This window comes from Falco biarmicus, chromosome 5, assembly GCF_023638135.1.
Source record: "Falco biarmicus isolate bFalBia1 chromosome 5, bFalBia1.pri, whole genome shotgun sequence".
NCBI lineage: Eukaryota > Metazoa > Chordata > Aves > Falconiformes > Falconidae > Falco > Falco biarmicus.
The window spans coordinates 29,276,932-29,348,188 of NC_079292.1; the positions used below are offsets into that span (position 1 = coordinate 29,276,932).

The 71,257-nt window shown below is 49.3% G+C and overlaps 1 protein-coding gene across 1 annotated transcript; it reads right to left on the reverse strand.

Annotated features, from left to right (window-relative positions):
- Positions 1-399: 399 nt before the first annotated feature.
- PODXL (podocalyxin like) lies at positions 400-47,437 on the reverse strand. The gene is made up of 9 exons (XM_056341299.1): positions 47,331-47,437; positions 17,455-18,330; positions 15,063-15,217; positions 13,831-13,896; positions 8,224-8,380; positions 7,285-7,346; positions 7,025-7,192; positions 5,277-5,333; positions 400-4,043 (listed from the first exon to the last, which is right to left on the reverse strand). The coding sequence occupies exons 1-9, from the start codon at positions 47,365-47,367 to the stop codon at positions 3,849-3,851; spliced, it is 1,773 nt and encodes a 590-aa protein (XP_056197274.1). The 5' UTR covers positions 47,368-47,437; the 3' UTR covers positions 400-3,848.
- Positions 47,438-71,257: the final 23,820 nt, after the last annotated feature.

The window sequence follows — 71,257 nt, forward strand, 5'->3', positions numbered from 1 at the left end:
CAGAAATCGGGGCAACTCCCGCTCACTTTCCTCCATGAGTGTAAAGGTACCGGTAGTTCATGGTGCTTTGGCTGTGGTGGGGCTGCCCTCACCCACACCAGCTGAGCATCCCACCCCTCCGAAGCTTCCGTTTCTTTTTTAATTAAGAGATGTTTTCCACCACTATCGTACCTCTGCATGGGGAAAATACAAATGTTTCCATGGCTCTAAGGTCTGGATTGGTTTTGCTCCTGCTTGTCCAGTGTTTTCACATGTTCTTGCTAGCAGGACCATGCAGAGCCTGAGCTGGGTTTCCAAACAAGCTCGAACCATAGCCAGGTGTAACATCTACCTAAGGGACAGCTGTGGCTCTTGAGCTCGAGCTCTGCTGTGCCCACCCCTCTTCACTCAGGCAAGAAATTGGTCTTTTACATAAGAATGTTTATTGACAGAAATACATGATGCTTTCAAAATATATTTGTAGGAAAACGCAATAAACTCTACAATCCAGTTCCTCAGTAAATTCCAGTGTAAATCAGACTCCTGTCCCCGTAAGAGATGCTGCTATACAGTACGTAAGAGCTCTAGTATATGTGCAAGGTCCAATGAGTAGCCGCCTTGGGAAACGGGTTCTCCTGCAGTCCCTTACAGATTCTGTCTTCTGTATGTCTTCTGTAGGCAACAGTCACAGTATCAGTCTCATCGGTTGGGTCATGGCACTGTGAGCGGGAGACAAATTGTCCTAAAGTAGTTACGTGTTCCTTGTAAATCTGAAAGTAGAAAAGTCTCTTGCAAGGACATCTGAGCTGCTTATAAAACTCTCACCAAAAGGTAGGAGCAATAATCTCTTTGTACAACATGTTGGATGTTAAAGCTGTTTTGGGAGAGAGAAGAGGAGTGCGGGGAAGGGAGGGAGCAAATGCCTGGGTAGATTATTTTTTTTTAATTATTTTTGGTCTAACAGTTATGGCTGCAGTCTACAAAGGGAAGGATTAAGGCCAAAGATGCTCATCACTGCATTTCCTACCTGATATTTTTTTTTTACTTTTTCAAAAGAATATTCTCAACATAAAAAAACGTACTGTGTTTTTTTTTCCGTGGAAGTAGTTCTTTAAATAGGGGAAGGAAAATCTACTATAAAACATTAGTGGTTTAAAAATATGGTGTCTGGAAAAATAAATAAATGTACAATTCCTATTCAAATATAAATCACTATAAGCACTTGCTGAGCAGTTAATACCTTCTCTGGTCTCTGCTCGGGAAGATTTAAGGTTGCTTGATCTCAAGCTTTTGTAGGGTTCTCTTGGAAAGTCTTTGGACCTGATTCATTAAAGCACTTTGGCATCTCTTCGCTGGGAAGGATCTTTAGGCACATGCCAAAACCCGACTGCCTGGAGATGCTCTGCCAGGGGCACCCTTACGGCAATGCCAGCCCCCGCGGCCAAAGCCTCGCTGCTGCCCTGTGTTGTTGCTGCATTTATGTTCTGTGAAGGCCAGAAATGTGAGGTCACGGACCTGTTCATCTCTCAGGGCAACTGGGAAGCAAATGTGCTCGCGAAAGCAATTGCAAATGCCGGGACCAGTTATTAGAGCCTTGCTGCAACTTTAAAGAGCTGAACTTGATGCTGCTGGAGCAGGGACAAAGCTGTGGCGTGGGGTTATCGGGGCAGGAGGTGTTTTCCTGCTTCACATCGAATTATGATCCCCTACCAGACTGGCCTTTAGCTTTTACTTTTTTATTTTTTTTCCAGTTTTCCCCCCCTCCCCTCCAAAATTACTTCCCCATAGTGCAGAGCACAGGTAAGTGAAGTGCGCTGAATACATTGCTAATGAATAGCGGGAATATTTACATAGAAAAATACATAGGTTTAAACACTTCGAACTCTGCCCTTCGGTGCAGGAGAGAAGGGAGACGAGCCAGTCCCTTTCAGAAGACTTATCTTCTGCCAGCTTCTGGCTTGGGGTCGAGCAAACCACCCCAATCCCCTCCTTCATGAGCACTCCCGAGGACCAACTTGACCTGGGTTTCCCCCAGTTTTCCATTGCTCGGCTCTGCTTTTCTCCTCGTTCCGGGCAGCCATGGGAGCGGATCCCCGCTGTGTCGACTTGGTGGCAGCACTCAAGGGAGATCACCCCATTTGTGCGTGGGTGACTGCGTGGTTTACGGCAAGCAGGGGAGAGGAAGGGCCGTGCTCAGGCATCGCTCTTCATCTGAAGCTCCTCTGGCTCACAGAGGGCTTGGGACCGCCGCCACCCTGGTGTGCTGGGAGATGCACTCACCCAAGTGGCTGCCTGGTCCTCTCTTTCCCAGGGGCTGGAGGATGGAGCCCAGCGCGGACCACTGCCTCTGCCAGGGCTGAGCCGCTTCACCAAAGCCAGAGCAAAGGTGTGAAACCCTCCCCATTCTTCCACAGTTATTTGGGAGCTGTGGTGAGTGGAAAACCAGAAATGGTCTCGGTCCAGCCACCTTCTGCTCCTGCATGTATTTTCTTTTCCCCTCTAAACGCCTGCAGCAAAGGGAGAGCTGGGCAAGAGACCAAGGGCTGCAGGGCAAAGCTCATTCCCAGCGTCACTGCTCAGCCGGAAGTTTCTTTGCAGGTCTCTGTCATTTTACTGGCTTTTGAAGAAGAGTTTGAGAGTGTGGGCTGAGCTTATAAACCTCGTGGGGAGGAAACACCAAGGGCTGTACCGATGGAAAACCCTGAATACCACCAAGCTACCTGGCTCATGCTTCTGTTGCTTTTATTTCTTCTGCTGCTCGTGCAGCAAAACATGACCACAAAAATCACAAACCATCACGATGCATGTAACCCCCGGCCTTGGGGGAGGATGGATGTGGGTTGTGAGATGCTGCAGCATAATTACTGGAAGGCAATCAACACTTCTGTAGGGAAATGCAGCAGCAGAGCTGGTCTGTGCTGGGGCTGGGCTCCTGCACCATGAAACCCCCAACCTCTTGCCTGGGCTAGTGACCAGGTGTCACTCCAGGTCTCATTACACCCTTCCTGGGAGGGATGAACTCAAGGAATTACTCCTTTTCCTCTCTCTCCTCCTTGTATCAATACAAGAAGCTGCTGTGCCTCTCCTGGTCTCCAGCTGGGTGCAGGATGTGTCCCACAGCCCTTTGTGGCGCAGCTGGCCAGCACCGTGGGACTGAGCATCACTTGGCACTGCTGCGTCCCTCCCGTCTGGCTGGGCCTGGATGTGTGCGTTTGCCTATGGCACAACACGGGGCTCTCGTGTGTTTCAGCCGGCAGTTTATGGGGAGAGGATGGAAACTGGATTAAAAAAGAACAGGCTGTTCCAGCTTCTTCTGCGCGATACCTGGGTGTTGGGGAGGGCAGAGCGATGACTAAACAGCATGGGCCAGAGGATTTTTCTAGCTCTAATTGCCAGGTGCCGGTTTGCTGTGGAGAGATGTGCTCCCTCTCCCATCCTATTTACATTAATTTCTTTTTATTTTTGAGTTGCTTGGTAGCTGGAGGATGCGGTTGCCATGGTTGGATGCGGGATGGGAGGGGACATGCTCAGAGGAGACACCAGCAGTTCCTGAGGAGCAAAGCCACCCTGTTTTCCTGTGGCTGGTCAGGTCTGGTGTGGCAGGTCCTGCTAAGCACTGTGGGTGATGGAGGGTGCTTGTCTAGATGTGGCCACCATGGTGGCTTGTGTTGACCATGCACCCCAGAGCCATCTTCTCGTGTTCCTTCCTCTTCTGTCCTGCACCCCATGTGGTGACAGGAGGGGCAGTGATGGTTCATTAAGGGATCTTCTGGGTTTTTTTGAGAATTTTGCCTTGAGTTGTGTGCGTGTAGGGGTTGTGGGGTTTTTTTTTGGGGGGTGTTGGTCATTTTTTGCTTGAGTTCTGTATCCTATAAATGCGTGTCCTCCTCTTCCTCCAGGTCCTCCTTCATGAGGGTGTCAAGAGGAACGATCCAGCTGTCCCCTAGCTCACCATTGAGGTTCACCTTCTTCTCCTGCATCTCAGAGGAGGTCTCCATCACCTCCAGTGTGGGGTTATCGTGGTAGCCATTCTCCATAGTCTGCAGCTCCTCAGTCAGGCGCTGCTGCGAGGAAAGAAAACCCAGAAACCCTAGTGAAAAAGAGCTCGGCTATGCTGTGTGTGCCACCTCAGGGCTGTCACCTCCCAGCCAGCTGTTACCGCTGCCCCGTATAGATGTATGAAGACTTTACAGCCTATACAGAGACTTTCATAGCAAGGTTAAGGCTGCGGGCTGCAGTCAGTGCTGGTGCAGCGAGGGGATAGCATGGAGCTGGCAAGAGAGAGACTCTGCTCATGGTGGGAGGGAGGAAAGAACAGCCAGAGACCTGTGGAAAACCTCCAGGAGCAGCTGCCAGCTTCAGCCTGGCTGGGGCATAGTTCCCCCAGGACAAGGCTGAGCATGGCTGCCTCACCCCAACCCTGGATCCCAGCTCCTGCCCCCCTAACTCTGTTCCTCCCCTCCCCGTTCTGCCCCCCATCCCTTTTTAGCTGCTTTATTATTATTCTCCCCCTTGACCTGGGGGCAGCTCCCAGCTTGCAGGTATGGCCAGCCCATCTCCCCCTCCATAAGCATCATCCCTTCTCATTCTGGAGCTCTTGGTGGAAACTAGGCCGGGAAAGATGAATCAGGTGCTGTATCACCCTGCTCCTTTGGTACACTGTGCTCCAGGCTTCAACCCAGCCCTTCAGCCCCTGGCAGACCCCCAGCCCATCCTAGTTTTGCATTCACCACGGTGGTTCCTTCATCCCCATCCTGCCCTGGTGGGACGTGGGGGAAACTGCAGTCCTCGGTCAGCCCTTTTTGGGGGAGTGCAGGGCTCTCAGTAGGCACCCCCGTTAAAATCTGCCTGGATTTACAGCTCAGTCTATTGCAGTGCTCCTAATAAATGTCAGGAGACAGGCGTGGGAGGGAATCAACAGAGAAGGAAAGGGATGGAGAAGCAAAACCGCAGGGCTTGGCACTAGCAGGGGGGCTGCGAAGGTGCTGCTGGGGCTCCCCTAGGGGGGATGTGGGCAGGGATGGTGGGATGCTCATAAGCAGAGGAGGCACCTGGGCTCTTGCAGGAGGAGTTTTGCCCTGTGGGGTTGCTGGTACAACCCCAGAGGGATGGATGCTGCGCCAGCACTTTCTTCCTCCATGGCAAGGCACCCCCAGCCGTGCAGCAAGGGGAAGGGGTCTTTAAAGCTGGGCTTTAGTCCTGTTAAAAGCTACTGAGCCCTATCAAGCACTGGGGGTGAGAGCTGGGGGTGTTACGGATGCGGCACCCGCCCCTCCGATCCCTGTGTTGGAACTCACATTAAAGATCAGGGCCACATGTCCATCATCAAACCCGGGGACATCAGGGTGGATGTGCTGGTGGTTATTTCCAAGGTAAAACAACAGCAGGATTTAAAAGGAGGGGGGGTGGGGTGGGGAAGGGAGGGTTGGAGAAAAATAAAAAAACTTTCAAGTCATTTTTGGAAAAGCAGCAGGAGGAAAACAAAAGAAACCACACAAAAGCAAATCCAGAAAGGAGAAATGTGTTTGATTTTCTAAGAACTTATTGCAACTGCTTGGGAGATCTTTTCTGGTGTCCTGAGCAAGAGCCACACTGAGGAATGTGCATCCCTTGCTTTGGTGCTGCTGCCTTACCCAGTGGCTGGTGGGTCTGTACCTTCACAGCCTCCAGCCAGGGCTGGTACCTATTCCTCTGCACCACGTTACTTGAGGGACGTGTATTCCCATCCCTAAAACATACCCTGTTTTCTGAATAACATAGGAAGAGTGTTATGCAGCTCCCTGTCCCCGCTGGGATGCTCTTCACCCCAACCAGGGAGATTTTAGCTGAGGGATGGCCAGGCTGCAAAGCCCCATAACCTCCAAGGGGACCAGAGCGGAGGTCAAATATCTGTTGAGGTCTTGTATCCTCCTCCATTCCCTCCCGAAAAAAAACCAAGCCTTGCAAGACAAGTCTGATGCTGGCATTGGTTTGCTTTTCCCTGCTGCCTCCTGTGTTCATCTCCATTAGACTGCAAAATAAAGCAAAGGCTGCCTTATCCCTCGCCTTCATGCAGCTCGGAGCTTGGGACCCCCTGGAAGGATGGTTTGGGGGGGAAAATAAGGGAAAATAACCTGAAGTAGGATGTAGGGGTTCGTGTCTCCATCAGGAGGGTGGTTTACCCTAATTGCATCATTTAGCCTCTTTTTTTTTTTTTTTTCCCCCTTTTTTTTTTTTTCTGGGCCCGCCCCCCCCCCCCCCCCCCCCCCCCCGCCTTCTGTTGCTGTCTGTCTTCCAGAGCTAAATCCTCAGCAAGAGATGATGCAAAACTCGGGTGCACGGCAGAGCTCTCCCCACCAGTGCTGCAGGGTGTTGGAACAGCCAGACCTTGCAGGTGCATGCTATGCTAAAATCGCTCAGAATTGCTTCCGGAGATAAAAATACTAATTTTGTTCCATGTCTGGTCTTCCTTAAATCCTGCTGCTGCTCTGGAATTTGGCCCTGGCCCAGCTCTGCTAAAGCCTGAGCCGTGCAGCGTCGATGCCCTCCTGTGGCCGTCCTCCTGGCGCCCTCCAACCCTACCAGCTGCGAGCTCCCTGCAGCCCCTGGCACCCCGGGGAGGCTTCAGGGTGATGTTGCTTACCCAGCCCTGCTTGTCCCCTACTCAAAAAAGTATTTTGAAATTATTTTTTTTTTGGGGGGGGGGGAATTTGGGGGTATAGGTGGGTTTGGAGGGGGCATTGGGTTGAGAAAGCCTTTTGTGTCAAAATTATGACCTGAAGATGCTGCTCGTTGACATTCCCACCACCACTACCACTAGCTTCTCATTTCCCTGGTTTTCATTCTGGCTCCCCCCTACCCCAGCACCCCCAAAGAGCAGCTCCTGCCCCTCCAGAGCATCCACAGCCCTTGAGCACCCCTCGAGCCACACGCAAGAGTGGTGCCTGCTGGGCAAACCAGGATGTCTCCACCAGCAGAGAGGGAAACACTGATGATCTTCATCTCCTGAAGATGTCTCTGGGACAAATGGTCTTGGGGTACCTGTCCCACCCCCCTCCCACCTTACCTGGTCCTTCTTTTGGGAGAAGCGCTGGTGGCAGCAGCCATAGATGGCTGCGATCAGCAGCAGGGAGCCGGCCAGGGTGACGATGGTGATGATTAGGGGCGTGCTGAACTCATCGTTGATTATCATCTCCCTCTCCATTTTGTCATAGGTGATGTTGGTGATGCCGAGCTGCCACAGAACAGACAGGTCAGGGGCCTCCTGTGCCACCCGCCGTGGGGGACATCTGTGGGAGAGCTGCACTGTGACCGGGGACTCCTTACCTCCTCTAGCTTGTCCTTCTTCTCCTTCAGCTCCTCGAGGACTTTTTCGGGGTCCAAAGGGACTGGGGGAAGAAAGAGGTTGCAATTAGCACAAGGCTGGGGGAGCAGGTTGTGCCACCATCTCCCCATCAGTGGGGTGACCCTCTTTCTGGAGGAGGTGGATGGAGATGTGCAGGCATGAAGCCAAGCCTTGCAGGTGCCTCTGCAGCCAGACAATGAGCCAGGACCTCTTTTCCTGGAAGGAGGACAGCCCCAGACACCCCAGTCCCCACTACCCCCAGTCCCAGGCTGTGCACACCCTGGTGAGGCTCTCCGCTTCAGTGGGCCTTTTACAAGTGAGACCAGCGAGGGGATGTAACCGGCTACTTGGGGCCATGCCAGTGTGGTGCAGGATTAGTCCCCAGGGCCCAGCTGCCCTGCCCATGATCCGGTGCTGGAGGCTGGACCCCCAACCCAGTCCCTGCCCTGATGATGACAAGGAGGATGGAGCTCAGTACTTCCTCCCCATCGTGCTCGGGCAGTGTGATGTCTCCATCCTCCCAGCACCCTGGTCCTAAAGCAATGTTTGGGCACCCCCAGGCTCAGCTGGATTTCCCCAAAGGGCTCCGATGTGGGCAAGGTACTCCTCTTTGTGGTCCCTTGGGGAAGGATTTGAACAGGGCACTGGATTTTAACCACTGGGGAGGAATTTTTCCTCCTGGACATCGGTCCCTGCCTTGACTCATCATAGATGGGAGGGGGCTCTGGTGCATTCATTGGGGAGCAAAGCTCATTTCTGGCCTCTTGCCTCTCTTGAGTCATTGAGATGGGGGAGCCCCTGGGCCAAGCTCTAGCAGACATGAAGGTTCTGCTAAGCCTCAGGCTGCATCCCTGTGCCCAGGTCCCCGCTGCCAGTCCCACCCTGTCCCACTCTGGGCAGGATGATGGGATCATACTCACGGTGCACGACCGCCTGCACAGCCCAGTGCTGGGAGTGGGGCTTATGGGAGGTCAGCATCACCGTGCACGTTTCCCTGCTGGCGTTGAACACGTGCTGGCCTGTCGAGCAGAAGCTCTCGAAGAAGGAGATGTTGATGCTGGCAGTCCTCCACTCCGCCTGCAGTGACAGCGAGGGCTCAGCACCGTCCCCCAACCTGGGCACAGCCGAGGAACATCCCCCCCCCATTGCAAGGGATGCTGTGGCCATCCCCATCCCTTTGCACCACCCGGCTGCCGCTGGCACTCCCAGAGAACAGGAAAAGTTTAAAAGTAGTTTCTTTATAAGAAGCTGAGCTCTTGGCTGCCATTCCCCACCGGGCCCTGCACCGGCCTTATCTGAGCGCCGCAGCTTTTGGCGTTACAGGAACAGCAGGTCCCTGAGGGAAGCAGGGCGGGGGGGCAGGGAGGTTGAGGGGCCCTGGCTGGAGCAGGACAGGGCTGTGCAGCCCCCCTGTGTCCCCACAGGCATCTGCAGCACACACACAGACACACACACACATAGACACACACACACCCCCACACCCACCCACCCACCCACCCGCACTCCTACCCTCTGTCCCCACCAACACAGGTCCCTTTCCTTCCTAGAGCTTCCCCACGGCTCTGTGGCTCTGCAGAGGCAAGAGAATCTTTTGCTTTTGGATAACCTGGAGCATCCCTGGAGAGGTTAGCCAGGATGGTGCCGGCAGGGTGGTAGAGCGCTGGATGGAGCTTACATCATCTCCAAGATGCTTCCCGAGGCTTTTCATCTGCTCAACGCTTCACTAAAGTAGAGATGATCACTGTGCACAGGTCCTATATGCAAAGGTGCTGCATATACAGCTCCTATGTGCACAGGTGGCGTGTGCACAAGCACTGCATGGACAAGTCCTTCGTGCACAGATGCTACATGTGTAAGGTCTTGCTTGCACAAGGTCCTATGTGCAGAAGTCCTCTGTGTGCACTGTAACGAGGCACCAGGCAGCACGTGCCCTGGCTGGGAAAGGCTCTACTGTCTGCTCCAACACCCCAAACCTTCCTCTCCTCCTCTCCTTCTGCAACACCATCTGCACTGGGTCCCGCTCGCACCGATGGCCGGCAGCATCCCGCTTGCTCCACCGCAAGGACGGGAGCCACCCAGCTGAGGAAGGCACCTAATCTCACCCCATCTTATCTAAATATTTGGGAAGCAGCAGTGGAGACAGGATGCACTTGCCGGGGCGGAAGAGCGGTCCTGGGCAGAGTGCGAGGGTGAGCTCAGCATTGTGAGGCCCTGGCTGTCCCTGGGAACGGCCGCTGGCCCTTGCCTGTCCTTTCACTTTGCATGGGGAGAAACTTCCCCTCCCAGGCCCCTCTGCTGGGCCCGCACCATCCCGCTGCATCCCTGGGAAAAGAGCTCGATGGGAAACCTGCCCCCAGCCCTCTGCCAGGGCAGCCCATGGGCAGCAAGGCAAGACCCTGGCAAGGCAGCATCCCCCAGAAAGCTCATCCCCAGCGGAACAGGGGGGAGAGGACTACGGTTTGGTCAGGGCAGCGTTTTTATCATCTTTGGGTTGTGCTCCTATGCTTTTACATCTTGCAGTTCATCAGTCCCTGCCTGTGCAGCATTTTCTGCTCAGCAGAGGCATGAGAAGCCTCTCTGCTGCCTCCTTGCATCCTCCCTCCCCAGGTTTTGCAGCAGCTCAGCTCTGCCTTCCCCCAACCCTTAATAACACACCTCTCCTCCTACCACCCCGTGGCTGGGGGGAAACCATCTCATATCATTACACTCTTCATGCCAGTCCCTCTGCTGCCTTCTTTTCTACTGGTTTCAAGGGACTCTGCATCAGATTTTTAGGCTATGATTGAAGAAACCTAGAGGACTTAGGTAATGGTCTCACTGCATCACAGCACTCTCCAAACTAGCCGGCTGCAACAAGGTCCTTTACCATCACACACCAACATGCTTTTCGTGCCAGTCCCTCTGCTGCCTTCTCCTAGTCTCTCCTTATCCAGGGCATGTGCTCGCTCTCTCTCTGCTTCTTCCTCCTCTCTTCCTTGACTGCTTTCTCTTCACTGGCTGCCCAACCACTTAACAGAACCAGCCACAGCTGCCCCCAACCCACAGCTGAATATTATCAATGCTAATTAACCCAGCTTAATTCCTCTACAATTCCCCCTTCTTTTTTTTTTTCTTAACATGTCATACCTTATGTTTTTAACAATCATTAAAACCTTTTTACAAATAAATTTTTCATACAGTCCTCTACAATTCCTCTACAGGAAGGGAAATCAGAGGTGAGGCTAAAACCCAGCCTGAGCACCGAACCTCTTTGCTGCCAGATGGTGAGCAGTGCCTAAACCCCCTTTGGAGGCAGAACGGGGGGGATATGCCCCTCCCAGGGTTGGCGAGGGGCACACCACGGTCGGCTGCAGCCGGTGGGGATGCCCCGGCGGCGGTGCCCTGGCCCTGGCAGCGTTCTCCTCCCGCTGCCGCAGCCACTCGCATTCCTTGGCCAGAGCTGACAGGCGCTGCCGAGAGCTCAAATCCGGTTCCCACACTGGCAGGGACCTAAAACTAACATCCCTGAATGAGGTAACAGCACTTGAGTCAACAAACCACCCCCTCCAGCTGGATGGGGCATGGGGGACCACGGCCCTGCTCGGTGAGGGTGTCCCTCTGCCTGCTCCAGGGAGAGTCCTGCTGTCCCCAGACCAGTGGGTGTCACACAGCAAACTCCCTCGGGCACCTGGGCGCGGGTTTGGGTGGTACTGCTGTTGCTTTTGCATCCCCTGGCTGGAGCAAGCTCCGGTGCTCCCCAGCATCCTCCAACTTATCTCTCTGGGCACATCCATGGCCCAGCTGGGGACACGATGGAGGAGGAACACTGGGCCCCTAGGAGGTGGCCACAGGGTTGTGTGGCTCAAGCACACCTTGGGGGACATCAGTCACCTCTGACATTGTCACCTCTCACTTCACCGAAAGCATTTTGGGGTTGGGATGAGGAACAGAGCAGCCAGCCACCCATCTATCCCAAGGCTGGAGAACCCCAAGCAGCCAACGAAAACCCAACTGAAGATACACTTGCTAGCCAGACCTTGGGAAATGTCCACGATTCCTAGGTTCAGTCCCAACCATTTTTCTGAGGTCCCTGCAGCGCCAGCGATGCCCCACGGGCCCAGCTGTGCATGAGGTGTTGCCCTCTCTCCTGCCATGTGTAATCTGGACGTCCCACACCACCTGCATTACCCTCGATGCTTCCCTGGCTTCTCTCTGGGGCTGAGCTTTAGTACAATGCTGCCCCGACTCTAGCTCATTCTTGTGGACCAGGATTGGAGCCGTTTCTGGAATGCTTCTCCTTATAGCGCGCACTTTCCTGTTTTCCCACGGGTGGCGAAATGCAAAAGATTTTTTCACTTTGCTGTCAAGATTTGGCTAGAGACTTGTTTATGGGGCCTACAAAACAGGGAAACCAGATAATGCCATTTCTCTGTTATCTGCTTGGCTTGGGAGGCACAAAATTTGTTGCAATTTTCAGGAATACACTGGGTGGAAAGTTAATGGCAAGCAGGTGGGAGGTGTTTTGGCAGCTGAGGAGAGTGATGCTATGGGAGGATGCACCCTTGCAGTGTTTCTGCAGCTGTTTTGAGGCATAATTGGTATTTTGTACTAACAATGCTTCGGCTCGTTATTATGCCCAGAGGAATCCAAGGGAAACAGGGTGGCAGACTCGCTGGCTCGCCAGCTGCAGCGTGCCGTCGCCCAGCAGAGCGGGCAGAGAGGAGTGACGGATGATGCCAAGCTGCGATGTCTGCCCACCCCTCAGCCTCCCAGTGCATCACTGTGCACCGGCGCTTCCCAGCCTCACCATCCTCATTTACAAAAAGCTTCCTGGCTCAGCTCCAGCGAAGCCACAGGGAGGACAGAGGCTCTGTGCAGAGCATAACTGCACCCAGAAGGAGAGGGGAGGCATTAAACACCAGCACAATCATAAGTCACCCAGGTGCTTTAGGCTCTAAAATCAGATTTTGTCAATCTGATGAAATATTTTTAGACATTCAATATAAAATTTGATGAGAAGTTTTCCCAGCATGGGCATGGCTGCAGGTTCAGATGTTGCACAAAGCAGGGCAGGGGATGGTCTCAGGAGAGGCTGTCCTGCTGTGGTGTCTGGGCCACCATGGTAATAAGGTCCCTCCTTGGAGTCATCCCCAACATTAAGGGCAGCTCAGCTAAGAACATCATTTCTGCAGGTGTGTGGGCAAGGAGCATTTACACCGGGCAGCAGCCAGAGTAGGAAGGTGATGGTCATGAGATGGCAGCAGACAGGTGCTTCACTTCCTCCAGGTGGGTGCTACTGGGAGGTCCAAGCTCTCTCCAGGGCTGCCTGGCAGGGCCACCACCAAGCCACAGGGAATTTCAAGAGCTGCCATGGTCAGTAGGAACGACTGCGCTCATCTCACCATGTATCTCAAGGTGGTTTATGAACACAGTGTGGCTTCACTTTGCACCTCACCACCTTACAGTGAAGTCAAGTCAGTCCGTTTTACAAATGGGACAGCAGAGGTTCATGAACCTGAACAGCTATTTCTGATGCGGTGCAGCATGAGCTATAAGAAGGTTCCTGAAGTGCCAATTTGCCAATGCTTACGCTGCCTCAGCAGTGCTGAGATGTGCAGAGCATTCCAATGCCAAAACCCACCCCTGAGCCCTGCCCACAGCCCAGCTAGATACGGTCACTCTATCAAGATCTCAAGATCTCACCACCAGCCATGTGGTGGTGTCTCTTCCTCTTTGTCATAAACTTAAAAACTTCAGCCTATTTAAAAGTTATTGATGTATTGCAGCTTCTCTGTTACAGGATCATAGTTTCCACAAGAATCATTTTGAAGGTGGGTGTCCTTCAGAAGAGCCAGCAGACAGTACCCACCCCCCAGAAGAAGGGGTCTTGGTGTATAGCCTTGGGTTGGGCTTACCTTTTCCCAACCTTGGCACTATATTTTACTACTCCCTGGTCTTGCAGAGGGTCTGGAACAAACGAAATGGAGTTTTTTGCTCTCACTTTAGGGTTCTGTGAGAGCTGATATAGCATTGAGGAGCACAGTGAGTCCTAAACTCCAGGCTGCTGTGCTTCCCAGTTGCTCTGCAGTCGTATGCCACCCTCCCCCAGCTGTGAGGGTGCAAGATCTCACCAAGTACACAGCAACTGTGGAGGAATTCCACACTTTTTGCTTAGGTTTTGAGATGAACTTCTATCCCCTCTGCAAAGGCTAAAAGCTTTCCCGTTACCCTTTGCACTGGGAAAAGTTTCACGCTCTAACATTTCCCATTGCTCTTTTTCTGAGACCTAGGAGGACTCAGCTGGTCCTTCTACTTGAAGAAGAGTGCAGAGGCCTCTTCTCCTCCTGCTATATCCCCCACCGCGTTATACTGCTGAGTGTGGCTTTGCATTTACCACTGTACACCCCAAAAGTGGTTGCATCTTATTTTGATGAAATTGCTCTCATCCCTGTAGGCTCGCCTGCTGCAGGTACCGCGGGTTAAAGGCTGATCTCCGGCAGCAACACAGCTGCTGAGCCAACACGGAAGTCCAAAAGGGTGGTACTTACACAGGTTTTAGCTTCTCTCAGGTGGATGGTGGGCCAATTATTTTGCACCTGGTCCTTACAGATGACCTGGAAAGACAGAAGAAAAGGAACTCTCAAATCATTCACACTGGTTGGAAGGGCAGTTGGTCACCCATACAACAGACTGCCCCAAGCCAGGAGTCATCCCGACCAAAGCTCTGATCTATTTTAAGGAAACAAGACAGGCCTGGGAGCCCTTCACTCAACCCTTTATATGTGGAAAGGGTTTACAGAGATCAGCGACACGGCTGCCTGTGGAATGTTTGCTGATGTGCTTCCCAAACCAGGCTTAGGATTTGCAGTACAGGGTAAAGCAGGAATTGGCTCAGGCAGTAGGAAGATCCACGCCAGTGGGCCATGATGCAACCCTGCCCTACAAAAGATGAGCACCTAAAACCAGGATCTCTCTCCCTCCTTCCCAGCGCTTTAGTTATCCTGGCTTGGTTTTGAGACCCTCCTACACTCCCAAACCATTTTCTGCTAATATCATCTGTGCACGGTTTACACTGAATTGTGGTCTTTGCCCTCTTGTCAACTCCAGGTCCACTCCAAGGCAGCTTCTGCTCTCTGTAATGCTTCCCTCCCTTCTCCCAAATTTCACTTCTTCCCTTTGGGCATCCAGACCTTCCCCTTCACCTCCATCCTCTGTGTCTCTTCATTGGAAAGCTACAGGAGAAAGGGGCTGGACTAGATGACCTTTAAAGGTCCCTTCTAACCCAAACCGTTCTATGATTCTATGGTCTAGAATTATTTTGCTGCCTTGTGTTCTCCTAAGGCAGATCTGACAAAAACATGCATAGCAAGAAGGGCTGCAGACTTTACACACACATGGGATGCCACCTAAATATTAATAGATGTAGAGGAATGAAGGCAGTGGGTTGATCAGCACTGATAACACGCAGCTGTGGCCTTGCCTCAGCGGGTTGATTGACATGCATGATGTGCAGCTGTAGCTCGTTCCTGCTAAGTGGTTAAATAGCCCTGAGGATTGTGGAGAGAGGGTTGGATGGAGGAGGAGCAGTGTGGTCTGACCTCTGGAGGCAGGAGATACAGCACAGACAGTAGAATCTGACCAGTGGTACAGCCTTGTTGCAGCCTGCTGGTTTGTTTGTGCTGCTACAATTGGTGCCCCGTGTGAGGCTGACCGAGTTGGACTCCGACTACAGTAAATAGACACCTCTGTGAGGTGCCCACCTTCCTGCAGGTGTCGTTACCTCATTCTGGAAGGAGGTGTTAGGGTGCTGGTGGCCAGGACTGCTGCTCGTGGTCTGGTCCCCTGGGGCTGGGGCCGAGGGATGTGTGCTGGCCAGGCTCCGGTCAGTACTTGCAGGTTTGGTTGATGCAGATCCTGTGTCATGGCTTCTCTGGTCTGGGTCCCCAGTATACACCAAAAAACAAGCAGACAAACACTGATACAGTATTGAGGATACAGCTGACAGCCTTATTCATGAGCAGATGAAAAAAAGTTTTCAGCTCCAGCCCTTCCTTGAAACTGATGGTGTCAAAGCTTGGAGAGGCTTTGGGTTGGTTGGGTTGTTTTGGTTTTTTTTGCCTTTTTATATTATTTTTTTCTTTCTTTTAAATTAACTTTGATATGGAAAAAAAATATTACTGCAGATTTTACTTTCTGCTGCTGAAACCCATCAGACTGTTCTGGAGAGATGAACCCAGAGGCTGTGATGGCTGTGCGTTAGGTAGACGGGTAATCACTTAAAAAAGGAGTGTTCCTGGGTATAAATGGGATGGCCCTGATTTCACTTTATCTGGGGTGTCTTCCATGGACTTTTTTATGACAGAGCTAGACTATCTGGGGTGGCTATGCAGGATCTCTCAGTGAATGGTGGTCACTGCACAATCCTACTGACAGCTGCAGCTGCCTCTTTTAGGAGGGGAAGAAATGCCATAATCTCGGCTGACTGCATCTCCACCAGCTACGGAAGCAGTCCAGGGTGACATGCTTAGAAGTAGTGCCTGGTACTATTGCAGACAGCCTTGGGGGTGTCCTGCCTGCCTGCTACTCCAGAAGGGCACGTGCCCCAAGTCTACCAGCCCCATGCAGGTGCCTCAGATACCCGAGATCACCTCAGATGCCTTTGTTTACGGTCTGTAGCATCTTACGGTTTCTTGTGCAATGGCAGTAGTGCAAGGGGCACAGCAGCCTCCTGCCTCCCCAAGTCCTTTTGAAGAAATGGATTTCCATCCCTGGGTACCTAATTGATACTTAAATGGTGACAAAGAGAATTAAAATGCCAAATCCTGTTCACAGCCTGTTTGCTTTTGGGACTCCTGCCTCTTCCACAGAAAAGATGAGGGATATTTCTCTTCCAGACACATTCTGAAGGCTCCAGGAGAGAATTAATTTCAAAGCCATCTGTTTCTCTTGCATTTTCTCACCTATTTATTAAATGTAAAGTTTTTTTAGATTACTTCATGCTCAGCACTTGAGGTCAAATTTGAATTAACATAATTTCATATATCATCCTTCAGTGGAGAACAGTTCTGTAGAGCAGGAGGGAAAGAAACATCCTTCATGAAGATACCTATTTCACCACCTCATACCTGCTAACATGCTCAAAACATGGGTGAAGCCAGTACAGATGGTCTTGCATAAAGACCTTGGCCCATTTAGTGATGCTGACAGCTGGAAGGCTGAGGGAGGGTGGAGATGTTTTTTTGAGTGGCTTCTGTATTGCAGGTAACTGGAAATCAGGTCAAGAGCAACGTTCTCCAGAGGAAGATAATGAAGGGCTTCAATGTCATCACAGCTTTAGAGCCAGATGTGAGCTGAACCTACAATCCCACCCAAGTCTGGAAGGCTCCATGGAGCCCTCACAGTCCCACAGTGTGATTACCTCCCTGTCAACGCTAGCAGACAAAATGCCAGCAGGGATCCTAAACTGTACCTCACCAGGACACTTAGGAATTAACACAACTCTGTAAAACGCCAGAGGTCTAGAGAAAACATATTGATGGTGTTCAGCAAGACCCTAAACACCACATGGACACTCCTAGTGCTCTTAGACTGAAGTCAGCAGTCATCACCGCCCCCCCTCCAGCAATGATGAACAGCCTACCTAACTGCTTAGACTCTTTAGAGGTTTGTAGTCTCAGGGTTTAGCCACAAAATCTCCTTAGTCATCTAAAGCCTATTTTCTGTGCGTGCCCAGACAGACTTCACTAAGCTGTCAGCCATACGAGGGATCTTCTACAGTCAGCATTCGGGGTGCTGCCAGTCTGTGTCACCACCCTACAATGTCAGTCTCCACCTCCAAATTCATTGCTGCTGGCTCCTTTTTGTGGTCGCTGAAGATCGAGTCATTGCAGTCAGAGGTGCTTCAGGCACAGTTTGGTCCATCCAAATGCCAATGTCTACACTTTGCTGATTGATTCATGCCTTGAATGTCACTAACTGCATTGACTCAATCTCCACCGATGACAATAGAGACCTAAACGCTCAGTTGGCATGGAGACAACTGTGCTGGAAAGTCCTAAAATGAGACAAGGTGATGACACCCCGTAATGACAAGAGGTGTTTAGGGTAGCCAAAGGAAAAGACCAGAAAAGGGCCTCCCAGCATGAGAAATCAATGTTCTAGTGTTCTGGTACCTGCTCCAGGAGTTGGCGTGGTGGCTGCCTCTGAGGCATTCATGCTGCTAGGTGATAAGGACAGAGATGCTTTACTAGTGGTGGGGGACATGTATCCACTAAAATGGGTAGAAGTGTTGATGCTTCCAGGTCTGGTGGAAAAGGGCAGTCCCTGGGCTGGAGAACTGGAAGAAGAGTGAGGCTGCTTAGCGACAGTTGTAGAAGAGACACCATGGTCCTTGACCCCAGGGGAAAGGTTGCTCCCTGGGACTCCGGTGCTCGCAGTGGTGCTGGTCAACTGATCTGAAGGCTGTTTTCCCTGAGCTTCCACGCCAGGAGAGGATGCGACAGCAGTCCCTAAACCTCCTGAGGTGGCTGGAAGGCCGCTCATATGAGGGAGGATGGGACTTGCACTGGTGGTAGCTGCTGAGCTTCCCAAGCTGGCTGGAGGGGTAGCCTTCTGCTGGGCGGTGCTGGAGGATCCCTGAAGAACAGCAAGGGTGGTTGTTAAGGCTCCAGATCTGGCTGAAGAGCTGACCTGCTGAGATGGGTGGGATGACATCATATGGGTGGGTAGTGGGTTTCCCAGGCTGTTTGTGGTGGTGGTTCCTTGAACTGCGGCAGGTGATGTCGTAGGGGTGGATGGTTGGTGTCCCGGGTTGCTTGTAGGGGTGGCCCCTTGAACAGTGATGAGTGGTATCACAGGAGAAGTTGGTGGGTTTCCCGGCTTGCTTGCAGAGGTGGTCCCTTGAGCTGTGGCAGGTGACATCGTAGAGTGGGATGGTGAGTTTCCTGAATTGCTTGTAGGGGTGGTCCCTTGCGTCTTGCTGGTAGCTGTGATGATCTGCCCATGTTGTCCTGGGTTTGCAGATGTTGTAACATTCTCAGAGCTGACACCTAGCAAAAAATAAAAATGCCAAGATAAACTCTGAACTAAGGAAACCACCGTTGGTTTCCACCCAGAACAGGTATTTGTAGAGATAAATACTGACCAGAAACCATGAGTCATTTGCTCAGGGCTTGTCTCATACTCTCTAAACTCATACCCAATACCACATTCTGGTTTCACCGCATCCAGCAGAAAGCAGAGAAGTGGAGGAGGAGGAGGAGAAGGAGGAGGAAGCCTGAGCAACCTCCACAACAAACATAGTCATACTGGCAGGATTTCAAAGGGACTGGAGGGTGAGCAGAAGGGCAAGACTTGCTGGTTCCCAGAAGGCAGGTCTCCCTCAGACGGGAGGTGCACCAGCTCCCATGCAATTTGCTGCATATCATTCCCAAGATAAAGTAGATCCAGCCCTGGTGAGGGGGCAGTCAAGGGACGTGCCAAGTGCTGTTCGTCCAACCCCATTATGAGGGTCCCTCACAGCCCTGAAGTGGCAAGGAGCCTCAGATAAATAAGGTGACACTTCTGACCATTCTGAAAGTTATATTCTTTTTGCAGGTACAAGTTTTGCTCCTTTATTTGCTCAAGTTTCAACGTAGGGGTTTTTTTCCTTCTCAAACTCAGATCATTACTAGAAAAACATCAGAAAATAGGCACTCTTGCTTAGTCAAACCATTGAGGGTGGTGAGACACTGGCGCAGGTTGCCCCGAGAAGCTGTGGGTGCCCCATCCCTCCAGTGCTCAAGGCCAGGCTGGACGGGACTGGGAGCAACCTGGTCTAGTGGAAGGTCTACTACTAGTGGAAGGTCAAAGAGAAGGAGTACAGCAGATGAGAGTAGAATAGAAAATAGATTAGAATATTTTTAGTTGGAAGGGACCTACGATGGTCATCTAGTGCGACTGCCTGAGCACTTCAGGGGAAATACAGAGCCAGCAGAGGAGATGTGCAGACCCCTTCCTGAAACATGGCTCCTACTCCTGTTTCCCCACCAGCAGCCATTTCTGAAAACACTGTTAAGATGTGAGTTTAACTGAAACGAGCAGCATGAGTTATTTTAAGAAACCCTGGACTTGTGAGAAAACTTCTCCACTACATCTGTAGGATAAGAGGATTCCTGGCGATGTCATATTTCCTAAAGACCAACCACTGTGTTCAGGAGAAGAGGTAAGGAAGCAAAACACAGGCACCAGGACAAAGCACATGAAACCCAGGTGCAAAAGATGGGAGGGAGTTTTCATCTAGCCACCTCCTTAGCTGTAGTATCTGAGGTTTGGATCCTCAGTGATGGTTGCACCAAGCTAGAGATCAGGCAGCCACAAAAATGGGTCTAGCCAATAAATAGGGCTATAAAAGTTTGACAGGGATTTTAACAAAAGAAGTAAAAAAAAGAACAACCAAAAAAACCCCAGTCCCCTAAAGGTAGAAACAATACAAAAAAGATGTAAATACAGAAAGGATCGGAAGGAAGGTGGAGGAAATCCCCCACTGCTCTTGCTTCCTCTTCATGACCCGGCCCCATCCCGGAGGGGCAGGAAGCAAACAAGCACCAAAGGAGAGGTAGAAAAGACAATTCAATTCAACTCGATCCAAAAGAGAAAGGGGCAGGCCCATGCTTTGGCTCTGGGCCAGCCCCAGTGACCAGCCAGGACCTGCAAGCCAAGACACCGGCATCCCTGCCCCAGCACTTCCCCCTCCCACCCCAGGGAGCTGCAGATACATTTTTACCAAATTGCATTTTTAGCAAAAATTGGGTGAAAAAGCCCAAAGCAAGGGGTTGCTCTGCTGATGGAGAATGATGGAGAAATCTGGTGGGATCCTCCAGGCTTGCCCTGGCTGGGGTGGTAGCAGGTTCCAAGGCACACAGGGTGACACAGCCCAAAAAAAAAAACCAACAGCTGGGAGAAGAACCAAGACTCAGGTTGATGCCCACAAAGCTTACTAGCATTTTATCTCTCCACATCTCTGCATCTGTTCTTAGCACTCCCTTCCTGCTAAGGTCAAGAGATGTTAAAACATCAATTTTTATTCTTCCTCATTAAACCAGGACTGGCGATTTAAGTGGGCTCAAAGCAACTTGAGGAGCCAGCACAATCCTGCTTGGAAATGGTAAGCCACCATGCTGGGGGACAGATTGATGGATGGATGGATGGATGGATGGATGGATGGATTCAGTAGGTGCTGACCACGTGGGAAGGTGGGACACTATCCCCACTACTACATGGGCCTGGCTGAAGTCAGGCAATGCCAAGTGCCACAGAGGTAGAATTCACTCTCTTTTGGTAGGTAGTGACCTGCACCCCTTTGGCGAGTGGCAAGAGAGATGACATGAGCCAGAAAGCACTTCAACACACCCTTCCCTCCCTACAAGCCTGCATCTGCTGTATGAGGCTGGATGGGACTACTGAGAAGCCCTCAGCAAAAGGTCTCCTATTCCAACCTGATCTGAAGGTGATGTTCCCTTAATCACCTCCAACCAGCTCAGCCAGGCTGCTACAAAAATTTCCCTTTCCCCCTTTCTTATTCCACGGCTTGCTTGTCTCAAAGGAGAGTATCTTGTAGAATTATTGTTGCTGGGTGAAATGCAATGGCTGTGGTGAACAGCAGCCACGGAGGTGGCCACGGGAAGAGGAAACCCAGGCAGGCTGCAAACCTGACACTCTTCAAGACTGTGCAGCACCGCGGGCCGGACCCACAGCACAGCAGTGGAAAGCAGCTGTGGCTACAGCTGGGTGACAGCCTCCTTCCCCAAGGGATCAGCACCCCCATCCGTCCCCACACCTGTCCCACAGATTTTTGAGCACCCGCCTGTCAGCAAAATTTACTTTCTCCAGTTGCATTGAATTGAACTGTTTTCTCAGGACTGTTGCACCACGAGCCAGATGCTTCTGCAGTGGCGGGGCTGCACACCTTTCTGCAGTTTTATTGCTCTGGGATTAACATTAGTCGTTTGTGAGACTGTCTCCCTGCAGCATTGGGGAAAAAATGTATTTTATTTAGACAAGGGAAAAACAAATTGCATTTTTTTCAGTGTCTTGCAGCTTCACCACCCGCAGAAGACCTGGCTTATGCAAACTCACTTCTCACATTTACAGAAGCCTATCAAACACTTATTTCCAATGCACAAAGAAATGCAGGCCAAGCAGTGAGAGCACCGCAAGCCCAGGAGTTACTGTTTTCCTTCCACACGTGCTGTATCTCTCTCAAATGCCAGAGAACTATTTTTTTTTATCTCTTCCTCCCTAACTGGCCACCCGTGCCAAATCTCGGCAGCAGACCCAGGGGTAATAACTGGTAATGAGCCCCTGTTTGCCTGGGCTCGTAGCCAGTATTACCTGACAACTGTCCTCAACAGAAGAAATGAAAAGGATGTGGTTGAAGGAGGAGAAAACGCCTGTAACCACAGACTGGTGGTAATAACAGCCAGACAGGACAGGATTATGTTTGATGCCCCTTTAGCATGAAAATTACTCACAAAAGATACAGTACGTCCTTTTGCGGGAAACAAATGATCCTTTCACGCCATGAGCCCCGGAGATAAAAGGATTTAACGCATGCTATGAGAGAGAAAGAGGATGGAGGAGTGGTCCTCTAAGCTATCGTTCCCCATACCAGGAGATCCTTTCCAAAACAAAGTTCACTTGAATTTCAGCCAGAGTCCCTCACCCTGTTTTCTAGAAGGCAGAAAAAAATACCTGACCTTGACCATCCTGGCTGCATTTTGGCAGGGCACCACCACTTATCTGATTTCACATTTTGGCCCATCATCAATTCCTCATTTTAAGAAAAATAATACAGCAGCTAGTGGTGTATTTTGACAGCACTGGCTGCATGACTCTAATGCAGAGGGTCCACACCTCTCTTCCCACATGTATCACTCAGAAAAACCCAAACCCTTCCGTTTCTGTGCTGGGTGGGCGTAGAGCTGCAGGAGGAGAGTGCAAGCCCTCCCTGCACGCGTCCATGCACGCGGTGGCCAAACAGCCTGGAGGAAATGAGTCCACTGCAAACACATGATTTAATTTCCGGATATGTGTACCCCATGACCATGCCTGTGATACGATGTCTCTGTAATGGGGACAACCCCAGGAGGGAGAGAACTTTCCCTTATTGCTAGCTATCAATACAGGCGTGTTCAGCCCCCAGTGAGCAATATTTAGGAGGCTGGAAGTGCCACTGTTTGTCCCCGCTGCTGTGGGTGCTCCAGGACAGGGCTGGTCTGGGAGTGCTCTGGTCAGGAGCTTCTGGGACGTGAAAACTCACCCAAAATATCAAAGGAAAGGCGTGCTTCTTTGTGCCAGTGCAGCTTCTTGCAACATCAGTCAAGGGCCACAGTTTTCAGCTGCTTGCACTACCACTAACCATGTCATGAAGCGACGTTTGGGTTGTCACCTCGTTGCAGTAGGTGTGTGTTATTTTGCAGGCTGGGGAAGATGCTCAGGGGGAGTAGCTTGTTTGGAAAGGTCACAGCTTGGAGCACAAAAGCAGAAGCAAACCAGCACAAAATGCAAAGCGAAAGGATGTGTCACATCCCTCCTCCCATCAGCCCACCCAAAGCCACCATTTCTCCATGCAGCTCCTCTGATTAATTCCCTGCCCAACAGCTTCCCGCTTCCCATTTCAGTAACACCACCCCCTCCCCTTGCCCCCCATCCACCTTGTTGAAACAGCTCAGATATTGGCTGAAAATCTATTAATAGTGAGAAAAGGAAACCCAAAAGAATAACTTAGGAAATGGTGGGGGACACACCCCACGCCGGCGGGCTGAACCTAGCTCGGAGTCTTACGCCAGCCAGCTCCTGCTCCTCCCAAGGCGGGATGAGAAAGCCAAAGAGTCCGAGCAACCCAGGGAAGGGGAAGGGATGTGGGCCAGGCCTGAGGAAGTTCTTATTTTCCTCCCCTTTTTTGCAGCCTTTCCTGATTAAATAGGAGCAACAGGTTCAGTTTGTCAAAGGAAAGTGGGGGCTGAGGCTCCAGGGGTGACATTTGCTAGGGCAAAGCATGTGCCAAAGCAAGCGAGGAGGCTCCTGGTCTTTTCTACGCATTGCAAGAAGCTCCTGGGCAAAAGGAGGGTTTTATCCACCCGCTGCAATGCAGCTGTGTCTGAGGTGGAGTAGAGACTAGTCACTGCAGAGGACAGGAAATTTGTCACCTCCTTTCAAAACTGTGAGAGCGATCAGATTGGCAGGATATCACAGAACGGCGTTATTTATCCTGGAATTAAGCTGGGCTACCAGAGCAAATGGTCATCTCACAGGGTTTTGAAATTTTGCCTCTGTAGAGGCTCTCTTCCTTCCATCTGCTCAGGGAAAGATGGCCTCCAAACAGCACCATCCTCCCCAGCTACCTGCTGAGATCTCGGTGAGGGATGCGGTACCAGAATGCTGTTAGCGTGCACGCCACCCTTTGCCCTTGCAAAGAGGTACTCTCCACTTCGGAAGATAAGTTTCCAAACTGGCATCACCCAACCCCTTTGCTGCCAGTTTCACCATCAACATTATGAAATGGTTTCACCCAGCCACAGACCAACTTGGCTTCCCAGGTGAGAAGATGGGGAAAGGTTCAACAGCTGCTGCCAGAGCATTTTCAGACTCTAATACGTCAATCCAATTATCCAGTGCAGGGATGTCTAACTTCTCCAAAACACTGCCAGAATAAAAACTGCTGCAGAACAGTCTTGATAGAATTCCACTGCAAAATATTAAAGATGAGACCTAATGGCTGGATCTGCTTAGTGCTACAGTATCACTTGGGAAGGAAATGAGTATGTCTGGGCTCTGATTTAAACCCACCAGGCCGGTTTTTAGCAGGGACCCTCCTTTACCTGGCTGTGAAAAGGCTCTGTTGAAAAGATGCTTCAGATCAGTGCTGTTCAGATCTTGCATGCAAGTGATAGCAAAATCAAGGCAATAATAGTGATAAGCGTCATCTTTGCTGTCAGACGAAAGGAACCTGCAGCTGAATCAAGGCATCCTAGCCTGATAAGCAAGCATATACTCAATCAATACTGCACATATAATGCCTCTAAGTTGCTAAAAGTTATATGTCATGATGAGTTTGCATAAAAGTCACTTGGCGTTAACTTAGATACATTTACCGTTATAGCATGTTTGATGATTACTTATAATCAATGTTTTGCAGTGGAGGTGTGGCCTGAAGGTTGAATATATTCAATAGTACCTGTGTTTTTAGATAAAGAAATGTAACCTGTATAAATAGGTCTGAAAATGTTAAAAAGGCACAAGATTTTGGTGGAACTACCCCCCCCCCCCCCGCCCCGTGCCTCCCAGTGCTGAATAAACATACCTACTTTACAATCTAATCATTGTAAAGTCTGTTTTCTGCATGTCACAGCCACAGCCTCTGTCCTGAAGGACTCACCCAATAAGACCTTACAGACTAGACATGGACGGGGCGGGGGGAGCAGAAAATGGATGTGCTTCAAGCCCTGAGGGGTTTTGCTGCATCTCCAGGTGGAGATGAGCAGCCAGGGCTCCCTCCTGCATGGCTGCACTGCTGGCCTGGAGCTACCCCTCAGCTGGAGATTTGCGGCATGTCCCCACAGCAACTTGGCGTCATCCTGAGGACTCTTATCAGTCTGCAGGATTTTGCAATCACTCACATCCCTACAGTATCCAAAAGCCGCTGTGTTTTAATTTAGATGTGGGAAAATTTTAAGCTGTCCCTATTTTACCCAGTGGAAGTAACCCTGAAGCTCAGAGAGCAGGGCTTGAACCAAACCTCATGCAAGCTTTGGCTGCTCCATCCCTCATGTTAGATCTGCCTCACTTTATTTTATTCACACGACAGCCTTTAAGCCTCCTTGGTTTCGACCAAGAAATCCATCTGTAGCCTGAGACGCCTTTCCTGCCAGGATTGCAACACATGTCCCCAAAATCCAGGTTCTGATGAACTAGCATTTTCTGATGAGAAACCTGCTTCATTAACAAATTCCCCATCAGCTCTTTCTGCAAGTATTTGAGCCAGCTCAGCTTGTCTGCTGTTTCATTTGGAAGTATGACAAATATTAAAAATAATCAACCCAAGGCACATCTCCCCATACACTCCTCTTCCCCTGCAGCCCTCACACGTCTGCTCCTCACTCCCTTGGTCCCTCTAAGTACCACATTTGGGGAGGCAGAAATGGATTCAATTGCTGTACTAATTAATGACCAGAGAGTGGATGTGAAGGATCATAAGTATCTCAGCACTCCGACTCCCACCTTCTCAAAAACATTGTCATTGAACTGTCTTCCATGCCATACTCGGACTGCTCCTGAATTTCTCCTCAAAGACTGGTTATTGCCAGAAAATTGCAATCGGGGTCATCTTTCACCTGAATGGACCCAACTGGTCCATCCCAGGCAGGGCTCCATCCCATGGCCAAGTCCAGCCAGAGGTGAGGGATGACAGTGGTGGGAGGCACTAGTCCAACCTCTCTTATGGATAAACATAGGACATTCTATTTAGGATTGTGTCTCCACAACTCTTCCCATGGAAAGTCTATAGATATCTAAGAAGTGAAGGGAAAGATGGAAAAAATAATCAAAAGGAGATGGGAAGACCAATGTGGAAAATGAAGGCTCTGAAATCCTCCACATGAGGTTGTCAAGGAGGCAAACGCACGCACACACAGGTGTGCACCCCCATCCATGCCACCCCCAGACCTTTTCCACCACTGAGCCTGGAAACATTCTTTCCCATTGGGGGCTGACAGGATTTGTAAGGGACTTGGCCCCAGCGCCGCACTGGCAAAATGAGCTGGGGGCCCTTGCAGCTGAAACAGAAACACCCCATCCTGCAGCAAATGGTAGCGGAGCTGCTGGAGTGGAAACATGGGGAGCATGAGCCAAAAAAGCCGCACATCCCAGTCCCAGCCCAACCCAGACCCTCCAAAGCAGAGAGCGCAGCCGTGCTCCTGCCCTTCTCCTGCCTCCTTCACATCATTAGCATGGAGTTATCCTGTGATGACCTTGTTGCTTTGAAGCAAGATTTGTGGCAGTACATCCTACTCCCATATCAAGCGAGCATCAATCACCCATCAGCTGAAGGACACGATGTCTGGTACATTCAGCACTGAGACCCCTCTATTTCTGCAAAAGTCACCCAGGGACTTTGGAAGAAACTCAAGGTTTCCACTGAGTAATGGGCCAGAAAAGTCACCCTGCAGCAAGGTAAAGCCCAGCCACCTTTGCCCCTCAACAGGGGGCAGAAAATCACAAGAATGCCATAAAACCACACAACTCTGTTATACACCAAATGTTTGGGTTTTTTCTTGTGTAACTTCCATGTTGTCAGTTTTTAAGATAATTTTTCAGGCTTCAGTCTGAAAACACGAGCGCTAAAAAAGCCTGGTTTTTGGTTTTGTTTTGTTTTAAAGTAAATAGATTAAAAGCCTACACTTGTCTGAATTTGGAGAGGAATCTCAGGTCCACAAGAAGGACCGAGAGACTAAGACCACCAGATTAGCAATGCCACCTTGACTCCATGAGGAGACTGCCCAGCCTCACCACTCTCTCCAGCAAGGGTTGAAGGCTGGCCCATGATTTGACTTCAGCAGTAAGAAGCTATGAAGCTGGTGGCAAGGTGGTGGGAAGGAGACCTTCAGAGAAGCCAACGCAGATAGCTGCTTGGCTAAAGCCATGCTCCTGAGGGCTCAACTATCACATCACAGAAGCCCCTCCTGGAGACCTGACCTCCCTTCTCCAGCCCTGCTGCAGAGCTGCTGCTTACCATGTCAGGATGTCCCCAGGGGGACAGATTTATTCATTAAGACAGAGTAGAAGTTTCTTCCCATGCCTTTCACCCCAGAAAGATGAATCATCCCTTGCTGGCTTTTCCTGGAGGACTACTCCACTCAACTTGAGGAGTGAGGACATAAGCCTGCAAGACAGGAACTGATTTTTATTCAGCCTGATGGCTTGTCTACACAGAGGGTACTCAGGAAAATTAATCTAAAATTAAAAGAAAGTATGATTCCAGAGTGGATTAGTCAAAGTGCACACAACCCACCAGGTGGCCACTCTTGTTTGGCTGTAAATCAGTTCTCATTTAATTTAGCCAAAATGAAGTAGGTTAAATCAAATTAAAGCCTCCTTAGTTCTGAAAGCTGACAAGGGGGGGCTGATGCAGTTTGAGAAAGTTAATTCAGGAGAAATTTGATGATGGTCCCCGCACAAACAAGCCCCCGAATGTTGCACTGGACATTGACACAGACCAAACAAAACACTGGGGATGGGGCACACGTGCCTCCCCAGCTAAGGTTGATCTTTCCCGATTCCTGGACATGGAAAGCTCTGACTGATGTCAGATTTGATGTCACATCATCAGCTTTTGCTATTTGCTTAGTTTTTGTCATGGAGAAAGGCAGGACAATAAGAAGACAGCGGACAGACTACACCACAGGACTGGGGAGTGGCTGCACGGTGCAGCAGGCAGTGGAGTCCATCCACTGTCTCCTAGGACAGGATAGGCAAGTGGGCAGAGAGGCAAGGTGGGCTTGCCTACCCACGTGGCATGGGGAGACTGAATTCATCGCCTTGCCCTCCTCTCCAGCTGGCTGGGTTCATATTTGGGTTCATACTGAGCAATGCAGGGAAGGAGTTGGCCCCGAGCTACTCATCCTGCCAGCTGAACCTCTGCCAGCTGGCCAGCACTGGGGAAGAGTTGTCACATCTAATGTCACTCAAGTTAGGCGCCGTGCATCGGCGATGTGTCTAGACTCTGTCCATGGGAGATGAGGGCCACAAGGCTCTCGCAAAGCAACAAACATGCAGATCTCCTGTGGGTAGGGTTTTTTTAGCCAAAAAGCCCCCCACTTTCCATAAGTATCACACTAACTCTTGCCATGAGGAAGAGGAGTGGAGGAAATACGTCCCTTCTTGCAGCGAGGGCTCTTCCTAAAGGGACAGAGTCAACTCCAAACCCAAACAGGGACTATTGGCTTCTCTGGGACCTCGCAGCCCAACAAAGCCAGACCACAGAGGGGCATTAAAGCTGGTAGTAGCAGCAGGGATCTAATGCCCAAACGTGTGCCATCAAAACAGGGGGGTGCCATCCTCAGCTGGAGGCCAGCACTTGCTGGAGGCTCAGCACAGAGGAGGTACAAGCTGCAGCTCTACAGGGCAGAAAACAAGAGGAGAGACTTCACAACTAAAGGAATAAGGAGACCTCAGCCTGGTCACAGGCAGCTTTGGTACAAGGGAAAAAAAAATGGGAGGCAGGTGACTGAAAGGTCAGTTTGTGCTGGCACACAGCACTGCTGTGGTGTTGCAAAGCGTTGTCCCCTGCTTCTTGCACCTCCCTTTCCTCCCTGCCTCCCCTGAAGATTTACAGCAGGAATTGCCCTCCTGACTGCTCCTGCCACCGAGGCATTCAGTGGGGAGGCTGCCAGCCCCCAAGGGCCATGCTTGGGGCAGGACTCAAAGGATGCTTGCCCACCCTGAGGGCAGAAAGGGCCAGCGGAAAAGTGATGGTGAGGAGGTGATAAGACCTGAAGCCTCACCCTCCTTTGTGCGCCCAGCACCTTTGATGAGTCAGGAGTCGGCCCAAATTTAAGCCCTTCAGCTAGTGACTTTATTTTCAACTTTTTCTGGGTTATGAGTCACGTTGCCTCCCCCAGCCCATCTCTGCATTGCCCACCATAGAGCCAGGATGGACCCAAAGACGATGAACTGAACACATCTTGGACTGGATGATCCTTATAGGTCCCTTCCAACTTGAGATATTCTATGACTAAGTGATCTTTGGTCCACCAAGACTCAAAGACACTGTAATATGAAGTGGCTTAAGACATAAGTGATGCCAAGTGACACAGGAGCCACTTCCAAGAGGCACTGGTGACCTCCTCAAGCATCCCAGCCTCTCTAAGTAAAATTTCGTGTGTTTCCTAGTTAAACACCCGCTCCCCAGTGCCATTTGCTTTGCTGCTCGCTAGGGCTATGCTGAGCACAGGTTCCTCTGCAGGCATGTCTGGGACACTTGCAAAACCTTCACCAACATAAAAGCTGCCACTGCATGCCCCTCACCCCATGTTTTTGCAGAAAAGCCAAGCGGGATGGCAGGATCCATCCCTCTGTCATGATCAGTCCCCCATGACCTTGGCTAGCCAGGGTTACTGAGCCAGCAGGCCAGAGATTTCCTGTGAATGCTGCGAGGAGGGTTCCACATTTCCGTGGGATCCTTTGTGTGTCAGTGCTATTTTGGGTCCCACCTTTTTTTCTTCAGCTCCACACCCACACCTCCCTCAGGGTGGGGTCTTCCCGGATAATTCGGAGCTCTATATATACACATGCATATACGTATGCACCTACATATATTTATATAGCTGTGCATGTGAGTTGAGCCTTTGGGCATTGAGTGGACACAGCGGACTTGGCAGGAGGCTCGGTGCTATTCTTTAGGTGGGGAGAGCCTAGGAAGGGAAGGACACAGCTAACCCTCCCTCCTATTCAAAACTATTTAAAGACTGTCTGGCACAGAGTTTCTTTCCCACCAAATGGCTCCAGTGACGATCTGGCTTTACAGGCTGTGTAATCTGATCAACTTCTATTGTCGGCAAATTCATAATTGCCTTATTATTTAACTCTCCTGAAACAGTCAGTTTTACAGAAGAAGAATATCAATTTCAGCTCATTTTTAAAATTTATTTTGTTTTTCCAGAGCACTGGGACTCAGTTTCCATTTGAAGAACTTCTGTTCTTCAACAGCTCCTGCTCTTCCCCTCCTTAAAATAACACACATGATCACAGGAAATCACTGATGAAAGGCGCAGGCAATGAGAGATGACCTTTCCCAGTGCTGTCCTAACGCAGGATTCTCCAGCACAGCACATGTATTACCCAGTGGCCTCTTGCACGTAGCTGTGAGCAGCACAAGTAGAGAAGCCTTAACCATTTGTCCGCAGAGAAGAAGGATGCTTTTGTAAGCACTAGGCACCAGCTCACATCCTTACTCAGCCACAAACCTCGTCACATTTCTTAACCTCTCCCTGCCTCAGCTTCCCCCATGTCTACATGCAAGAGCAGATAGATTTCAGATAGAGGAGCTGGTCCAGCACCTTTCTAACTGGAGCCCTAGCCTTGGTTAAGTGCCAGACCAATACAAATAATTACTAATAGTAATCCCCATGGGAGTCTATTACATTATGGTTCAACTTCCTCCCAAACAATTGCTCCTCTTCCTTGCTTTGTATGCTCTTCAAAAGAAGCGGCTGCTGCACTTTAGGGCTGGGACACCAGGCGTGGTAAACACACACCCAGCGTTCCTGCTCAGCTGGGCCTGGGCAGCAAAAAGATAAATCTGATTTGAGACAATCACATTGTGGGCAGGAAAGAAATTGAGGGTTTCATGGAAATGGCAACCTAGCAGCATTAAACCACCCACCTAGTGGATGAGGGAAAGGCTGGATGCGACCTTAGCGAAGCCTGTGAGACCGTTTCCCCCAGCGCTCTCCTGGAGAAGCCGGCTGCTCCTGGCGTGGACGTGCTGTTCCCTGGGTAAAAGCTGCTGGACGGCCGGGCCCAGCGCGTGGTGGGGACCGGAGTGACATCCCGCTGGCGGCCGGGCACAGGGGCCGTTCCCCAGGGACCAGGGCTGGGGCCAGCCCTGCCGGGTACCCGCACGGCGCTCGGGGCGAGGGGATGGAGCGCGCCCTCAGCCCGCCTGCGGGTGACACCCGGCCGGGGGGCGCCGATGTGCCGGGGGCAGGGGGCTCTGAGGGGGCTGGGCAGGCCGGGCCGAGGGGCCGAGGCCAAGTGTGTGAGGGGCAGCGGGGCTGGGGGCAGGGGGCTGGGAACTGCCCGGGGGAAAGGGCCGGGGGGGCTGGGCACAGCCGCTGGGCAGGAGCCCCCAGCGTGCCCAGGTGGCCAAGGGGGCCAGCAGCGCCCTGGCCGCTGTCAGAAGCGCTGTGGCCGGCAGGGCCGGGGCAGTGCCCGTCCCCCTGTGCTGGGCACCGGTGCGGCCGCCCCTCGGGGCCTGGGCTCAGGGTCGGGCCCCTCAGGGCAGGGGGGACGCAGAGGGGCTGGAGCGTGTCCAGAGCCGGGCAGGGGCTGGGGGGGGGGCGGCGGGGGGAGCTGGGGGGGTCAGCCTGCAGAGGGGGGGCTCAGGGGCACCTGGTGGCTCCCTACAGCTGCCTGAGAGGAGGCTGCAGCAGGGGGGGTCGGTCTCTGCTCCCAGGGAACAAGTGACAGGGCGAGAGGAAACGGCCTCAGGTGGCGCCAGGGCAGGGTCAGATGGGCTGTGAGGGAAAATGTCTTCCCGGAAAGGGTGGTCGAGCCTCGGAACGGGCTGCCCAGGGAGGCGGTGGAGTCACCATCCCTGGAGGTGTTTAAAAAATGCTTGCATGCAGTGTTTAGGGACATGGTTTAGTGATGGACTTGACAGTGCTGGGTTAACGGTTGGACTTGATGATCTCTAAGGTCTTTTCCAACCTAAGTGATTCTATGATTCTACAAAGAGTTTAACCTGAGAAGTCCCTTAGGGCACATTTATTCCTAGCTATAATATGATCTTACTCAGAATGGCAGTAAGAGCAAGAAATGCCGAGAGCAGAAGTGCCCACTGGTTTCAGGGCTCAAAACACCTTCATTCACAGAGCAGTGAAGGTCCCGACACTGCAGGAGCACTTGGTTGAGGGAAGCAGGTATTTGCTGTGGACACACAGCTTGCCAGTACTCGGACATTTCATACTTTCTGCCTATGCTGCGGGTACCCTGCCTGCACCACCCAAAAGGTGCATAAAGGGAAAGATGACCCATAAATGGGAAGAAAAATGCCCCTGGTCCACAGCCAGTCCTAGACTGAAGCTGGCCCATCCACTGGGTGTGTGGGCCAGGCAAATTGTCATTGAAGGGTATAGAGACACCCCAATGCCATAGGTTTAGGTACAACACCAAACTCCTATGTGAGCTGAGAGCCCAAAATATCAAGCGCCCAACAAAAGGTGGGATGGTAATGCAAAGAGGGCATCTCAAAGGGGTTTAAGCTGGGTCATGTTAGAGCAGAGTGGGCTTTGCGCGGGCTCTCATGAGGTCCTTGGGTTCTCATTCAGTTAGCTTGCTCTGAAACACATGGTGACACATCTCTGAGGAGGTTTTTCCATCACCAGGACCAGGAATTTAGGCCTACACAGCAAGGAGCAAGCTGGAGAAGGAAGAAGGGTCTTGCTTATTAGTCAACCAACTGCTGATGAAGAACAATGTGCATTTTGCTCACCCCTTCCAAGATGGAGCCTGCAACAGCTTTAATTAGTCAATTAAATGTGGCTTTGTCATAGGAGATGAGACACAACCGGGATCAGCCAGCTGGGTTCTTGGCTGCTGAATGACATTGTCTTTCCAGCCCAATGACCTCATTGTTATGACTCTATAGGGGAACAATGTTGTCCACCCAGCAGCCCAGCAAGGAGTGAGATTCCTGCATGGTTACAGCTGAGCAGAAGAGCATGGGAAGTTGTGGGATGTCACCGGGTTAGGGACGCAGCGCTTTGCACTCAGTGCAAGCAGGCTGCAGTAGGTTTTAATGGCATGGTTATGTGATGAGAAATTCCAGCAATAAAAGATGATGTATAATATAAATGTAGCACGCGACAGTGGTTATAACCAGCTCCCCAAAAACTCCCTGGACAAGTGGGTCCAAGTATTCAGTTTGAGCATGGAGACTCACTGGTTAAGGAGGAAAATCCTAAATGGTATCTAGTGGAAAGGAAAGCTTGCAGCACTTACACCTGGGGTGGGCGGGATGGAAATTTTTGAGCTCAGGGCTTCACTGACATCTCCCTGCAACCACAACCGTTCTCTCCAGAGCTGTGTCTGGCGGTTGTGCCGCAGGGCAGGCCATGGCAGGGCAAGGGAAGGGAGCAAAGGAAGCAGGAAGGAGCTGCATCCCCTCCCTGCTGTTAATCATCCTCCTCTTTCTCCTCAGAGAGGCCAGCAGGTCTGCAAAACCCACGTTGGGCGCCCACCTTGGAGAGGACCTAAGGAGGTGATCTGCAGCTCTGGGTGTAGGAGGGGGATGCAGAGCTGGGCTTCATGGTAATATCCAAATTACTCTGCTCTCGGGATGGTGGAGACCAGATCCTGCTTTTGGCTCAAAGTGAAACTCTGACACATCAGCTCGGATATTTCCTGTAGAAAATCGAGCTGGAGTGACGGTGGGGTTGGAGATGGGAGGAAAGGGCAGGGATGACAGGTCGGGTCCATGATGGGACCCACAGAAAGCCATCAGCAGAGCACTGGAGAGTGAGGGACAAGGCACCGAACTGGGATTCAGTGGGTGCTGCTGCTTGTAATCCTGGATCTGGGGAGATATGGGGGAGGGCAAGGGAGAGCAAATGCAGCCTCACATTGGGGATGTCCTACACTAATGAAGGCTGCAGCTATGTGAACAGTCTTGTCATGTTTACAAGTGATCACTGCCAAATCAAAGCATGGTTCTGCTGGAAAAACTACCTTATTTTATGAGATACAAGAAAATCAGCATACCTGATAATAGAAATGCAGAAGAGAGAGCTGAAAAACACCACCACACCACCACCCTGCCGACTTCAAATCCATGTTTGGAGAAGCACAGTCAGATGTGCAAAAAGACCCTCACGTTGCCCTGAGCTCCACCTCATCCTGACTTTTTTATCTGGGCAAAAAGGTCCTGAAATCCAGTCAGGGCAGCTCTCAGAAATCAAGCCCTGAGAGCCCACTGACCATGGAAGCAAGAAAGAGCTGAGACATCAAATGATGACTTTCAGCAATGCTTATTGATAATTCTTGGTAATTGATTGTTGTATTATTGCATTAAATAATTAATAACTAGCAAGCCTATCTACTCCAGACACTGCTCTCTGGTGCAAGCACGCTCCTGGCCTCTGCTAGCTGGCATTGCTCTGCTTGTCCATCACCAGTTCCTCCCAGCACTCAGACCTCTCTGTGTGGGCCACAGTGTCATGGATGAGAGGCTGAAACGCTCGAATGACACAAAACAACAGCACCAGACCCTTTGCCCAGCAAGCTTCTGCACAGCACAGTGGCCAAATAAATAGGACACGCACACTGTAAGCCAGGCACTGCATTTTGAGACTATGGATGCAGCAGATGGGCAAGTCCTGTGCTGCTGCAGGATTTGAAGCAGCTCTCTGAAATGGGAGCAGAACAGTGTTGGAGAAAAGTATGAAGTAAATCCCCATCTTGCAAACGGCCCAGATGCATGGAGGGCTGAACACACCTACGACAGAGGTGAGTGACAGCACCAGGACGTTCGGCACCACACTGCTGCACACACACCCCGAATCCCACCCCTGGGAAGCTGGCTCTAATCCTGATCCACTCAGATCCAAAAGCTGATATTTATTACTACGAAACAAATGCATTATTCCTAATTTATATTACCAAGGAGACAGCTACTCCCTTCCCCACTCTTGGTAGTTTCATCGCAACAGCCACGGATTGAACAGGCTGGGATAATTTACAACTCTTTGGGAATTCCTGTGAGGTCCAGGTGGCATCAAGTTGCTATAACAAGCTATTCCCTGTCTTTTGTGGGGAGAAATATGGGAAATGGGCCCACAGGCACCTCACACACATCTCTCAGCAAAGGACTGTCTTGTTGCTTAAAACAGGAGCTGAGAGATCTGAGGATCTTTCTGTACCTCTACGAAATAAATTTCTGCAGCAGGAATACTTTTACCTACTTCAGAGATCGGCTGTAAGCATCTGCTCTTGTCAGATTTGGGCACAGGTGAAATATTAGTCCTTGCTCTTTTCTGCCCCTTGATGGGGCATGTGCCTCTGCTCAAACCAAGCCAAAATCCTTGCAGAAACAGCTTGTGGGCTGCACTTTTCCTACCCTTCCCTTCCCCAAGCCCCCTGCTGCGATAACCGTCAGCCTTCAGGATGGGAGTAAATCAATAAAGCACAATCCTAAAAGCACTCTCCAAAAACCAGCTTCAAAGCCAATTCACCTACAGAGGTTTCCTAGCACTGGTCCCACTCACCCACCAGCCCCCTTCTTCCAGCACCTTGGGGTACCAATTTTCCCGGACAAGACAGAGATAAACCCCTGCCCCAGAAAGGCTTCTGAACTGGATTGTAAGGAAAGCCTCCCTAAAAGGCCAGCTGGGCTGTGTTCAGAGGCTCAGGGCAGCCCTTGGTGCCTGCTCCCAGGGAAAGCAGCTGTACATCCCTGCATTGCTGCTGCTGACCCTCCACACCACCACCACCACCCCCTGCCCGCCCCCCCCCCCCCCCCAGGCAAGCCCCTTCCTAATCAGATTGGAGTGGTCCTGCCAGACACGCAAAACACTCTCACGGAAGACAAAGCGTAGAGCTGCAACCCTCTTCAGCCAGCTCAAACACAAATACAGCCCCGAAATAGCCGGCATTCCTTTGGCATGGCTGTCCCCCAAGTATTTCTCATCAAACCCTCAAGGCACACACAGCTTCTTCTTTTGATGGTTTCCTGAAAGTTTTTTTTTCAGGGGGCTTTTTGCAGTCTTTTATTTGGACTGTTCATGTGATTTTGCTGTGTGAGAGCATAGCTGAGATATGGAGAGTCCTATCAACCACCTTGCCAGAGCTTGGCTTTGGGTCTTTTCCAAAGTGCACCAGCTGTCCGCCATTCCCCCAGACTTTCTCACCAGTAGCATCATGCTGGGGCTCTGTACCCATCCTGATGCCTGTCCAGTTGTTCATGCCATGTCCTGCAATGATGGGAGCTTCTGCACTGATCAGGGAGTGTGTGCAGAAGGTTCTGCTGGAGCAGGAGCTACTAGTGGGTCCAAGTCACTCTGCTTCCATCAGAGATGCTGATGAGATGCCATAATCTCCATTTCTAATGTGATCAGGGGAAGGAGAGCCCTGCTCCCTCAGGAGCTGGCTGTGCCACTGAAAACCCTTTAAAACTCCCCAAATTTTACCCTGCACGGCTGTCAGTTACCCACGGCCAGACTTCATAATAGGAGCAGGAAAAAAATGGACCTTTTTTTTTTTTTTTTAGGCAGAAAACCATCTATTTATCAACCCATCAGTTTGGATTTCTGCATTTCCCTGCCTAACTTTTTGTAAAGGGCATTCATAAAGGACCATACCAAGTACACACTGACCATAAGGTCCCTTCATTTCTCTTGCTGCCAACCCAACCTTACATGCCCACTTTCCACCACCACCCTCCCACCAGTCCTCCCTGCTTGTTGTGCTTTTTTGCTTGTTGTCCTTTACCAAAAGAACAGCTTTTTCTTCCCAGTTTGGCAGCCCTAAATCAACCCCCAGCAGCTGAAGCCATGATTTGGAGGAATATTGACAGTGGTGGGCGATAGGCTTTGTGCTTTGTTGTGCAGTCCACATAACATTAAATATTGTGGTTATAATGGCCATCCTTGCCCTCATTAGGAATTGCTTAACACCACCCCAACTGCTATCAACACATCCCTGGTTGGAAAACTCCACAGAAAATAGGATTTTGTGTAATATGGTAAATTATCGACCAGACTTGGAGAACCACTCACCGTGGCAGAGCTTCTCTGGAAGCCCATGGCCATCATGGGATATTGCTCCTCCCAACAGACTGAGAGGGACTTGGCCTAATGAAACGCAGACTGAGGTCTGCAGGGTCTGGTCCAGGGTCTGAATGATGTTAGTGCACCCTCCACCTTGAGCTGGGCCTAGTTGCAGAATATTGGACAATTTTTATCAGCCTTAACTGATGTCCCATAGCAGAAGCAGATGTGTCCACACCATGGACGTGCTACCCCAATAGCTGTAACAGCTAAAGTGCAGAGCAGGATGGCAGCAGCAGCAATTGCAGTTGTCTTGGTGGCACTGATTGCTTTTGGTAGCTTGCTGCCTAATGAAGATGTCCTTTGAAAAGGGCAAGAATGCGTCAGTTGTCAACATTTTTCTTCCCCTTCTTCCCCCTCCCTGCCCCGGTGACTGTTGCGTTAAACAGCAATGTTTTATTCGTCAGGCTTGTTGGAGAAAATGCTCTCATGTTGGATCAGCAAGGAGATGCATCTAAAGAGCCTAGATGAGGGGATCTGAGCTTCAGCAGGCTTTGCAGAATTGTCTATTAATAGTGTTTCACTTTGGAAGGAAGATGGGAAATTGAGTTTATCACTCCCATCCTCCCTAGACTCCCATGACAGGCATGCAGTGTGGATGGATGGAGGTCCACCAGGATTTGCTAGGCTACGTTGCTCTCCTGGACACAAGGAGGATTGCTCCAAGCTGGCCTTGTCCTATTGGGAAGGGTGTGTACACTGCCATGGGCCACAACCCATCAAGGACAAATCTCATCCTAATTTGTGAAAGGCCACGACAAGGCACCAAAGAGAAGATTAAATACATTACAGCAGGACTAAACCCAACCAGGACACCCATGGCACTTGGGGAACTTGGATTTTCCAACACTAAATGGGACTGGATTTGAATGTGAGGCAAAACCTGAGCAACCAGTTAAAGGAAGCCTCATTAATTCTTGCTTTTCTTTCCTTTAATTGTTGTCTGCCCACACTATGGGCAGATACCCAGGGTATCCAGACACCAGGTGTGGGGTTCTTTTGCCTTCAGTTAGATGGTCAAAAGTTACACATGCAAACCTCGGCTAGCCATTTAAATTCCCTCTGCAGATCAAGGAGAGAGACATACAGCTGCTCCATCAACAGTTAATTCTAAGCTGCGAAAACAACTGGAAACTGGCAGCTGAAAAATAAAATTGCTTCCTCTCCCATTTTGAACACTAAAAGTGAGTTTTAAGAGAATGACTCCTGTTTATTCAAAACCCTCAAGGGACATGAAACGATTCATTTCAGTCACTAACTCCATCAAAGATTGACGCCTGAGATTTGCTCAATGAATTGCTTAGCATTAAACTCAAAAGTGTGTTAAAAAGTATATGCGCTAGGTATCGAGGCCCTTGGTTATTTGATGTATCTTAAAGGAATTTTAAATGCTCTTTTGCATCTGTCAGTTTAACAGAAATTTCCTCTACAAGTAAAGAGTGATTGCCACCAGTAAGTCCAAAATTAGTATTATTCATCATCACCTAAGAAGATTAAAAGAGGCATAAATTAGAGATCAAAATAGAGTAGTGGCAGGCTACGTAACTGCTTAAACAAATATGTTCATAGCATGTCCACCTGGTTAGAAAACACAGCTGAAAGGCAAGAGTGGGCTGGAAATCTCTCAGTTTTAAATTGAGCAACCGAGGAGAATCAGCTCTGCTTAAGGGATATAGCTATGAATTGTAAATGAAAAACATTAAAATCAAATCATTCAAATTAAGACTTTCCTCTTCTGTATTTTAAATCGTGATTAAAATTCATAATTTAAGCCACATCCATTTAAATCAAAGCACCCTGCCATAAAATGAGGTTTTGAACCCTTTGTGAGGCTTTAATGAGAAAAAATTATGTTCTCTTGTTGAATGCAGTTAATGGGGATTTATTGATAACATTCGTGGGGAGGAACTGTCTTCAAAACCTATGAAATTGCATAGGCTGGGAATCTTGAGGGCTGTTTTTAGCTGTCTGGGAAAATTTTAAGAAAACAAAATAACTTTCTATACTAGGGTGTTACAATAAGCTCAAACTTACTCTTCTGCAATATTGTACATGACTGTTCAGGACAGGAAAATTTATCACTTGTGCCAAAGAGGTCAGCATCTCTCATTGCTTTTTTGGCATGGGAATTACCCCGAGGCTTGGGTGAGCATGGAGGTGACGGTGGGCTGAGATTAACTCTTGCACGCTTGAAAAATGGGGTCAAGGGTGTGATTTTCACTTGCTGGCTTTGCAGCTGGTGTGATGTTGTGTCCCATTTTGCTGATATTTTGCCCCAGTTGTCTCTCAGCTGGATCTGGCTTTGCTGGGAGCCCCACAGCAATTGCTGGTTCATCCCATTTGTGGCACACGCACCGCTGCTGCCCAGTTTTTTGCTGCCATGTGTGATTCTGGTGTGCTTATGGCACTGCTTTGACTAGGTATAAACTCATGTGCCCTTTGAAAGAGGCAGTGGAGAGCAGAAACACTTCATAGCATTGTGTCAAACCGGATCAGGGGACTGATCCATCTGAAAACTAAACCAATATTAGAAGGAAAAAATAAAATAAAAAAGGAAAATAAACCAAGAGAGGGTCGTTTCATGCTTTTACTGCATGTTGGTGCTTTCTCCACTTCGCCAAGAGAAACCCATGGGAACAAATTTTTATTTATTTGTTATTTTTATTTGTTAAGGCTCTGAAAACAAATCGGGTCACCAGCAGCTAGAGAGTGGGAAGACAGCTGAAAAAAGTGCATGAATGAGAATTCTGGTTTTGGAGTTGTGCAATCAAAACCTCGTTTGAGGGTGTTCCTTACGAGCTGGCTTAGTACCTGGCAACAAACTTGCTTCCCTTTCCTGGGCTTTCAACATCACTTCTGTTGTTTAATAAATGAGAAATGTCCAACAAGGACAACTGTAATTGCTGATTTAATATGTATATAGATATAAGTGTGCATGTGTGTGTATATAATATATCTATACATGTGTCCAGGACCTTGGTTACTTGATGTTACTCCAGCATAACCACTGCTAACCGGATCTGTGCTGGGGAGCACAGTGCATTGCTTTAACTGCTCTGCTTTTTCTCATAGTTAAGGCATACAGTATCTTGATAAGCAGCATATAGTAGTCAGCCTGAGAGCTATCCATTTTCCTCAGGCTGCAGCAGTATCATTTAAACTTTTCCATTTTTTTTTCCCCATTTGTGTACGTGGTGGAATGTCTTATCTTACCCTCCTGCCTTTAGACCCTGGGGAGGAGGAAAAAAAAAGAAGTGGTCTTTGCTATTAGGTTTCAAAGAAGGAACTTCTCAAACACAGTTTCTCCAAACCCTTCTGCAGTCTTTTAAGTCCCCTTCGTCAAAGTGCGAAATCTGGCATTTTCTCTTTGCCTGTACCTAGCAGAAGCCACTTAGAATAAATGTCTGACAAGGTTGTCTCCTCATTGCTCTAAAACAGATTTACTGTATCTTTAAGTACTACAGCTTAATAACTCTAAGCCAATTTTTACCTTCTCCAGTTAAATTTACTAAAGTAAATAAAGGCTGAGATAGAAAATTTCAGCCTTTGTCATTAATAACTAAGGCCTTATTCTCCCACTGCAAAATGACCTTCCTCCTCCCTTTCACCGGTGTCATGAGCCATGTGGCATAAGACCAAAGCTCCCTGCACACAGAGCTTGTAAGACAGAGAAAAAGCTGCCGGATTAATCCAATTTTTATTAAGGATGCTAAGAATATGAGCCAGACCTCAAAGCAACATCTAAAATGGGACTAACTCAGAAATAAAAAAATCACCTTTTCTATTTCAGAGAAGGTCTTAACACAGATCCCATATGCCTATTTGTAAGGCATCCATCCTGCACCTGGCTTCAAACATAGACTTGGTTTTTAAACCCAAAGTCTGTGTTCTTCTTATCTGCCTTTCCATTTTGCAGCCTTTAGGGTGTACTCCTGACCCACCACCAAGAAGCTCTTCCAAACCCGGAAACCCACTTTTTTTTTTTACCCCGATGTTTTTAAGTAAATACAGATACTGTCATGCAACATAAGGGTAGATCCTGTATATTTTTGGTGTAACATCATACCCTGTTGGGGAGCATGTATGGAGACAAGCATCTCTAGAGACCAAATTATTCCTAGACACAGCTGAATTGCCTTCAGAAGATGCCCATCTCCCTCGCTCCTCTAACAGCAGCTGGATTCAAGGATAACTCAGCATCAACCTTAAACACCTTGGTTAAGTATCTGAACCTACATGCATTACCTTGGGTCCTTCAGTGGGAGGAAGCAGCACCCTGCCCTCAACCGCAGAAGAGCTGGCAACACCAGGACTCTGAATTTTTCCCTTCCTCCACAAGGCAGCTCATCCCAGCTTGCCCAAACTGGGGCCCTTTCCCTTTCTGCTTCCCCCCAGCCCCAGCACTACGCGAAAATGTGGGACCCTGGACATGACACACAAGTTGAGCCAACCTGAAAGCCAAAATTCAACCTGGCATGTTGCCTTCCTGCAGCTGGTTTGTTGCACATGCACATCTAAAAGCAGGTACTTCACCAGTGCTGAACTCCTGTGGCCCAAAATAAAGGCTCATTCCCCTTCGCTATCCCTCCTGCTCTGTGCTGGGCATTGAGGCATTACACAGAGTTAATTTCAATAAGTTGTTTGCATTCTGACTCCTTGCAACACTTTGTCACCAAACTGTCACCAGTGTCTGCCGAACGCTCCTGGCCTGCGGCCAAGAAGCCGTGAGACGTACTTTATTTACGGGACAGAAAAGGTACCTGCAACATGCAGAGCAGCGTGCACTGCAAAGATACAAAGATTTGCAAAGCAGCCACATTTAGTGATGAGAAAAACTTCACTGAGAAGACCTGGGATCCAACAGGCAAATGATCAAGAAAGGATATTGGTGTCTTTGGGGTTTGGAGCACTTCATCTCTTGAAAGCGAGAAGTGGGTTTTTTTTCTCTTTAGGGTTGATGGGACATCCTGGCATGTGCTGGTTCCCAATGGCTTTTGGCACTGAAGGCTGAATTCGAGACACACTGTGGCTCAGGTCAAGTGAACATGTGCATACAATCCCCAAGAAGGTCACCCTGGATAACCCACTGCAGAGCTTTGCACTCACAGAAGGCAGTAAAGTTACTATTGACATTTTCCAAGACTCCCCCAGGCACTCGCTATTTCTAGCGCTATTTGCAATTCAAAGCCAGCAGCTAACTTGAACCAGGCTAAATCATCCTTGAAGGAACCTTTCCTTCTCCCTTGGCTGGGGAAGGAGGTGAGGACATTGATACCCATCACCTGGAACTTTAGCTAGAAGGAAAACACCACTGCATTAGCATGGCCCCAGGTGGTCACGATGGTCAAAGGGGTAGAAACAAGCAGTGCCAAGTCAGCAGCTCCTCCTGGATCACAGCACCGGGCCCAGCTCCAAATTTACTAGGTGTCACGATAAAAGCCCTCTAAATGCGGCTTGTGACTTCTCTCCTTGCGGCACCGTGAGATTGCTTCTGGCCAGGGAAAGCTGTTGTTGCATGGCAGCCCCCTGCCCACCAGGCCTTCATTGATGCTAGCTGTACTGCAGAAGCCCTGGAAACCCCAGCTGAGAGCAACTCCCCATCCCTGAACGCCAACTGCACGGTCTCTCCACCAAACAGCATGTAGTCTAAGCAGACACACGCAAAATAAGGAAACCGTGGCACAACCAGTCCTTTAACCAGCATTTAAGCTCTTCAGTTCGTAGCATATTGTGAATCATACACGATTTTTGTACAATACCAAGGAAGATCATCTTTCTCTGCCTCCCTTCTCAGGCAGGGCTGTTTAGCTCAAAAGTAACACTGTTTTGGATATAGGCTAGTCCAAATGCTGAGGCACCTCGGAACTGGAGCTGCGATGCAGGCAGAGCACATCCCTCCTGCCTCCACCCGGTTTTAAATGGATCTACATATTCCTCAAGGGCCTCCAAAGCAAAACCGCAAGGCTTCAGCCCAGCACTACAACAGACAAATACGCAATGACAGCCCTTAAAATCTGATGAAGCTCAGACGAACTGTCCCCCCGTCCCTCCCAAATAACAAAGAAGCAACAGGAGAAAGCACCTCACCCCGGGCTGTGGGACACCATCACACCAGGCAGTTCGGGGAAAAAGACACGGATTTTTTTTTTTTGTTAAGCCCCAATGGCGCACAGAAAGGATTTTGGAGGAGATGGGTGGTGCATCCCCAAACCCCACCATGCAGTAGGACCTGCAAGACCCCTATGCAGAATCAGACTCAAGTGTGGCTGTCTCACAAGCTGCAAGAGAAAGACTTGGTGGATTTGCTTGGCAATCCCAAGACCAAAGGCATTGCTCTCTGCAACATGGACTGTTCAGCGAGGCCCTGGGGGCTGCAATGAACTGAGCACAGGTAGTTGGAGAATAACAAATGCCAGATGACTGTGTGCATGGTTTAGAATTAAAAAAAAAAAAAAAAAAAAAAAAAAAAAGCAAGGTTTGGTCAGGAGCTCTCTGTGAAGGAAAGGGCAGGCATTGCAAGAATTCAGAAACAACATCCTTAGGTGGAGTTTGGCCAGTTATGGAAGAAGCTGTGCACGTAAACAGACTTTTGACAAGGAAGTTGGCAGAAGCCCGTGAAAACGTTTCAGAGGGTTTGCAAGATTTCACATGCCTGCACACAGGGAATGGACCAAACCGGGCCACCCGGATTCCTGCAGAGTTGAAACCCTCTTGTGATGTTCGGCTCTCAGCAGAGCCGAGGTTGGCTGTCTGTCACGCACGCTGTCAGGCTGGGAGCAAGGCTGCAGGTGAGGCCGATACTCAGGCTCACAGCCTGCACGTTTCTGCCGATGTGTTGCTCTGCAGCTGGGGGGGCAGGAATTTCTGCACACCCACAGGTGGGTTGTTTGCTATGTGCTTGGTCCCGCTACTGCTTGGATCACCTTGACATGTAGCTACTGCAGGCACCTGGGCTTAGGGCTTGAGCCCCTGTAGCACAGAGCAGCTCAGCTGGATGTTATGGCAGGATCTCACCTCCCCAGAGCATCACCCTGTAAGGATGAAGCCCCACTCACCCCATCCTCCCTGGCCCCACAGGGCACTGAGAGGCTCTGGGTGCCATGGTGGGTCCTTGGGGACAAGGCAAAGTGGCCACCCAGTCCGGCATCATGGAGAAGGGGACAAAATTCAGGGCAGGTGTGAGCAGGTGGGATGGATGTGGTCCTACACCTAAACCCCTCTCTGCTCTTGTATATTGATTTAACACCCAGAATAACACGGGGGTATCACACAGCCTGAGGGAACCTCCCTGGCTATAATTAACCTCCACCAGTCCCCATAGCCTGAGCCCCGAAACACCCCAGAGCTCGTGTCAGCAAGCTTAGGAATTTTAGAGGGTGCAGATGGGGCCAGAAAATGTATGATTTATAAGGCAAACAATAACTAAAGTGCAACCCCAGTCTCCTTGCAAATGCTGAGAGCAGATATTTCCAGCCAGTCTCCCATCACCGCCAACATAAATGATCACCAGCCTCATCGTCATAAGCCTTTAAAGCAACTCTCTGGAATTAAATCAGCGTATTGCATGGTTCCAGCTCCTTTCATCCAAGGATCTTCAAGTGCTTTACAAACAATTCTTTAATTAAGCCTCCTAAACAGACCCCGGGGTATCATTACTGTATTTGCTTTGCCACCGGGGAATCAAAGGCATTGCACTGCTAAAACGTCAGGCAAAAAGGTTGCAAAAAATCTTATCGAAGTTCCTCTAATAGCAAAGATACAAGACGACATGCTCCGCTTTGATGTTGGTTTTAAAACTCTCTAGTATACAATTTTTTTCTCCTCCTGTAGACATGGCCCCCCATCACCTGCTCCTGCCTATGTCAAAGTTAGTATTCAATGGGCAAAATGGATTTTAAAAAAAGCACATCTTTGACAGCCTGTCTTGGACAAACACGACCTCTCAGTACCAGGGAGCCAGCATGGCTTTAGGAATTAAAAAGGGTGTTTTGGCAACAAGGATTTAAAACCCATCAATCTGTGTTTTGCTTTGGGCTGGGCAAAGGGTTGATCTCTGATAAAACCCCTTCCTGCCTTTTTTGCCCCCAGGACAGGTTTGAGCTGTGGCTCTTCTTAATCCTCTGAGAATAAAAAAAGTATCGGTTTTCTCTTCTTGATGCAATTTTGCTATCATACCCCCCGTGGGACTGAAGATATAATATGGGGAAAGAATAAATAAAATGTCCTGTGAACACACTGTAGTGGGTAACGCTGAGCCCCTCACAGGCTGGTTGAATTTGAAGATATTTGCCCGACGTCATGTTCGCTGCATCTCTTGTACACACTGGCTGTGCCTTGTCTGAGGCTGATTTTATTCTGATTTACAGCAGGGAAACAAGGGGGAATTGCTGCAGAATCAGAGCGTTGGAACGATATAAACCTGGAAGCCAGTATTTCTAGTGAAACAGCCATATCCGAAATAGTTTCTTTTAAAAACTTCAGCAACGTTGGGCTGATTCTGCTCTGCCCCATGCACAATGTTGTCACCTTCTTCCTTGTGACACCCAAAAACATGCTCCGAAATCCCAACTCCCTGCTCACCCACCCATTTCACATTCAATTTAATGAGAGCAAATGATGTGGGCTCCATTCCAATTACCATTTTCTAAGACACCAAAAATCTTACAGTTTCACCCACAAACCCACCTCCTTCCCATTTGGGGCTGGGGTGGGGTAGGTGAATTTTAGGTTTTGAGTAACTCAAGACGATTGCAGCAGATACCAGCCTTCGAGTTAAGCACTGCTGGACTCCAAGACCAAACACCCAGCAAAGAGGGATGCCTATTTTGACCCCTGAGGAAGAAAATCCTGGTGCCAATACCCAGGGAGCAACATAAAAGCACCTCTAAGGAGCTTATTTTAAAAAACTTAAGAGCGGCAACGAATGGTAGAAAACAGCATTTTGGAGGATTTAATCAAATAATTTCCGAGAAAAATGTAATAGGATCACTTAAGAGTGCTTTAGAAACAGGTGCCCCACCAACCTCCTGCTAAATCCTGTTTTGTACCAACCCCAGCATATTTATCACTGCTTTGAAAAACACAACAAAACCCTCTGAGAAGGCAAAGTCAGCTCAACTCAGCTAAATTCTGGCCAGCACAAGAAAAATTGCATTAACAGCTCCTACTTTATGCCAATATTAATGAGGCTGAGGCTCCTTGAGTTTTAACAGGAAATCTCTTTTAAAGCCCATGTTGGCATCGGGGAGAGCTGCGGGCTTCACACCTGCTCACCCACCAAGCTCCAGTGCCGTGAGTTCTGAGAGGAGCAGGAAAAATACCAGGCAGGCGGAGATTCCAGCCAGACCACAGGGAATTCACCCCATAGTTAAATCTCCAGGGCCCTGCCTCCACTTGTGCTTTTACCTCCAGCGCGTCCCCCAGCTTTTGTTACCTTGAATAAAAGCACATTCAGCTCAGCACAGGCTCTGCTGGGAGACGTGACCCAGAGCAAGATTCCACCTTCCGCTATTTCATTTTATTTCACTTTATTTGGGTTTATTTTATTTCCACCCTCCTTCATCCTCCCCAAATACAGGAGAGAAATAAGCTGCTCCTCCCTACCTTTTTTCACTTTTGAAATAATCAGTGCATTTCCTTTCCTCGAGACTTTTTGGTGTGGTTTATGGCCATCTCTCCAATAAAACACCCCCCAAAGAAGGAGACCCCCAGCTGCATCATCCCCAGCCGTGCCCGCAGCCCTCAGCCCCAGCACAACTGCAGGACCTAAGATGCTGTTCCCACTCCCCAACCTCCCAGGCATGACACATCCCGGACGGGGCCATGGCTGCCCCACCGTGAAGGGTCCCCTGAACTTTATCCTTCTTCCAACTCCACCGTCAACTTCCATCAGGGAATTGCTGCCTTCCCCACCCCCCCCCCCCCACCCCACCCCCTTTCCCATGCCACCTCCACAACCAGGGCTGGAGGCTCACGTTGAGGACACGCAGCAGCAGCTGGACCATCGCAAGAGCGGCTCTGCCAAACCCGCCTGAAGGTCCCCCCCGTGCTTGATGGGACCCCAAAAAGGGGTGTGAGGCTCAGTGCTTTGCTCACGGGCCTCCCAGGAGCCCGAAGCCCTGGCCGGGGGCTCTGTGGAGCCGGGTGCGGGAGCGCAGCGGCGGCGGGCTCCGCTCATACCGTTGCATAAAGGCACAAGCGCTGCGGCTCCGGCGCCCCGAGCCGCGCTGCCCGCGGACGGTTCGATGTGCTCGGTTCAACCCCAGCGTTAACAAGCCCGGGCTGGGAACGCGGGGGGCACCCGCCACTCCCCGGGTTATCTTCTGCCTTTCTGCCCAATTCGGTCCAAACTAGCAAAGGGAAAACTGGGAGCGGGGCGGGGGGAGGTGAAAAGCCGAGGGATGCTTAAGGGGGAAAACAAGCCAGGATCGGGGAAAAAGCTGGGGGAAGGGGGGGGGGGCGGCACTTACCGAGCAGCAGCAGCGGCAGCAGCAGCGGTGCCCGCATGGTGCCTCGGCGCGGCCGTCCCCGCCGCGGCTCCCGGCGCTCTCCCCGGCGGGGCGGGCGGCCGCTGCCCTCCCCCGGCCCCGGCGCCGGCCCCGGCCCCCCTCCCGCCGCCGGGGGAGGCGCACGGCGGCCCCGGCCCGCCCCGCCCCCGGCTGGCAGCGGGCAGACCCGCGGGGGGGGGGCACCTGCGGGGGGGGGCGTTTTCAGTTGCGGGGGGGGGGGGGCGGGATTTGGGGGTTTCAATGGGTTTTGGGGAGATTTGGGGGTTCTCAGTTGGGGGGAGGGATTTGGGGGTTTCAATGGGTTCTGGGGAGATTTGGGGGTTCTCGGGGGGAGGGATTTGGGGGTTTCAATGGGGTGGGGGGATCTGGTGTTCTCGATTGGTGGGGATTTGGGGGTTTCATGGGCTGGGGAGGGATTTGGGGTTCTCGATTGGGGAGGATTTGAGGGTTTCAATGGGTGGGGGGCATTTGGGGTTCTCAATTGGGGGGATTTGGGGGTTTCAATGGGTGGGGGGCATTTGGGGTTCTCAGTTGGGAGGATTTGGGGGTTTCAATTGGGGGAGATTTTGGGGGTTTCAATGGGTGGGGGGCATTTGGGGTTCTCAGTTGGGGGATTTGGGGGTTTCAGTGGGCAGGGGGGATTTGGGCTTCTCAGTTGTGGGGAAGGATTTGGGGGTTTCAATGGGGTGGGGGGATCTGGGGTTCTCGATTAGGGGGCTTGGGAGTTTCAGTGGGCTGGGGGGAATTTGGGGTTCTTGATTGTCAGGCGGGATTTGGGGGTTTCAGTGGGCTGGGGGGATTTGGGGTTCTCAACTGTATGGGAGGATTTGGGGGTTTCAATGGGTTTTGGGGAGATTTGGGGTTCTCAGCTGAGGGGGGAGGGTTGGGATTTTCGCAGGGTTTGGGGGGGATTTAGGGTTCTCAACTGCATGGGGGGATTTGGGGTTTTTCACCCAGTTTGGGCATCTGGGGGGCATCTGGGGGGCTTTGGGTTCTCAGCTGCGGGGGGGGGGGTTGGGGGTTTCAATGCATTGGCGGAGATTTGGGATTCTCAACTGTGTGTGTAGATTTGGGCGTTTCAGTGAGTTGGGGGGCATCTGGGGTTCCTAGCTGTGTGTGTGGATTTGGGGGTTTTCACTGGATTTAGGGATTGGGGGCATTTGGGGTTCTCAGCTGTATGGGGAGATTCGGGGTTTCCACAGGGTTTGGGGGGGATTTGAGGTTCTCAACTTGGGGGGGAAGATTTGAAGTTTTCACAGGGTTTGGGGGGGGGGGGGATTTGGGACTTTTATCAGGCTGGGAACTTGAGGGAGGGGTTGGGGCTCCTGCCTGGATGGGTGGAATCTGAGGTCTTTATCAGGGTGGGGAGGGATGGGGGGGTGGGGGGGTGTTTGGCATTCCTACCTACCTGGGGGGATTTGGGGGTTTCGTTGAAATTGGGATGTCAAGGAGGATTTGGGGTTTTTGTTGGGGTGGGGATTTGGGGTTCTCACCTGCATGGGGGGATTTGGGGTTTTCATCAGGATGGGCGCTTGGGCGGGATGTGGGGCTTTTGTTGGGATGGGGATTTGAGGGGCGGTCTGGGACTTCCACCTGCACAGAGGAATTCTCATTGGAATGGGGGGAGTGGGAATGATTTGGGGTTCCCCCCAGCACGGGGAGTATTTGGGGGTTTCATTGGAGTTGGGGGTGGATTTTGAGTTTTCATTGGGATGAAGGCTTGGAGGTGGTTGCTGTTCCCACCTGCATGTGGGGGAACTTGGGGTGTTTATCAGGGCAGCTGCTTGGCAGGGGGGAGGGGAGAGTGCTGGGGTGTTTATAAGGGTGGGGCCTTTGGAGTCTTCATCTGGATGGGGATTTCTAGGTTGATTTTGGATTCCCACCCACATGAGTAAGGATTTGGGATTTTTCACCTGGATGGGGACTTGGGGATCACTTTGGGATTCCCACCTGCGTGGGGGAAATGTGGAATATTTATCAGGGTGGGCATTTGGGTGTGGATTTGGGATTTTCATCCGGACTGGAGGTTGGGATTCAATTCTGGATTCCCATCTGTCTGGCGTTTATTTGGGGATTTTCATCTAGATAGGGTTTGATTTGGGATTCTCACCATGGCTGGGAGTTGATTTCAGGTTCTTATCTTGTGTGTGTGTGTGTGTGTGTGTGTATTAATTTCGGATTTCTCTCTGCAGGTACACCCCCTTCACTGTTTATGCTCTGATGATACAAAATTCCCCTGATCCCTCCTCTTCCCCCCGCTGGTGACATGGGATGTCCCTGGAGCTGGAGCTGGTGCAGACCCAGGGGATGCAGCGTGCGAGGGCTTGCTGGGGGGGCATTGCCCTGGTGGGCAGCAGCACCCCACCACTGCGGCAGCTACAGGCTCTCCCAGATCTGGGCACGGCGCTCGCATCCAAGCTCTGGTCCCACACGTTACCCCAGCACCTCCTCGGAAACTAAGCTGCACTTTATCTAAATAAATTAATATACATTTGCATCAGATGCTTTCTAAGGAAGGTTTGCACTAGTCTGAGAATGGCGCAAAGGAAGCATGCCCCAAAGGACAAAATTATTATCAAATCTTTTCATTTTTTGTGGCGGGAGGGAAGGGCGCTGAAAGTTTTTTGTCTCATGTTGAGGCAAAGAGCGTTCACTGCAGCTAGGAGGAGACTAAAAATAAGCCTCGAGCTTTGTGCTGAATCCTCCTCCTTGCACTGGCAGATCCAGCTAAACCATGAACCTCCCAGCTTGGACACAGAGGTGGTAAAAATAACTTTCACTCCAAAAATGACTTTTCAACTATGGTTTTCTTGATGCCTTCAATTAAAGGTGGAGTTTCTTCTTGTTGCGAGATCACCTTGAGAAGACTTGAGGAGAGGTTTGGGTTAGCTCACTCAGCTCTCCCTACCTGCTTTGCATTTTGTCCCCAGAAAAGTCGTCTTGTCCTGATTTTAGCTTCTGGGTCAGTGCAGTGAGACTCCCTGTGTCCCTCAGCCCAGCCTCACCTCCTTGTGCTACGACTCCGTGTTACACAATCCCTAAAAGCCATGAAACTCAAGTTGCAATAAATGAATGAATGCCTTGATGCGCATTATTAATCTTGCCAGTATCAGAGGCAGTTCCTTCTCTCCCTGCAGAATATTTTTCATAACAGATCGCATTTCCCCCCTCCACACACACGCACTCCCGATCAGCATATTTCGGTGTTAACTGCCAAGTCAAGACAGCCTAGGGAAAAACCTGAGCTGCATCAGTATAGCAGTGGCCCTGGGATGGAGAGGAGGGAAGTGATGCTGAGCTCCTCAAGCTGTTTACTGCACCACTGCAAAAATATCCTGTGGCACATTGCTCTGAGGTAACAGTGCCTGGGAGACTGGGGGTCCCCCAAGATGTGTTGGGTCTCCACGTTGGGTGAGGGCTGTGGCAAGAACAGATGAGGGTAGAGTTCCCTAAAATAGACCTAAGGAAAACAGAATGGCCTGAAATCCACTTAAAAATCAGGCTGGCTACAACAGCCGTTAGTTTTACGCTGTGATGATTATATTGAGAGGAAGAAGGAGGAGAAATTCATCTGGCTGGTCTCATCAGCAGATCTGGGCTGTGATGGTCCTTCAGCTCTGTGCAGGGAGGAGGGAACCTCACCCCCCGAGTATTTGATGCCTAAGTCTTTTTAGATTGCTGATGTGGGCTGTAGGTTTTCTCTTTAAATTATCAGAACAGGCACCCTGCCATGTATGCAGGGAGTTTTGTCAGTTCTCAGCGTGCTTGTTGGACCTCCTTTTACCTTAAGAGACAAGGAGGAGAGCGCAGCCGCCACAGGAAAGGGTAGACGCTGTGCGGAAACCTTCCTTTGAGGGTTTTGTGGTTATTGTCGGATACTCAGGTTATGAAGGCTTTGCCATCTGTGCTGGGTATTGCTTCTCACTCCACGGGGCTATCTCCAGAGGGTCTGCAGCCTCCTTTCTGACCACTCCCCACTGCGTGGTCATGCAGCTCCTTCCATGCTGCAAGCCTTGGCTGCTGGCAATTGCCATGGTGGCTAAAGTAACTTCACAGTTTATGCTTCTTAGGAAAACCAATTCATCCAGAAACATGGTGCTAAACCTCCTTTTCCAAGGGGTTAGAAGAAAGGACTTGCATTATTTCTGCTGCTTTGCAGGGTACAGGTACCTCTCCCCTTGTGTCGGCTCAGAATCTGCCTCTTGTCTCTGTTGCAAAGGTGATAATTACTAAGAGGGTGTCAAATCAAGACTATGAATCATGAGCAGCTGAAGGAAAGAAGAAAGGGACCTTTAGCATGACTGCTTCAAAAGCAGAGGGCTGTTAAAGCATATCCATCTCTGATGCCTAACCATCAGCTGGGGGAAAAGGTCAGAAAAAGCCCTAACTTGGAAAACCAGGAGCTTGTAGGGCTGTCAAAAAGGCATTGGCATTTCATAGAAAGAGGTAAGCAGTCTTTCACACCCAAAGACATGCCTCATTGCTAACCAGGGGCTTAATCACGAGTGTCCCAGCTCTGGAGGTTTTCCTAAATACCAGCATCATGGGGTCAGGAAATTATGTAAAGGCTTTTGCTTTCGAGTCCAAACATGACAAGACATGCCTTAGAGGTGCAAAGAAACCCTTTAGAGAATGGTCTGCACATCTTCTGAGAAAGAGGAACAAAAAGATAAGGATTTACACTAATAATAATAATAATGATAATTTATTAATAATAAAATGTTAAATAATATAAATGCTGCTGCTGCTGCTGCTGCTGCTGCTGCTGATGATGATGATGATTATTATTATTATTATTTAGAAAACCATGGGCTTACGTCAGGTGCCTTTTTGAATCTTGATATTGATGTGATAATACACAGAGACAGATTCACATATACCTGGTTCCATGTGTCCCAGCTAAATTTTTACCTAAGATCGTGAAAGAGCAGGACAGGGAGCCGGTGATTTTAAGGTATGTAAGTCAGCTGGCATTAAACTGTCTCAGGAGGAGGACTTCACATGACACAAGATTTATTTGTTGGGGAAATCCTAAGATGCTTCCATCGTTCCCCAAAGGCTACAGAACCACCATTTCTCCTGCAATTTGAAAGTGAACTGGACAAAGGAGAAGAAAGCATAAAGTAGGAGACGGTCTTGTGCCTCAGAGCACTGGGATAAATCCCCAAAGAAATCTTTTTCTTCTCTGTACCATGTAATTCCTTCTCAGCCATGTTTAGATTCATCATAACATTTCACTGACATCTCCAGGCATCCTTGTAATGTTTACCTCTTTTCAGAGAAGATGACCGAGGAAAGCCTATGCAGCATGAAAATCCTCGGGCTGAGATCCACCTTAGGATCATTTAACTTGCCAGTAATCCGATTTTATTGAATGTCATCACCTATCTTCCTTGTGCGACAGGGCACAAAGTAGTAATGTTTGGAATTCAAATTTGGAGTTGAGATAGGAAAACGAACAGCAGTGCACGGGGCTGATACCTCTGGCGTGAGTAACTGTGAACAGCAGCGCGTGGGCCCCTGGAGTGAAGTTCACCAGCAGCTATTTCAGGAAGGAAAGCAAAAAAAAAAAACCCAAACTATCCTCCCTTCAGCAGGAGACAAAAATACCTATGGTCTGATGTCTGCCTGACAGGTAGCCTTAAGGGAATGGGACCATTGATAGAGTGAAGCTAGATCTGAAGTGGGGAAAAGGCTGTTCATGAGAAAAAAATGGAAAAAGTTTGTGGTATGCACAGGATAGGGAACGGAGGCAATTTCTTTGTATTTCAGAAGATGGGGAATCAGAAGCGTCATGTGGGGATCGGTTCCTTAGCCCAGACCTGACCCAGCAGGAGGAATCAAGATGCACCTTGCCTTGGGAGCAGGAATTGTCTCGAGAAAGATTTTGATGAGCCTCATTCAAGCAGTTGCCTTTCTTCTGTACTCTGCAGGCAGCACGGCAGCCCTGGTTAGACTATTGATGGGATGGCTTTGGGATGGATTAGACTTATGTGCCTGGAGGCATCTCAGGTACTGGAGATGCCTTCATGGCTAGTGGAGATATTTTCATGGCAAGAAGCATGTACCCAGAGAGATGCGGAGCTGCAGCATAGGGTATTAATGGCTGTGGTATGGCAGGTGCATTGGGAAGGGCAACATGGAGAGGCAAAACTCTCCCCATTGGGGCCAAGGAACATTCATAGATATATCTGGAATTTTCATGTTGCATCTGCCTTGCATTGTGCTTCATACAGAGCTCACCAAATGGTTGGTATTAAAGGGGAAGCAGGAGGGATGCAGGAAAGAAAAACAAACAGCCCTTTAGGAGGGGCGGGCAAGCAGCTAGACACATTTTCCTCTGCTAGAAATAGGCACTGGTGGAAAACTGTCGCTCTGCATGTTTTCAGCCAAATAGAATAGACTAGACTTTCATTTAAAAGGGACCTACAGTGATCATCCGGCCCAAGTGCCTGACCACTTCAGGGCTGGCCAAAGGTTAAAGCATGTTGTTAAGGGCATTGCCCAAATGCCTCTTAAACACAGGCTTGGGGCATCGTCACCTCTCTAGGAAGCCCGTTCCAGTGTTTGACCACCCTCTCCATAAATAAATACTTCCTCATGTCCAGTCTAAACCACCCCTGGCACAGCTTTGCACCATTCACAGGTGTCCTATCGCTGCACACCAGGGAGAAGAGCTCAGCACCTCTCCCTCCACTTCTCCTCCTTGGGAAGCTGTAGACAGAAATATAGACATCTCTTTTTTCAAGCCCAGAATTAGTGGAGAATTGCACCACTCCTGCCCCAAAGTCCCTTCTGTTCATCCTCCCCACAGACTCCTGCAGAGGTCTGAGGGCTGGAACGGACCAGTAGGAGACCTCTAAACCAGCTTTGGGGTGGATTGCCCTCTTTGCTGGACAATGCATTATTTTGCTGGACAATGGAGCATTATTTCCTTCTTGATGGAGCAAGTGAACTTGGGGTCCTGGATTCAATAAGAATTTCCCAAGGTGATCCTTTAGGCTTTGATGATGGGTGCAGTATGTCCCTCCAACCCAAATATCTTCTGTGCCTCCCACGTGAGTGCGCACTGCTCTGCAAACACCAACTCCGCATCTCTTCCCATAGGCTTTGCCACTTTCTCTTCCCTCTTTGACAAGGATTTGCCACGAAACAGCCTGGGAGTTACCAGGGCAACCTGCAAAGGTCCGGCAGCCCGGATCATTGTTCAGGGCTGCAGCCGCCCCGAGGAATTCACTATTTGTTTTAGAGATAAAAGCTGCAACTTCCACACATTCTTCTTCAATTTCACCCTCCATTAACTGCATTGCCCTGTCATAACAAAGCTCATTGAATTATTAGAGATGATGCAAACTGTTTGAAACCTGGACTGGGGAAAGGGACGGGGGAGAGTTTGCTGTGCGTGATTTTGCTTTCTGCCCCCCCCCCCCCCCCCCCCCAAGCATCCATTGGTAGCACGGTGGATTTGGGATGTGGTTAGGTTTTGTGGGGGTGCATGGGGGACAGTGAGGGCTGTGAGCTGGGAGTCACGATGGGAGGGTTGAGGGTTGGGTTGAGTCATGTAGTGCTGGGCAAAGCACGGTGGATTTGGGATGTGGTTAGGTTTTGTGGGGGTGCATGGGGGACAGTGAGGGCTGTGAGCTGGGAGTCACGATGGGAGGGTTGAGGGTTGGGTTGAGTCATGTAGTGCTGGGCAAGTCCTGGCTGCTTGTCTCTCTGGTCCTGTCCTGGACTGCAAGCATTTCGGTTTCTGTCCTTCTGCTTTCCCTTGTGCTCTTTTAGATATGGTGGAAAAATGAAAGGTAAAGAGGAAGTCAAATGGAAACCTCATGTCCCAGAATAGTGATTGACCCCTCCACCTCCTTCAGTACCATCAAAAAACTCACACTTTCTCCCCTGTTCCAATGTTGACTATGGGGGTTGATGGTCCCAGCTCATATTGTGAACAGTGCCCCTTATGTCTGGTGCAAACTGGGGATTGCTGGGATATGAATGACCATGGTTGTTTTCCTTCCTTCCCCAAAACTCCTCTCTGGGATGTCAGCATGGCAGAGCTGGTGCAAGTCCTGTGTCACCCCAGCATGTCCGATCCTTATGCTGACATTTGCTTGCAGTAGACTAAGGGAAGAAATATGCCTTTTGTGAGGGGAATCCACTTCTTCAGCAGGAACCCAAGCTAGGCCAGGTGAATTGCTTATTGCAGCCACATGAGGTGAAATCCGCTTCGAAGTCTTAGTTCTAATACTGATGCGGGTTTAGTTTTTAACATGTACTTTTCCTCTTCCAGTGCCTCAGTTTCCCAATGCAAGCTATAAACTGCATCCTGCATCTCAACAAGATTAATAAGTCAGTAGTGGACTGGGTCTATGAGAGGGTCTGAGATCTATAGAAAGAACATTCTGTAAATAAAATAAATGTTATTATTTCCAAGAACTAAAGCTTTTTACAGATTAACTCATTTGCTCTTCTTCTTGCTTAACAGTGAGTTTTTCTAAAAATATTTTATATGGAGCTCTCCTGTATTTAAAGACAAGACTAGAAATAAACTGAAAGCTATTTGAAACACTGCCTCCCTTTTATTTCCCTACTCTCATGTTTTAGTGAAGATTAATTTAAGGGACCTTCATCCAGTTAGTGGAAATGCATCACTTTCATTAGCAGTAATGGGAATTATAGGAGGACACTGGTTGCACAAAGAACCCCCTCAAATCCCTGCAGCCTAAGAAAGGTGAGTACAAATCACAGCATGTTTCAGTTTTATTTGGCATGGTTAATGGACAACAAAACTAAACTGCATCTGTAAGACGTGCTGGCTCAGTCCTTGGCATGGATCTTAAAGGTAGCCGATGACTCCTGACCAGGATAGTGTCTTTCTGAGGCAGGAGAAGAAATTAAGTCTGTCTTAGATGAATGCAGCATCACTGAAAGATTGATAAGGATGGAAATGCAACTCCTGTATTTCCCTGCTGGACAAGTGCAGAGGAGACAGGAGAATTACTACTTGTATCACAACATATGGCCAAAGTACTTAACTTTACACTAGGAGAGAATGAAGCTCTCTAGTTGCAAAGCAACCCACCACAATAGATAGCCAGAGGTTTACTGAATTTAGCTTGCTTATGAGAACAGAGAAAATAGGGACTGATTGTACCTTGATACTGGTGTAGCCAGGGGTCCTTCTGCTGAAACCAGACCCTGTGTGACATGTAAAGTCCTTCAAAGACTCCTTGCACCAAGACACCCCATGTATCATCTTCTTCTGGAAGAAACTGCTTCAGGTGCACTGCCTTCCAGACATGTGACACTGCTGAACATCCAGGTACCCAGCACCGCTGGCAAGGGCTGCCAAGCTGGCTCAGGAGAGGAAGACTAACATGGTTAATGGTGCTTTTTTTGCCTGTTGTCCTTCCCTTCACTCCTCCATTGTAATGCAACCCAGCCTAACTCTGTACCTCCCTGTGTCCCTGTCACTTTGCTAGTGACAAATACGGGCAGAGAGGAACTACAGGCAGCACAGCCTCACTCCCCTAGCCTCACCTCTGGGGCTGCTCTGCACAGAGCAAAGCAGCTACGTACCTTGCCAAGAGCATTTGCAAGAAGGTGTGTGGTAGGAAAAAGGGAAAACAAGGTGAGGATAACAGGGAAAATCTCAATCCAGCCAGTCCCTTACCATTCCTGTGGGTCTGTACAGGTGCCCACATCAGCAATACCCCCAGCATGACAATTTTGCATGGTGTTTGCAAAACAGAAGACATCTCAGAGCCTTCCAAGCAGCTGGGAAAGAAAAGAACTTGAGGATATGAGACCCTGTCATCATCTGTCCTCTGCACAACTGGGTTGTGTTGGGCTTAACTTTCTCTCTGGTACTCAGGTCTAGGACAGGTTAGGAAGGAGTTACCCAGATCACCCCCAACGTAGAGTCATTGTTGATTCAGATTAAGCCACTTCCAAATCCACTGCCCTGGCACTGGGAAATTGTTGCCAGGAGACCTCGTGCAAACACTTCAACCACCTGAGACCAAGCCAGCCTGGAGGGAGTCTGCCTACAGCCTCGTACCAGTAAAAAGAAGTTCTTCTTTTAGCCTGGGACATTAGCAATGAAAGGGGACTTATCAGAGCTAAGGAGTATTACTGTTCATTCTTCTGTTTTGGATTAATCTATAAGCAAGCTCGAATGGATTCAAAACTGTCTTTTGCTGGATGCTGTGTGAACAAGCATTGGAAAGCATCCCTGTCCCAGCACAGGATAAAGCCATGTCCTCTTGGCTGGGTTAAGGATGCTAATTAGGTACCTGGGGGGCTGGTATTTTGTGATCATTCCCAGGCACTGCAAAGGATAATTAGCAGCATTCACAACTGTTCACCTTAGTATTTTACGTCAGACACAACCCTCCTTTTTACAGCAGGTACTTCAGCTCTCTGCTACTTGCAGGAGGAGGGATTCAGCTTGCAGATGTAGGCTGCAGTGTCAAGGGAGTTGCTTTGTCCTAAAAATGTCAGTTTTGCCTCTGAGGTGGAGAAGTCTGAAAGAGGGAGCTCTGCAAGTGCACCCCTACACTTGCACCCGCCACGTGGATGCACCCATTTACCCCCTGCTCTGCAGTGTGATGGACTGCAGCTGTACTAAGGTAATAAAGGGAGGAGAGTTAAAAGCCAAGGTGGAGAGAAAAAGAAGAAAATTAACAAATAAGGCAATAAATGTCCAGTAATCTGTAGCATGTGGCCTGGCCTCCTCTCTCTGGGAGCTCTTGCAGCAGAGTCCTTGCAGTTACATGAGGATTACAATATAGATTTAGCAACCTGAAAGGGTGCACACAGCACACCTAACAACCCCCCCTTTGCCTTTTGTTGAAATGCAACGACTTCTGGGGCACAAGGGTGGATGATTCAAGTCACCAGTTTTTTGGACATTTGTTCACAGTGGCAGATGTCTCCCAGTAGCCGCAGGAGGCATGTGTCCTTTTGGAGCAGTAGCTGGAAGCCATGGGGGTTTCTCTGGGTCGTCTCAAATGGACACTGTTTATTGAGGGGACCAAAGAGACATCCTATGCTCCTGGAGGTGGAAGATAAGGCTGCCTTGTTGGCATTTCTGCATTTGAGAGGTGCATTTATACAAAGAAACCTGCAAAACGATGCATGCACGCAGAAAGGCAGGAGATCTGAAGACACTGCAGAGAGACACAGAGGGTTTTGCAGGATTCAGCTGTATGCCAAGTGGGAGGTAGGGCACAGTAAAGCAAAGCTGTTCTTCCTGACTCAGTTAAAATAACAGTTAACCAAGGAGGCATTTGAATCTCTCCTTCCAGAGAAGGGAATAAACATCACAAAAAAGCATTGCTGGTTAGAAAGTTGAATGTCAGAAGAACGCTCCAGCTGAAGTCTATGTTTCGTGCTGCTGAGATTAACAATAAAAGGAAATTCCTGGAAGAACAGGGGACTGGGCTGGACCTACTCCAGTGTGCTCACTAGCTCTGTAATGAACGTGGTGGGAAAGCCCTGGTTGTGGGGAGAGGTTTGCTGAAATTTCTGGGACCAAAGGAAGTTGTCATTATGGCACTATATCCTGTATGTGAGCAAGCTACTGTCCACTTAAAAGAACATCTGCAAAAGGTGCAAAAGGACACGCAAGACTTTGGCCTCTCTTTAGCTGGTGGAGTGTGATTCATTCCCCTGCTAACAAATGACAAATCCACCCAAAGAAAACCTGCAATTCCTTCCCAACAGGCATGCAAACAACCAGCTCTAACCCCGCCACCAGCAGTGACCATGCCAGAGAGATCCCATGGCTCTGGTGTTTGATCAGGCTTATGGGTTTGGCAAATCAGGCAGCAGGGGAGAAAGAGGGGATGCTCTCTATGCTTTGGCTGATTGACATACTCCATGATCTGAACTAGGTCCTAAACTTGCCAAGAGCAGGGTGGAGCTCGATCTATACTGCAGTTTCTTGGTCTCAGTCAAAGGGAAGGCTTAATCTTGGTCAACACTCAACTAGTAAGTGCTGTGTGTCCCACTGCAATGTTCCTATAGGCCTTAGCTCACCAGCAGCTGGCCATTTTCAAGTGGATTTCCATTCAGGGTCTCTCCAGTCAGCAAATGGAGAGGATTCCCTGTATACGACTCACATCACCAGTCTTAGAAGTCTACATCCCCTGGGCAGGATGAACAGAGAGAAGTTGACATGGATGTTTACTTCTTTTTCTGTGGTTGATGTTAGATGAGGCATAGTTATCCTCTCATGCCCCAGAAGGTATGACATACTAATTTCTTCGGTATTTAGAAATATTTGGGATCCTAAGCCAACAAAGAAAATGTAATGCTGCTCTATTTTTACATTTCTAAGCCCTGGACAATAGACTCAAGCATTGAGATGACCAATGAATCGCTTTGGTGAAGTCAGGGTTGTCCATCCATGAGTAGTGGCCGTGCTGATGATATCGAAGCTCTGGAGCACCCGTTAGGAAGGGTGGAGGAGCAGGATGGGTTCACAAGGGTGAAAAGGATGCTGCAGCACTGGGAAAGGTCAGGTATTGAAGCAAGAACTTCCAGCCCTTTTGGCTCAAAGATCTTGAGAAAAAGATTGATATCTATCTAGACTCTAGGAACCCCTTTAGTTATTGTATGAAGTTTCATATGGATCAGTGCAAACTGCCTGTTTTATAATGGGAAAAAAACTTTCTGAAACCAGGAATGTGAAAACAACTGCTGTCCCATCAGAATCTTCCCTGGAGGAAAAGCCTCAGTCTCTTCAAGGCAGCTGAACTCACAGGGTAGATGACAAATCTAGGTGTTGACTCTTAATGTTTCTTTCCAAGATGCTGCATTAAAGAAGAGGTTGATGCTGTAACATTACAGTTCCTAGTTTGAATCACAAAAAAACCCCCCATTTTCTCTGAAAATTCTGCTTGTCTTCCTCAAACTCTGCTTTCTTTGTCTTTCTAATGTGTCTGCAAGTGATGGCATTGCAGGACAGCATTTAGGCCTGTGAAGTGCCCAGCCTTCACACAGTCCTAGAAGACAATCATGGAAAACAGGCTAGGAAATGTTATTGACCATTTTGTACAGATGGCAAAACAAAATATGGGAGACCTGAACTTACCCTTAAACTTGGGTGAGTGAGTTTCCACCTTAGTTGTCTTTTTTGAGTGCTTAACCTCAGATGAGCGAGAACCGGAGAACCACACCGCAGTGATGACTAGCCTGGACTGGGGCTCTCTCTTTACGTGTTTTGATGTGTCACCACTGAGTCAGAATTACCTGCTTCCCTGGCTTCTACAGCACCTGGCAGGGTAGGACTCACAATTCCTCATTAAACAGCACAGAGAATAATCACAGGAAATAATAAGAAGGGAAATGGAAGCCTGAAATCTCCTCTGCTGTATTAGCCACAGAGTTTTTCCTCTCTGATGAGCTCTGATTTTGATACAGGACATTCATTTGTCGATCAGTGAGAGAGATTCTCTGTGCATCTCACTACGCAGTGCCTGTGCATCTTCTGAGCATGATCAACAGGGGGGCCAGCTGGCCCTTGCAAACCAGTCAAAAGCAGAAAGAGCAAGGAAGAAGAGGTACGGGAGGTGGTGAGGAGATGCCTATTTCCTTGAGGTCACTCTTGGCAGAAGACAGAAGCACAAGACAGCATACATTCAGGGATAAATGAAATTCTTCCTGCCTTGGTTCCTTGGCTGTTGTCATCTCTTATTTACTAGCCCAAAGCTGAGCTATTGGCACGGCACATATTCCACCCCGCCTAGCCGTGTTTAAGAGCAGCTCTCGCTATATTTAGTATTCACTATCTCACATTGTGTTCCTGCAAACACGGGTCCTGCCGCATGCTCCATGGGCGTGCTGAGGTGGGGTTGGCGATTTCAGATGGATGTTACCTATTTTTAGCTCTCAGATGGCATGTAGATGTGTCAGCTCTTCGTAATTCTTTCCAGGTGACAGATCTGGACACAGTTTATATCTCTCCATGATGCAAAATCCCACACATTTTTCCCTCCTGGTGCCAGGTGGATGGAGAAGGGGAGAAGGACTGGGACCTGTGTCCTTCAGGTAGGCGCGATGGGATAAGGCGAGATGACTCCCCTAAGGACAGTCAGTCCAGGCAGACCTCAGGGGACTATCTCAGTGCTTGGATCTTATGCTGTTAGGCACATCCATTTCTCATGGGATTATGTGGATTACAGGAAGGTGTCTTGTGGGAATGCTCCCTCAACGCCACCAGAAAGATGGAGGATGAACATCAAGAGTGAGACCACCCTGCCACTATGGACTTTCTGGCCTCTTTTGCTGACCTCTGCCAAAAATATGGATGAGATAACACATGGTCAGATCTAATGTGGTTGGACTGATCCAGTTCCTGGGAAGACTATGCTATCATTGTTATTCACAAGCTGTAGTAGATTAATTAAATGTACAAAGCCGGGCAACAAAGAGCAGGAATGCATGGCTGATTTTCCAAGTAGTGACATGATGCTGGTAGGCCCAACCTCTTCTGGTCTTGTTCTGCTCAGTCTTTTCAGGGGTGATCTGGCAAAGGGGGGTCAACAATGAAACCAGTAGAGATTTATGCAACTGAAAGCTCAGCATGAAAAATTTCAGAAGGATTTTCTAGTCCGCAGAAAGTGAGGAGGAAAAGGGACAGTCCATGCTTGATGTTGAAAAGTGTAAAAGACTACACATGGAAAAAAAAGCAGCTTAACCATACATGGGCCCCAAATTAACCATTCCCAGGGCAATTTGTGACCCTGGGAAGAGCTGAGTGAAATGTCATCACTGTGCTCAGCCAGAGTCAAAAAGGTCAGATAGAAATTTAGAGCTTTTAAGAAAAGAATAATAATAAAAAAACCCAAACCAGCCATGGCATTGAGTAAATCCCTGGGGCACTGGCCTCTTGCACGGTGTATACAATGCCGATCCCCCCACCTCGACAGGATACAATGGGAGTGGAAAAGGTAAAAGCACCAGGAACAATTCTAGGCCCTGAACAACTTCTGTGTAAGCACTACCTGGGGAATAGACTGGGGCTGCATTGTCTGCAGAAGAGAAAGCCCAGCAGGAGAACAGCCCCTGGGTCACGGCATCCGGAGTGATACGGGCGAGTGGGAGGAGGCAGGAGCATTCGCTCCTTCCCGTAACTCCGGCAGCTGGGCGGCATCCCTCGGCTGAACAAAAGCCGGGCAGAGCTCAGGCAAAAGCTGGGCAGAGCCCAGGTGTGGCTCAGCCTCAGGATGCTGCAGAGACTAGAAGCATGAATAAAGCTGAAAAAGCATTAGAAAAAATTGTGGAGGACAGATCTATCAGTGTTTGATGAACATGATGCTCTGGATACACATCCTTATGCTTGAGGTCCTGGGGGGGTCACTTACTGCTGCAGTTCTCACACTCCTCCTTAGGAATACTCCTCCGTGCCCACTCTCCCTCTTTATCCACCTCTCGTTATTCTGGGGACGTGGTGGTGGCTTAGACCAGGCTTTGCTCCGACCCACAGAGTTTGCTGTTATGCCCTGAGGACTGTGACTAGCTGGGATCTGACAGTGGAAGGAGGCAGTGTAGCATCATGTCAGAAGGGGAGTCAGGGGAGTCCCATCGAAGGGCAGCTATAAAGCAAAACCAGACAAAGAGCTGAAGGGATTGAACCCCCAGGGATGTACGGAGAAGATCTGAAGAGGGCTTTCCCGTGGGCGTCAAAGGGAGTCAGTGTTATTAAGGGAGATGGCAGGGAGACCTCAGAGTTTCCTTGAGAGCTGTGTCTCCCTCAATATGCCACCAAATTTGTAGGTTTTTTTTCTTGGAAGCCGACTAGGGAAGGGGATAAAAAGGCTCTCAGTTCTGTGAGCGCAATCCCTTCTCTGCTGGAGGGGGCAAGAGGCTTAATGCAGCTCTGCATCCCTCCCTTTCAGTCCAGACCCCAGACACAAAGGCAGAAAAATGCCAGGAATTTCCCAGTGCCCTCCCCAAACCAGAATCTCACTTTCCCCCCTCCACCCCTTCCCCACCTCCTCCGGCTGGGAAGGAGGAATACTAATAAGAAAAGAGGGATCTTTAATAGGCCCCTTGCCCAGTCACTTTGAGATCAAATGCTGGAAGGGTTGGACGTGACCAACCATAAGGAATGAGGCTTCTGCAAGTCCTCACATTTCTTCGTTTTGCTGCTTTGTTTTGTTTTCCCTTCCTCAATTTCTTCCCCCTTGCTACTCAGCGCTGGAAAAATTTGTCTTGGCCTCTCGCTTCTGTTTCTTTCCCTTGGAGTCAGGCTGCAAGTCTAATCGCTGCTGAGTGATTAGCATGTGAAGGGAGAGGGGAAAACAAAATCTTTATTGGTGGCTTGTGGAGCAGGAGCAGCTGTCTGGATAGATGCTGGCTGCTGTGTTATCCTCCCCACCATCACTGATCTCTTTCATTGTGAATGTCTTCCTGTAAGAACAGGCAATACACCACGGACAGTCAGAAAATGGGGTGGGGATGAAAGTCAGAGCAGGTGGACTGTTTTTAATGGGGGGTGGGGGTGGGAAAGATACGATTTCTTTTCGGCATTGAACTTGGAGAGTGTGAAGGGGGGTGGGGGGGGTGGGGGTGGGGGGGAGACAGGGACTTCTGCGCTGTGCCGAGGGGACAACAGCAGGAATGAAAGGATAATTTGTAGTGCCGACCTCAATAGGAGCGGGAGGCACAACACAGAGCCCTTTGATGAAAGGAGGCTGGGGATGGAGGAGGTGGCTTGAGCTGGAGGCTGGGAGGGGAGAAAAGGCACACGCCACCTGTGGTGGGGACAGTGGGGTGGGGGACCATGCTTTGCAAGCCATCACTATCCCCTGCGAGATAAAACTTGGCCAGTGGAAGATGAAGGCCTGGCAGGTAGACGGCATCTTTTTTGCTCGTGCTTTCCAAGTCCCTCTGCGAGGGACAGCATCTACAGAGCCTGGTGTGATGAGTGGCATGAGGAGTCTGCAGGCAGCCTGGTGCTAGGGACCAGCTCCTGCTGCAGCAATTACAGTTTGAGGCTGGACAGTGGCTCCAAAGGGACGTGCTACCGGAATGGAAAACTCTATCTATTTGTTATTTGTTATGGGGCTGTGATGGGAACGCCAGTGCCTCTGGGGCGGGTATTCCCTGCAAGCAGCAGAGCTGGCTGTGCACAGCCTCTCCTCCCCTTGCTCCAGGTGTTTCCTTTTCTGAGCTTGATAATGAAATCTGTGAGCCTAAGCCAGTTTATATTTAGTTTCCATCGTTGCTGGCAGGGGTCTGCTGATGCCTAACAAACAGCAGCAAAACACCACTGGTGGGTGCCCAGACCCTAAGGTTTGGGAGCTGCCTGCGTGGTGGGACGGGGTACGAGGGATGGGATCAGCATATAGCTTGTCATGCCATTAGCCACTGCTTTAGACTAGCCCCCCACAAAGCTATGAGATCCAGACCAGTTTTGTTTTGGGAACCGTCTCTGGCTATGCAAACTAATCCCATATAATGTCTGGTATTCCTGACCTGTCTCTGCTCCCTTTGTGAAGAAGCTCAGCCTGCGCAGGTAAACCTCCATCCTCCATGCAACTTGTTCCTCAGGCTGGTCTTTATTTTGGACTACTGCCCATGCCACCCACCGTAGGTGGGATTCAGCTGCCTAATCATAGATTTATTGGGTCATCTGAGTTGTCTCTGTAGGGTATCTGATACACTGGTGAGCTATATACATCTCACATATCCCTGAGCATCTCAGCTGGTACTAGAGTTCAGCTGAGCTGAGCCCTAAGTCTCTGTTGACTGTCATGGGAGCTTAGATGCCCAGCTCACTAGGATACACCCAAATGCAGGTGTCTTAATTTTGATGTGAAAGCTGGGATTGTCTTTCCTAGACAGAGGTGTCCAATGCTGGGAGATCTACCTTATGTTGTGTAAGACCTACAGCCTACATGTGGCTCACCGGTATGACATAGGACTTAGAGAAGAGCCATGCCTTTTGGATAAGCAGTGGAAGACAGGCTGTAATATCCAAAGAGACACTAAGTACTTGCTTTCTGGGGCCTGAATATTCTGCAGAAAGTCTACTCAAAGACACAATTCTGCTATTTCTGGCTACTTTCCAGAAGATGATACTGCTGCTGTGCTACTGAACCTACCATGTGTTTACCCAGTTGTTTTTGGTGAGGTCAGAAGATACCCTCTTGCATCATGCAGTATCCTCTATACCTCCTTCTGAAGTGACACTTATGTTTTGGGTTGCTGATGGCTTTGTTTCTGGGTGGAACCCTCTGCACATCCTCAGAGGTGATGTTGGAAGAGGCTGATGTGCATCTTCTAGATTCTGGTTGGTATCATAGGGTCATTCTTACCAGAGTCACTTCTTCCTGAAAATTTTGGGGCATGTCCCCCCAGCCTGTACACAAACCCTCTGTCACATCCTTCCCCAACCAAGGACAATGTTTTTTGGTTATAACTCCATTTAAGTGGGAATCATTTAGGATGATGGAAATGCAAAGCTCTAGACAATGGTGCCTGTGGGTGCTATCATTTCAAGTGGTATAAAACTGATGAAAAGGAAGCAGGAAACCTAGGTACTGGAAGGAAGGGTCAGAAATGGGAAGAGGGGAGAGAAAAAAGGGAATAAATTGCGTGGACATTCTAGAGGTGTTGAGCAGGTAATGGGACAGTGTGAGGTGATTTTCACAGTGAAAGTGAGGACTGGAGCAAGTATGTCAGGCTGGAAGGACTCCGATTCAGGAATGAGTAATTGATGGTCCAGAGGGATCTTGAACATCTCCAGAGTGTCCTTGAGGTTCTGGCACCCCCTGCTCCTGAAAGCTCATAACTCCTTTGGTTTATCATCCGCACACTCCTGATCCGCACTATTCTCTGGCTGTGCCCTGCCTCTTCCTGCAGATTGCTCTGTTCTCTGCCCACTTGAACTCATCCATGCTGTGCGTCTGACTTTGTCCATGCTCCTGATGCTGCAAGGCAGTGCAGAGCCCCAGTGTGCCTGTGGATGGAGGCAGCCAGCAGCCAGCTGCTCTCGTGCTTTATGCAGAGCTGCTTGCCTCTCACTCTCCCCTCAGCTGTTGCTGCAGCATCGTTTTGTCATGGCTGGATGAGCACTGGGACAGGGAGGGAAGCAGGCAATGAGCAGAGGGGAGGAAAGGGAAGAAGGACAAATGTCAATTTATTGGGGCTATGCCCTGAGCCAATTGCGGAAATATATTGGAGAAACATTTCTGTTCTGACCACACCACTGAAAAATCTTGAGTGATCTGTGAAAAGTTTTGACCAGGCTTTTTCTTTTTCTGTGGAGGTTAGTAAAGTTGAAGACCACTGAATTTGGGGGAGAATATGCGGCAAAAAGTGTTTTCCCCTACATCACTGGGCAACATGAGCCTGCATTGAGCACCATCTGAAGCCCATCAGATCTCACAAACCTCCCAACCCTTGCCTGCTCCACAGAAAAGTTTGAGCAGCTGAATCACCATCACTTGTAAAACAGAAATTAACCCATCTACTGTTTTGCCAAGATTTAGGCCCAACTAGACTGAATGGTCTTTGGAAAACTGTTTCTAGCGCATGTTTTGATTCCGGCCACAGGAAGCACTTGATCTACCAGCATCCTGTAGGATATCTTGAGCTCACCAGCCAGGCAGGACAGAGAGGAAACCTCTGACAACTAGATCCTTGCATCTGCTCTTAAATCATCTGCTTGCGGCTGCGTAACTGACTGTCATTTAGGGCTCTTTCTATAGGCTTAAATTAGAAACATCATTGAAATTAATGGACATCAAGCAAAGAACTCTTGATATTTCCAGAGTATCTGTGGTGCTGAAAGTCATCTTGAGTGACAGAGATAAATTACTGCAAATAAGGTTATTTTTCAAATCCTTCTGCTGGAGGTAAGCTAATGCCTTACAGTTACAGTGGCTTCTGCCATAGTGGATCCTAAAACAAGAGTCTGTTGGGTCAGGAAGTTTGATACTGCTGATTAGGTCAGAATGGCAATGTACTTTAAAACTCATTCAGCATGTGTTGATGCCTGTGTGCCTCTATTTATTCACAGAAAGGCAATTCCAATCATGGGAACCAAAATGCTATGTATTGTCACATGTATCTATGTACCTATGCACTTGCACCAGACACTTATTTGAAGTGTATTTTAAAGGTCATGTTCCTCCATCTGAGTACCTAAATGACACCATGTGGCTTTCACGACCAAACAAAGCATCTGCAGGATCAAATTTTGAATACTGAGCTGTCTGCAAGCCAAACTACTACCCTGAAAATTTAAAACCCAACAAAACTCATCCAACAGCACTAAGGGATTATAAACCAAAGAGTCTGGGTAGCAGATTCCCTGGCCCTCCTCAGGAAGAACTGCCCAGTTAAAAGTTGAGGTTGCAGTAGTTGCACAATGGGATGCTGAAATCATCTGATCCACTGGAGACATCTTACAGAGGGTCCATCCTCCAAAGCTCTTGCTGTGTATGTGATAATCCAGTGACAAAATATTACAGCTGGCACCTTACTGCACCTGAAATGGTGAGTATGTTCATGCATAATTCCAGTAAAGCATTGGAACTGCAATATTTTATTTTATAACATGTTCCAACACGTCAATTGTCATGAGTTCTCAGGGCCTTTGATTTTTTTCTTCATCCATAGATAACAGCTCCTATGTTACAATCTGTATTGTGGCCTGAAAGAACAGTGAAGTGCATTGTTTGTCCTCAAAGGCAGAGCTTTCTGTGGGTTTGAGACCATCAGTCAATACCAGTTGAGACATATTTTTGGCAAGAACAGTGACATTTGAAGGAACATCCTTCTTGATGATTTCTATAGATAATTTCCATTTAAAATAAACTTTTGTTTAGTCAGTTTTTTCATTATATGCTCACATGTTCTTGAGAGTTGAAGAAGATAATTAAATGCATTGTTAAATGAAACCTTTGTTTTAGTGGATACAAGCTACTTGAAAGAAGTTTCCAACTAAAAGATAGTCACTAGAGTATTCTTACTGGATAATTTGAAAAGATGCCCTTCCTAGTATAACAGTATGTGAAAATAAAAGGAACACGTTGATCACTGAGACCGGGGCTACACTTGCACAAATTTTTATAGAAGAAATCTAAGAAAATCTGCTTCATGAGGAGGAAATAATTTATACCCACTTATACAACCCCAGAGGCAAGGACACAAAACCAGAATGAACTTTACATGGCCAATACGGCTAAAAAGTGGGCTCAGAAGAGGAGTTTTGGGGCAGGCTGATGAAGTAATAGTCACAGCAGCAGGGAAAATAAAGCCAAATGAGTTCAGAGTTCAGAGGAATCAAGGCATAACATTTTCCACACAGATATAATACCCCCGTGATTCAACACTCTGTACAAATAGTTGAGGAAAACATCCAAAAGGAGGCACAAAGAGCTCTTCACGCTGCCGGAGAGCTGAGGTCTTTCTGCATGGGCTCCCTCTTCTCATGTTGGTCACACAACCAAGGAGGTCCACAGGAAAGTAATGGGTGGAGAGAGGCCACCATGCTTCTCTGGGAAGGGTTGTGTAAACTTCTGGGTGAGCATCATATAAATGGCATTGGAGTTAAAAGTAGCATGGTCAGGCTGTGCCCAAGACATGGGTGTGTATCTCACCACACTAATGGTGAAAGTGGGAGGTCTTGCAAGTGACAGCTGTGGTTTGACATGGAGCTGAGCAGCTGGATAAGCTGGGTTCCCATCCTGTTGTGGGATCTGGGAGAAGCACATGCCCACCCTGGCCTTCTCTTGTCTGTAAATTTGGAACAGTGATGTTTAGTCTTATGGTGACTAGAACGCTACCCAGTTTGCTGACCCAGAGTTGGAGAAGCACAGCAGAACTGTCACCTGTGGTTGTTACCTGTCCTCATTCATCAGGTGACTGGAAAGGCTTTTGTGGAAGCAGCCTGGGAAATGGGACATGACTCCATGTCTCTCAGACTGCCCTTTTAAGAGTTGTGGGATCTTACAGACCTGTTGGATGGAGAGGTTCTGGGTAAGGGGACAAAGCCTAGGTAGTGAGAAGAGCAAAGCATTAAGCAAGGGAGTGGACGTTGTGCAGCAAACTCACCAGACTAAGTGTACCCTCTCCTGCCTCTTCCCACAGGGATGGAGCAGCAACACCCCCATACCAGGTGCAGCAAGACCTTCTGTGGCTCCACACCGAAGGGCCTCTCCAGGAGTGGAAGAAACGGAGGATCTGAGGGCAAAACCTCCAGTCTGGCTAGAGGATCTGCTGTGCTGCCCTGGCCCGAGGGAGCTAGCTTTGTGCCAGTGCCTGCAGGAAGCTAAGAGGGTGTGATCCAGCACTGCATTGCTCTGCCAAGCATTGTCGCCAAGTACAGCAGTGACCTGCCTGTTTGCTGGAACAGGCTGTGAACCACCAGATGGGGAAAGCAGAACCCAGGGGCCTTGGTATTTCTTTGTGACTAGTCGTAAAGCACATCCCACCTTTTTATCTCTTTGCTAAAGCATAGGACGGGTTGGGTCTACACTGCGTGCAAGCTGGATGCTAAAAGTGACCAGCAGTTGGGTTCAGAGAAAGAATCAGCACTTTGTTTGCATAAAGGTAAAGCAAATAGTCACTGATGTTATGTTCCTTCCAGGCAAATAGCACACTGCCTCCACGTCTCTCATCCAGAGCCCTGCATCAACCTAGATGGGGAGTAAAAGAGATAACAGACACCATCTTTTCTCTTACAGTTGCCCATATGTTCTCCAGCAGTGCTGCAGACTCAGTTTTTCCTCCACAAGGGATGCATATTTAAAAATAGTTCTAAGTATGTATTCAGACTATTCTGTTTTCAAAAGACACTGAGGAAGCCTTGCCAGTGACTTATTGTGGCCATTCAAGGGTTGGGGACCATGGACTGGTGGCACCAGCATGACATTCCTGCTCTCCAAACAGACTTGCAATGTAAAATTTGAGCACAGATCTGTGAGTTTGAACCCAGAGCTAAGGCTTACTTGCTTAAAAGCATGTGTGGAGGTAACCAGGCCAGACAGAAACTCCTTTTGGTGCACCTGGTTTTCTTCCTGAGGCATTACCTGAAAATCACTTCATCTTTGTGGCTGGATCTGGCTGAGCTGGGACCTGAGAACTGGCCTAAGGTCCTTCTTGGAGTACAGAGCAGATATGGCCAGCAGCTCTTAAGCACTTGCACAATTTTCAGTGCATCTCAAGTATGTGAAGGGAGTCAGTCTATGAGATTTGCTGGTTAGAAATAAAGTAACTAAGTAGAGTCAAATGGGAAATAAATTAGAAAGAAAGCAAGATATCTATTGCTTGGGAGTTCACTCAGTCTTTTGAGATGGGTCAAAGGCTCATCTTAATTTTCAAGGTCCTTCCCTGGAAGATGTTGGAGGTACCCTATACACAGGTGTGTCCACAGAGGGTCACCCACAGCAGACTGTTGATGCAGGGAAATGATGTCTCCCATTTTCATAGATATTTGCCGAAATTAAAATGTAAATGATGTCCACAAGAACAGAGAAACAGTGTCCAGTGGTTATCGGCTGGTAGCCTGCACTGAATGGTAGAAAACCATAGTGTCAAAACAGGTGGTGTATCTTCCCCTGGGCTCAGAAGCTATACTCAGAAAACACAGACAGACAAAATCAAAATACTGTCATTGGTTGAACAAATTTTTCTTTTTTCCTTCACAGAAATAGAAAAACAAGCAAAAAACATTTTCAAGGTTGTTTTTTTTATCAGGTTGAGTCATCACTTTGATTTTTTTCTTAAAATTAAACACTCCATATTAGAATCAGGTGCCTTTTTTGCTTATCCCTGCAAACTCTTAAGAAAGGTCAACTTAAATCCTAGCCAGATTGGTAATTTAACACTTCACGTGTTCAGTTTGGAAAATAATAAAAAAACCTGCATGT

Coding starts and splice junctions, on each gene's coding strand:
- PODXL (XM_056341299.1), bottom strand. CDS start 47,367: ATGCGGGCACCGCTGCTGCTGCCGCTGCTGCTGCTCG. Junction 15,218..17,454: donor CACGCCAACTCCTGGAGCAG/GTACCAGAACAC, acceptor CTGGGGACCCAG/ACCAGAGAAGCCATGACACA. Junction 5,334..7,024: donor TCTCCCAAAAGAAGGACCAG/GTAAGGTGGGAG, acceptor AATAACCACCAG/CACATCCACCCTGATGTCCC.